General features: G+C 45.1%; 2 protein-coding genes across 3 annotated transcripts; both read right to left on the reverse strand.

Annotated features, from left to right (window-relative positions):
- Positions 1-26,085: 26,085 nt before the first annotated feature.
- Positions 26,086-32,155, reverse strand: LOC123163133 (serine/arginine repetitive matrix protein 1). The gene is made up of 4 exons (XM_044580894.1): positions 31,591-32,155; positions 26,610-28,059; positions 26,441-26,524; positions 26,086-26,339 (listed from the first exon to the last, which is right to left on the reverse strand). The coding sequence occupies exons 1-4, from the start codon at positions 31,996-31,998 to the stop codon at positions 26,290-26,292; spliced, it is 1,992 nt and encodes a 663-aa protein (XP_044436829.1). The 5' UTR covers positions 31,999-32,155; the 3' UTR covers positions 26,086-26,289.
- Positions 32,156-50,421: 18,266 nt separating this feature from the next.
- LOC123156046 (3-oxoacyl-[acyl-carrier-protein] synthase I, chloroplastic) lies at positions 50,422-55,892 on the reverse strand. Of its 2 annotated transcripts, XM_044574213.1 has the most exons (8): positions 55,363-55,892; positions 53,807-54,238; positions 53,171-53,344; positions 51,392-51,505; positions 51,205-51,306; positions 51,051-51,117; positions 50,887-50,958; positions 50,422-50,802 (listed from the first exon to the last, which is right to left on the reverse strand). In XM_044574213.1, exons 1-7 carry the CDS (start codon positions 55,795-55,797, stop codon positions 50,891-50,893), a joined length of 1,392 nt encoding a protein of 463 aa, XP_044430148.1. In that variant the 5' UTR covers positions 55,798-55,892; the 3' UTR covers positions 50,422-50,802; positions 50,887-50,890. The 2 variants fall into 2 exon arrangements, with proteins under 2 accessions (XP_044430148.1, XP_044430147.1); XM_044574212.1 differs by having other exon boundaries at positions 50,422-50,958; positions 55,363-55,891.
- Between the last annotated feature and the right edge of the window lie 16,197 nt (positions 55,893-72,089).

Genomic DNA, 72,089 nt, shown 5'->3' on the forward strand with positions numbered 1-72,089 from the left:
ATCTTTGTTGCCAAGAACGGATGCTTTCTGGAAAAAGAGTTTCTCTCGAAAGAAGTAAGTGGGAGGAAAGTAGAACTCGATGAAGTACTACCTCTTGAGCGGGATAGTGACGCAGCACAGGAAACCGTTCCTGTGATGCCCACACCAACTGAAGAAGAAGACCATGATAATGATCAAGGGACTTCGGATCGAGTTACTGCTGAACTTGGTAGGTCCACAAGGACACGTTCCGCACCAGAGTGGTACGGCAACCCTGTCCTGGAAATCATGTTGTTAGACAACAATGAACCTTCGAACTATGAAGAAGCAATGACGGGCCCGGATTCCAACAAATGGCTTGAAGCCATGAAATCCGAGATAGAATCCATGTATGAAAACAAAGTATGGACTTTGACAGACTTTCCCGATGATCGGCGAGCGATAGAAAACAAATGGATCTTTAAGAAGAAGACGGACGCGGATGGTAATGTTACCATCTATAAAGCTCGACTTGTCGCTAAGGGTTATCGACAGGTTCAAGGGATTGACTACGACGAGACATTCTCTCCCGTAGCGAAGCTAAAGTCCGTCCGAATCATGTTAGCAATTGCCGCATACTATGATTATGAGATATGGCAGATGGACGTCAAAACAGCATTCCTTAACGGGCATCTTAAGGAAGAACTGTATATGATGCGGCTGGAAGGTTTTGTCGATCCTCGGAACGCTAACAAAGTATGCAAGCTCCAGCGATCCATTTATGGACTGGTGCAAGCATCTCGGAGTTGGAACATTCGCTTTGATGAGATGATCAAAGCGTTTGGGTTTATGCAGACTTATGGAGAAGCCTGCGTTTACAAGAAAGTGAGTGGGAGCTCTGTAGCATTTCTCATATTATATGTAGATGACATACTCCTGATGGGAAATAATATAGAATTTCTGGACAGCATTAAGGCCTACTTGAATAAGTGTTTTTCAATGAAGGACCTTGGAGAAGCTGCTTATATATTAGGCATCAAGATCTATAGAGATAGATCGAGACGCCTCATAGGTCTTTCACAAAGCACATACCTTGATAAGATTTTGAAGAGATTCAGAATGGATCAGTCCAAGAAGGGGTTCTTGCCTATGTTACAAGGTATGAGACTGAGCTCAGCTCAGTCACCGACCACGGCAAAAGATAAAGAAGAGATGAGTGTCATCCCCTATGCTTCAGCCATAGGATCTATTATGTATGCCATGCTGTGTACCAGACCCGATGTAAACCTTGCCGTAAGTTGGTAGCTAGATACCAAAGTAATCCCGGCAAGGAACACTGGACAGCGGTCAAGAATATCCTGAAGTACCTGAAAAGGACAAAGGACATGTTTCTCGTTTATGGAGGAGACGAAGAGCTCGTCGTAAAGGGTTACGTCGACGCTAGCTTCGACTCAGATCTGGATGACTCTAAGTCACAAACCGGATACGTGTATATGTTGAATGGTGGAGCAGTAAGCTGGTGCAGCTGCAAGCAGAGCGTCGTGGCGGGATCTACGTGTGAAGCGGAGTACATGGCAGCCTCGGAGGCAGCACATGAAGCGATTTGGGTGAAGGAGTTCATCACCGACCTAGGAGTCATACCCAATGCGTCGGGGCCGATCAAACTCTTCTGTGACAACACTGGAGCTATTGCCCTCGCAAAGGAGCCCAGGTTTCACAAGAAGACCAGGCACATCAAGCGTCGTTTCAACTCCATCCGTGAAAATGTTCAAGATGGAGACATAGAGATTTGCAAAGTGCACACGGATCTGAATGTCGCAGATCCACTGACTAAACCTCTCTCGCGTGCAAAACATGATCAACACCAGAACTCTATGGGTGTTCGATTCATCACAATGTAACTAGATTGGTGACTCTAGTGCAAGTGGGAGACTGTTGGAAATATGCCCTAGAGGCAATAATAAAAGTATTATTATATTTCATTGTTCATGATAATTGTCTTTTATTCATGCTATAACTGTATTATCCGGAAATCGTAATACACGTGTGAATACTTAGACCACACTATGTCCCTGGTAAGCCTCTAGTTGACCAGTTCGTTGTGATCAACAGATAGTCATGGTTTCCTGACTATGGACATTGGATGTCGTTGATAACGGGATCACATCATTAGGAGAATGATGTGATGGAAAAGACCCAATCCTAAGCATAGCATAAAAGATCGTGTAGTTCGTTTTGCTAGAGCTTTGCAAGTGTCAAGTATCTCTTCCTTCGACCATGAGATCGTGTAACTCCCGGATACCGTAAGAGTGCCTTGGGTGTATCAAACGTCACAACGTAACTGGGTGACTATAAAGGTGCATTACAGGTATCTCCGAAAGTAGCTGTTGGGTTGACATGGATCGAGACTGGGATTTGTCACTCCGTATGACGGAGAGGTATCTCTGGGCCCACTCGGTAATGCATCATCATATTGAGCTCAATGTGACCAAGGTGTTGGACACGGTATCATGCATTACGGTACGAGTAAAGTGACTTGCCGGTAACGAGACTGAACAAGGTATTGGGATACCGACGATCGAGTCTCGGGCAAGTAATGTACCGATTGACAAAGGGAATTGCATACAGGGTTTGATCGAATCCTCGACATCGTGGTTCATCCGATGACAACATCGAGGAGCATGTGGGAGCCATCATGGGTATCCAGATCCCGCTGATGGTTATTGACTGAGAGCGTCTCGGTCATGTCTACATGTCTCCCGAACCCGTAGGGTCTACACACTTAAGGTTCGGTGACGCTAGGGTTATGAAGATATGTATATGCAGAAACCCGAATGTTGTTCGGAGTCCCGGATGAGATCCCGGACGTCACGAGGAGTTCCGGAATGGTCCGGAGGTAAAGAATTATATATAGGAAGTGCTATTTCGGGCATCGGGACAAGTTTCGGGGTTATCGGTATTGTACCGGGACCACCGGAAGGGTCCCGGGGGTCCACCGGGTGGGGCCACCTGTCCCGGGTGGCCACATGGGCTGTAGGGGGTGCGCCTTGGCCATCATGGGCCAAGGGCACCAGCCCCTATAGGCCCATGCGCCTAGGGTTTCCCCCTAGGAGGAGTCCTAGTGGTGGAAGGCACCCCTAGGTGCCTTGGGGGGGAGGGAAACCTCCCCTAGGCCGCCGCCCCCCCTAGTAGATCTCATCTACTAGGGCCGGCGCCCCCCTGGCACCCCTATATATAGTGGGGGAGAGGAGGGACTTCATACACCAGCCCCTGGCGCCTCCACCTCCCCCCGTTACGTCTCTCCCTCGTAGTCTCGGCGAAGCCCTGCTGCTGTGACGCCCTGCATCCACCACCACGCCGTCGTGCTGCTGGATCTTCATCAACCTCTCCTTCCCCCTTGCTGGATCAAGAAGGAGGATATGTCTCCCGTCCCGTACGTGTGTTGAACGCGGAGGTGCCGTCCGTTCGGCGCTGGTCATCGGTGATTTGGATCACGTCGAGTACGACTACATCATCACCTTGCAAGCTTCCGCACGCGATCTACAAGTGGTATGTAGATGCAAACTCTCTCCCTAGACTCGTTGCTTAGATGAACTCATAGATGGATCTTGGTGAAACCGTAGGAAAAATTTTAATTTTCTGCAACGTTCCCCAACACTATATTATCATCCAAGAGATCTTTAACCATAGCAATACTAGGTTCAACTTTGATTTGCTCAGGGGGTGTATAAGTTCTAGTATTACTCTTACGAACAACAATTGAAGCTTTAGCATGATCCTTTATCCTAACAGGAAAAGGTGGTTTCCCAACATAAGTAGTAGGAACAATAGGATCATTATAAGTGATAGTCTTTTCTTCAACTGTAATAGGTGCAACTACTTTTACTTCAATGGGAGGATTATATTTAAACCACTTCTCCTTAGGGAGATCAACGTGAGTAGCAAAAGATTCACAGAAAGAAGCTACTATCTCAGAGTCAAGTCCATATTTAGCGCTAAATCCACGAAAAGCATCGGTATCCATAAAAGATTTAACACAATCAAACTTAGGTGTTATACCTGACTCCTTACCATCGTCGGAACCCCAATCTTCAGAGTTGCGTTTAATTCTTTCCAATAAATCCCACTTGAATTCAGTAGTCTTAAGCATATAAGAACCAGCACAGGAAGTATCGAGCATGGTGCGATCATTGAGAGAAAGCCAAGCATAAAATTTTTAAATAATCATATCTCTTGAGAGCTCATGATTGGGGCATGAATATAACATTGACTTAAGGCTCCCCCAAGCTTGAGCGATGCTTTCTCCTTCGCGAGGCCGGAAATTATATATGTAACTACGATCACGATGAACAAGATGCATAGGATAGAACTTCTGGTGAAATTCCAACTTCAATTGTTTATAGTTCCAAGATCCCGTATCATCACATAGCCTATACCATGTCAATGCATCTCCCTTCAAAGATAAAGGGAGTACCTTCCTCTTAACAACATCATCGGGTATACCTGCAAGCTTAAATAATCCACAAACTTCATCCACAAAGATAAGGTGTAAATCGGGATGCAATGTTCCATCTCCTGCAAAGGGATTAGCTAGCAGTTTCTCTATCATACCCGAAGGAATGTCAAAGTAAACATTTTCAGTAGGTTCGGTAGGTTGAGGAGAAATTCTTTGCTCTACTGGTCGGGGCGAAGATGCCCCAAACAAGCCCCTCAAAGGATTAGTTTCCATAGTAACAAGTGATAGAAAATTTCAGCACACTATATAAATGTTTCCTTACCAAGTTCCACTCACCAAAGGCGCTTCACTCCCCAGCAATGGCGCCAGAAAAGAGTCTTGATTACCCACAAGTATAGGGGCTCTATCGTAGTCCTTTTGATAAGTAAGAGTGTCGAACCCAATGAGGAGCAGAAGGAAATGACAAGCGGTTTTCACTAAGGTATTGTCTGCAAGCACTGAAATTGTAGGTAACAGATAGTTTTGTGATAAGATAATTTGTAACGGGTAACAAGCAATGAAAGTAAATAAAGTGCAGCAAGGTGGCCCAATCCTTTTTGAAGCAAAGGACAAGCCTGGACAATTTCTTATAATGAGAAAAGTGCTCCCGAGGACACATGGGAATTATCGTCAAGCTAGTTTTCATCACGCTCATATGATTCGCGTTCGGTACTTTGATAATTTGATATGTGGGTGGACCGGTGCTTGGGTACTGCCCTTTCTTGGACAAGCATCCCACTTACGATTAACCCCTATTGCAAGCATCCGCAACTACAAAAGAAGTATTAAGGTAAAGCTAACCATAGCATGAAACTAGTGGATCCAAATCAGTCCCTTATGAAGCAACGCATAAACTAGGGTTTAAGCTTCTGTCACTCTAGCAACCCATCATCTACTTATTACTTCCCAGTGCCTTCCTCTAGGCCCAAATAATGGTGAAGTGTCATGTAGTCGACGTTCACATAACACCACTAGAGGAGAGACAACATACATCTCATCAAAATATCGAACGAATACCAAATTCACATGACTACTAATAGCAAGACTTCACCCATGTCCTTAGGAACAAACGTAACTACTCACAAAGCATATTCATGTTCATGATCAGAGGAGTATTAATATGCATTAAGGATCTGAACATATGATCTTCCACCAAGTAAACCAATTATCATCAACTACAAGGAGTAATCAACACTACTAGCAACCCACAGGTACCAATTTATGGTTTTGATACAAGATTGGATACAAGAGATGAACTAGGGTTTTGAGAGGAGATGGTGCTGGTGAAGATGTTGATGGAGATTGACCCCCTCCCAATGAGAGGATCGTTGATGATGACGATGGTGATGTTTTCCCCCTCCCGGAGGGAAGTTTCCCCGGCAGAACAGCTCCGCCGGAGCCCTAGATTGGTTCCGCCAAGGTTCCGCCTCGTGGCGGCGGAGTTTCGTCCCGTAAGCTTGCTGATGATTTTTTCCAGGGTAAAAGTCTTCATATAGCAGAAGATGGGCACCGGAGGGGCACTAGGGGGCCTAGGAGACAGGGGCGCGCCCAGTAGGGGGGGCGCCCCCCACCCTCCTGGCCAGGGTGTGGGCCCCCTCTGGTATTTTCTTCGCTCAATAATTCTTATTAATTCCAAAAATGACTTCTGTGGAGTTTTAGGATTTTTGGGGCTGTGCATAATAGGTTTCCAATATTTGCTCCTTTTCCAGCCAGAATCCCAGATGCCGGCATTCTCCTATTCATGATAAACCTTGTAAAATAAGAGAGAATAGCCATAAGTATTGTGATATAATGTGTAATAACAGCCCATAATGCAATAAATATTGATATAAAAGCATGATGCAAAATGGACGTATCAGAGGGCCACAATCACTAAACTCTTCAAAGCTAAAGCTACAATCAAGTATAGAAACAATCACATTGATGTTCTCAAAGATGAACACATGCCAGAACACTTTTAGCACCAGGAAAAGGTAGCTATTCTTTGGAGGTCTTTTAGAGAGAGACTTGGAACTTCAAATGAGATTGTGGACTTTTTTGACCTCCCCAGCATCGACTCCATTTACCAAAGAAGAAATTGATGCAATCATAAAGGTAATGCCCATAGACAAAGCACCTGGTCCGGATGGTTTTAATGGTCAGTTCATCAAATCTTGTTGGGATATCATAGCTGGGGATTTTTATGATCTTACTGAAGACTTCTATCATGGAAGGATCAGTTTGCATTCCATCAACAGCTCCTTCATCACTCTCATTCCAAAAAAGATAATCCTATGTCTCCTGCAGATTTTAGGCATATTTCCCTGCTAAACTGCACTATAAAAATCATCACCAAGCCGCTAGCCGACAAACTTCAAAAAGTGATTCTCAAAATTGTTCATACAAATCAATATGGATTTCTCAAAGCTAGATCAATCTAGGATTGTCTTGCATGGGCTTTTGAATTCATCCATCAATGCACACAATCAAAAAAGGAGCTTATAGTCCTTAAACTGGATTTTGAGAAAGCATTTGATCTCATTGAGCACAAGGTAATTCTACAAATATTAAAAGCTAGAGGATTTGGTAACATATGGTTAATGTGGATTAAAATGCTACTGGATTCAGGAACTTCAATAGTTCTACTTAATGGTGTTCCTGGGAAGCAATTTATTTGCAAAGAAGGGGTTAGATAATGGGATCCAGTCTCCCCCTTTCTGTTTGTCTTAGCTCCTGACCTCCTTCAAACTGTAATGAATAATGCCATGCATGCCAATATCATTCAACATCCCATGGCAAGTGCAACAAACCCTAATTTCCCATTTTATCCAATATTTAGATGATACAGTGATGATTTTGCCTGCAGTGCCTGGTAAGATTGGGCAAGTAAACAATCTACTGAAACACTATGCAGCTCAAACTGGGTTGAAAATAAACTATGCAAAGTATATGCTCATTCCACTCAATGTTAACCCTCAAACCCTGAACATTATTCTTTCTGAATTGGGATGCAAGCAAGGAAGTTTCTCATTCACTTACTTAGGGCTACCTTTGAGTGATCACAGATTAAGAGTTGAAGATTTCAATCCCATATGTCAAAAGATTGAAAGAAGATTGAGTGGGTGCTCCAGCATGTTGTCATATGATGGTAAATTACTGCTTGCCAGAGCAGTTTTCTCTGCTCTACCCATATTTTTCATGAGCACTATGGCTCTCCCTGTCAACACTATAGATCAAATAAACAAGTATCTAAGGCATTTTTTCCTGGAGGAAATTTGTACAAGATCAATAAGGACCAACTCTTATCTCCTGGAAGAAGGTTTGTCAGCCAAAGGAGCAACGAGGTTTAGGAATTCTAGATATTTCTTTACACAACAAAACTCTCCTATTGAAAAATCTCCACAAGTTCTTTAATAAAGAGGATTTGCCATGGGTTAAGCTTATCTGGAACACTTATTACACCTCACAACTACCAGGACAGAAAATGGAGGGATCCAGTTGGTGGAAAAATCACTTAAAACTACTTCCAATGTTCAAAGAGAATTTTCAATGCACTATGGGAAATGGGCAATCCCTCACTTTTTGGCATGACAAATGGATGGATACACCTCTATCCATCAAATTCCCAGAATTATACTCTTTTGTAAAGAAGGATTCCATCTCTGTTGCAAACTAGGTTGCAGAGCCAAACCCTCATGTGTTACTCCACACACCACTTTTAGAATTAGCTTATGCTCAACTGAATGAAATTCAGACCCTTGTGGCTGGGCACTGGAATGTGCAAAGAGATGATAAATGGAAAGGAACTGGGCAAGGTTCAAATACTCTGCTATCAGAATGTACACCACCATTTGGCCAAAGACTGAAAAGAATATGTTGTTCAAATGGATTTGGAAGACTTCAAATAGATTCAGGCATAAAATTTTCTTTTGGCATCTTATACATGACAGAATCAACATTAGAAACTTGTTGAGAAGGATAAAGATGCAATTGGATGATTATAATTGTATACAATGCAGAGACAACACTAAAGAAACTTTAAGACATCTCTTTTGGGACTGCAACTTTGCACAAGAATGCTAGAACTGCATTGTACCTGATAGAAGACTGGGCATATCAAGTTTTGATGACATTCTAATTTTACACTCACACCTTCAAAAAACAATTGCTCTGGACATCATTATTCAAGGTTGTTGGAGACTTTGGACGCTGAGAAATGGAAAGATTTTTAGAAAAGAGGTGCCGAGTATTAAATGTTGGAAGTTTTGGGTCTTCTGCAACACAAGATCAAAGGAAAATATTTGGACAAATTCAAAGCCTGGCTATCTACTCATCTATGATGATTGTAGAGATTGTAGTTATTGATATTTAACTTTATCATGTTTCCCAGACTAGGAATAGGATAAACTACTCCACTCGAGAGGTCATTCTTTCTTATTTCTTTTGTACATATAGAGTTGATTAATGGAAAATTACCGTAGAACAATTGTTCTATGGTTTCGGATTCAAAAAAAAATACTTGTCATTTCTCTGGCAGGGTGGTTTGAATAAGAACTACTACTCGGTTTCCATGTTTTTCGATATGTTGCATGTTCTTTATTTTCAGTTTTGCCGATTTTAATTATGGATCTAAGGATTCAGATTTGTTCCGAGCATTTTGCATGCAGTAAAACTCTTCCTAGAGACAATTGGATATAGGAAACCAAGTGAACTACCAGTTTTGTCTTGAACAATCACTACTCTGATTTTATTATGGCATACCTAAATTTATTCTTAGAGAAAACTTGACATGCAGATTGGATTTGCTTATGTATCGTTTCAGTAACATGATTACATAGTAATCTGTTTATAACTATGCAAGAGCCAATATGAGACAGAACATTGTAGCTTTGTACTACTATTACAGTTATACATGATTCTATATTGCTAAAAATATGTCCTGCTGTATTCAAACGAACAGATCCTTCTAATACAACAGCTATACATTGGCAGAGAGATAGTATATACTTGTTTCAGTCAGATTTTGTTCTTCATGTCCATATATAAATTCTCTTATTATCTCTTTGTGTACATCTTCAAATAGCAGCTTAGTTGGTGTGGAATTTATGTTCCTAGTTTATGTAGCTAAATAAATATCAGGAACTATGTTGTAGTGGTTATTCCTTAGCACTTTTGATTTATAAATAAGTCTACTATTGTACAATCCTTATAATTGAAGTTTGTTGTTCAAGCAGACACAATGTGCACTGACAGAGGATGGCAGGAACAATGGTACACATTCGAGTATGTATCTGCCAAAAATGATTATGTTTAACTCTAGGCATTGCATTACTATGTCATGGTGTACTATTCTTTGAAGAATTTGTATGAGTTACTAGAAAAGTATGACTTGATGAGGGATGCCTTGATTTTAAAAAATAGCCAAAAAGAATTTAGTTTAGTAAAATATTGTATAGCCTTCTCGTAAGTTTGATACACTTTTCAGGAAAACGAACTTTGGTTAATCATTAAGTTATAACTTTTCTCATATTTGAACAACAAGGTTATTTGAGTTCTGCTAAAAAGGTCTTTTTTTTAACTTTTGCAAACTTTGCGGAAAGAAGCTGCAAATAACTGATTTCGATGTCAAGTCTACAATTCAATGTTGATCTAGACGGTGGAATCTTTCAACTTCGTTGATGCTTTCTTGTCCATTTTAATCTAATATCTATATGATGTGGTTTGTATAAAACTTATGGTGGTATAATTAGTTTTTCTCTTTTTTTGCAGGATATAATAATGATGTAGATAGAAGACTAAATTAGTTCACACTACTTTGATGTCTATCGAGCCAATGGGACAGCGAAGGTAGTTCTTTCGCACAATTTGAAGAATGTTATTTTATATTGCATGATATGTCTGACTCATTTCAGTGGGCCTTCAATTAATTTGAGGCATCCTTTCCTAGGATCTTACCTTGATATTCCTCTATTTTCTCTTATTCGTCTCATGTTTTTTTAAGAACTGAAATAATTATAACCGGTGTTACAAATGTATGCTGAGGAAAAGTACTTGCAGTAAACAAGAACCGGATGCAGGTTTTCTATCTTCACCAGTATTTACTTTTGTTTCTAATTGTTGGATCTTTCCTATGGCCCAAGATTAAGGATTAATGCTTTTGATATCTTATTTGAGAAAACGGCTTCATAGAACATAAGTAGAAGGTAAACTGTAGCATTGATCATTGCTATTTTGTACATAGGCAGTTCAACGAACTGCTCTGAGAGGGGATGTTGAGGGTGACGACGCCAACGAGCAAGTCGGCGTATGTAAATCTTCGCCAGAGCCATTCCAGCTCTTTCAGAGCCACAAGGTGAGCCGGAAGTCAGTGTATGTTTGATTGAGCACACTCGCTTCTCTCAGAATTCATATAATCATTAGAAGCTCAGAACCAGTCATGCCACAGAAATGAAGTGGAATTCATTTGAAGGCAAGGAAGCCGAGGAATCAGGACGCCAACGGTGTGGAGCCGTTTGGAATTGAGAGGACTAGGGCTGCCATCATGGACCTCTAGACCAAGCTCAACATCTCCCTCGCGCCTCCATCAACACCGACTCCTGGAGGGTCGTCGCCGTCCGTGACGGCAAGCTACTGCCGCTGCATCGTCAGTCGCATGGTTAGAGGGAGGCATCAAGGGCCTGCCACCGCTGCCGGGGCCGACATGCGTGCAATTTCTATTAATGTATCTTATGTTGCCAAACAACAACATGCTCCTGTCGACGCTATATCGTTGTGGGCGTGGCATTTCAGTTTCTTCCTCAGATGATGTTCCAATATAATAAGTTCCATCAAGAATTGCATGTACATGTGCTGCTATCTTGATCCAAAAAGGAAAGTAAAAATGGGCGTTCATCTACCTGGCACCGCCCAGATGCCCCTCAAACGGTGTGCCACGGGCGCGCCCCAACTACTAGTGTGTTAAGCCTAGATGATGCCTTTCTTACAAATAAGTGTGTTCTTCTGGGGTTTTTTCATGATCTAAATTTGTACTAAAACACATGGGCCCCAGCCGCCAGTACTGGAAAATTAAACGGCTCCCATCCATGCTCCCACTTCATCCTACGGCAGTTTTTTTCTTTTTCCTTCCTAATCTAATCATCCTCCTGATTTTAACGGGGTGGGCTCGGGCCTTATTTTGTTCTACAAATCAAGCCACGTATGCGGGAGCACGGATGGGCGCACGCACAGAGCGCAGGCAAGTCTTGTCCGGAAAGGAGTGCATCATGGGTCGAACGCATGACTTACTGCAATAATGCCAGCCAAATTAACCACTCCAACAATCGCACTATTATGGAATAATTTTTTCCAAGAGTACGTCAAAAGCATATCATATTTTTATAAAAGATAAAGAGAATATGTACAATAAGTGTAAGCCCAAATGGACACATTCGGGCAACACACAACCCCAACTCCAAGTACGCTGTGCTCTGTACTATTATAGAACAATTTAGATAACAGTCTTTCATTTAGGATCAGCCGGAGGCATGTGAGGCTTAAATGGGTTGAAAATAGTGCGGCCCATTTTGCACGCACTAGGTTTTTTAAAGATATTTGTAAAATGTATATGTAATAAAAATAATGTTAAAATATTCTTTTTTATAAATATTATAATTTATTTTGGGGATATACTCCCTCCTTTCATGTATATAGGCTCTAATGCGTTTTTCGAGGTTAACTTTGACCATATTTTAGAGCAATAATATATGACACGCAAGTTCAACAAACCACACCATCAAGTTCGTACTTACAAGAAGTTGATAACGATGTAATTTTCACATTATACATCTTACATATTATTAATCTTATCAATAGTCAACGGCAACCTCAAAAAATGTATTAGGCGCTATATATATGAAAGGAAGTAAATATTACTAGATAAAGACGATGATTAGTAAATAAAAATATTTAAATATACAGCCATGTATTATATAAAAATGTTTCATAAATATGGACATTTCAATTTTTACTAAATAAAAATGTTTAATGAATAAAAATTAAATATATACCCATGTATTATATTAATATTTTTGAAAATAATACGTGATGATATTTTTGTTATTGAGATTAGAATTTACATACCTTTTACAAATATCTAAAAGATACGAGCAGGTGCAAATGGGCTGCACTGACCGCATGAACGCCTTCGTTATTTACTACTCCCTCCGTTCCCAAATATAAGTCTTTTTAGAGATTTCAACAAGTGACTATATACGAAGCAAAATAAGTGAATCTACACTATAAAGTATATCTACATACATCTGTATGTTGTTGTTCATTTGAAATGTCTAAAAAGACTTATATTAAGGAACTGAGGGAGTAAAAAATAAAAGAGTGCCTCTGTTCAACTACATTTGGTATAGTTATCCATGTGAGACAAGAGTGCGTTACGGGTGGAGTGGCTTGGACCGACTAGTAGCCAGTCGCCTGTCGCTGGTTCGAGGGGCAAAGCACTCTTTTTCGTGTTAATTTTTCAGAAAAATTGAGATGCCGCCTCACCAATAATGACAGGGCCTTTTGTTGTAAATAAAAAATTCGAGGTGGTTTCTGTAAAAAACTGGCCACGCGCCCCCTTCCCGTCGTCGAGTCACCCTCAGCGGGCCCCATGCCACACTGGCATGCCTAGTCAGCGGTCCGGGCGTACACAATCATGATTTGCACCGTATTTGCACGGGTTTCTGTAAAAAACTGGCCACGCGCCCCCTTCCCGTCGTCGAGTCGCTCTCAGCGGGCCCCACGCCACACTGGCAATGCCTAGTCAGCGGTCCGGGCGTACACAATCATGATTTGCACCGTATTTACACGCGCGAACCAAGTCATTGCACCAGTTCAATATATGCCGCAAGTTCTAGTATCAAAGTGACCGTTTTCTAGCATCACCAGTATAATTGACTTTTTTCTATACGAAGAAAATGGAATAAAAACTAAAAGACCAAATAATAGTTTTTTTCTAAAAAAAACTGAATTAGTGGCAATGGTATGATCCTTTAAGAAGGAACGAAATGAAAAAAGAAAAATAACAAAATAAGCACACAAAAATTGTGTTTTTTTATAATATCCAACAATAGGCATATCATAGTAGAATTACTGCAAAAAAAAAAGTTTCTTGAGAAGGAATAAATTAGTGCCATCATTATTACCTTTAAAGAGGAAAGAAAAAGAAATAAAACCTCAGAAAATTAAAATAGTGAAGTTTCCTAAGGAACAATGAATTGTTGACATTGGTATTACCCTTTTAGGAGAAACAAAATGAAAAACGATCGAAATAAATAATGATAGAAATTGCTCACTTTACACAAAAATTGTGTTTTTATAATATGGAAAAATGAACATATAATAGTGGATTTTTTTCATAAAAAGACGTTTTCTAGGAAGGGATGAATTAGTGGAAATGGTATTGACAAGAATGAATAGTGACACTGGTATTACCATTTAAGAAGACAAAAATAAAAAATAAAAAAACTTGCACACAATTTATATAATAGGGGAATTACTCATAAGAAGTTTTCTAAGAAATGAATTAGTGACATTGGTATAACGCTTAAAGAACAAACAAAACGAAATATATTTTTAATGAGGTTTTCTAAGGAAGAATGAATTATTTGCATTTGTATTGCCCTTCAAGAAGAAAGAAAATAAAATAAAAAAATAATGAAAATTTTGCATAACATTTGTAACTAAATTGCTCTAATATGTAGGAATAAACATGTCATAGTGGAATTTCCGCAAAAAATGAAGTTTTGTAAAGGAACGAATTAGTGGTATAGGTGTTACCCTTAAAAGAAGGAAGGAAATAAAATATAAACTCAAAATATAATGAAGTTTTCTAAGAGTAAATGAAAGAGTGGCATTGGTATTTTCATTTAAGAAGAAAGAAAATAATGCAAATAATGGCAAATTTTACACACAATATACACATAGTTACAGTTATTATAATATCCAACAATATGCATATAGTGGCATTTTAATGAAAAAATTGTTTTTAAGAAGAAATGAATTGGTGGTACTGATATTACCCTTAAAAAGAAAATGATATAAAGCTAAAATAAATTCAAAGTAAAGAAGTTTTCTAATAAGGAATGAATTAGCGGTATTGAGATTACCCTTTAACGAGAAAGAAAATAAAAATAAAATACTCATACAATTTACACAGTAAATTACAATTTTTAAAATATGCAAGAATAAGCATATAATAGTGAAATTTTCACAAAAAGATAAGTTTTCTACGAAGGAATGAATTAGTGGCATTGGTATTAGCATTAAGAATGAAAGGAATTGAATAAAAACATAAAAATATCAAAATATAATATTTGCTTAGAAAGAATGAATTAGTGGCTTTTCTATTACCCTTTAAGAAGAAAGAAAATGACATGATAGCTAAAACAAAATCAAAATAATGAGGTTTTTCTAAGGAAGAATGAATTAGTTGCATTGGTATTACCCTTTAAGAAGAAAGAAAATGAAAAAATATCTAAAACAGACAATGAAAAATTAGCACACAACATACACAAAAATTCTACTTTATTAAACTATGCATGAATACACATATAGTAGTGGAATTTTCGCAAGAATAGTTTCCTAAGAAAGAAAATGAAGTGATAACTAAATAATTAAAATAATGATCTTTTTAAGTAGCAATGAATTAGTAGCATTAGTATAACCCTTAAAAAGAAAGATAATACAAAAATAAAAAACTTGCACACAACTTTGCACTAAAATTACAATTTTTGTAGTATGCAAATAATAATCATATAATAGTGTATTTTTTTCCACATATTGCATAGTATTTGCGTATATATGCACATTGACTCAACATGCTAAAAATACCAACAAAATCAAACATAAAACCAAGTAATAAAGGACACACAAAAGCAGAAGCAGAAAACACATAAAAAGAGAAAAATTGTAAAAAAAGAAAGAGAGGGTAGGGATGGACTTCGCCTAGTGAAAAGAAGACTGGCCCAAATATGGGTTAGTAAAAAATAAAGCCATCCCAAAACAACTCAAAGAACAAACCAGAAAAAAATGGAGCACGAATCTCAAAGAACAATGAACGGGCAAAAAATTCGACTGAACCAAAATCAATTTTCAGGTGACTTACATTTAGCTAAAGTGATTTAATATATGTTTCAATTAATTAAGTTCGGCGATGGCATAATCTTATAGTCTTACTTGTATATTAGAAGTGTGAAGTTGTACTATCTCAAAATCCATATTGGCCGGGACTGCTCTCAACACTTCACTACTAGTAGTCACCACATGAACATTTTTATTAAAATGGTGAAATTGTTGAATATCTCATGATTATTTCCCTCGTTGTCACTAGAGATATTAGCTTGGTTGCCTTGCCTGACATTCATTACAGACTCTTCATTGTCTGAATTCTTGTACCAGGAGTTGTGCAAATAAGCCCATATGCAACCCCAGACCAAGATTCTCATTGTGGGTATTGAGCAACTGCCCCATTCCAGGACCCAGTGTTCTTTCCTAGCATCCGATCAAACACTATCCTCCACTTGCAGTACACGACAAAGATCACCATGGAGACATTCACGAGCTCAGCAATGCCACCACAGACTGCAAAAGCGTGCACCTCGCGGTAGGTCGCGACGCTTGGGCGTGAGCGCAGGCGGGCAGCATGGACACAAGCATGACTGAGTCAGGCCACATAAAGCAACAAGCATGTTTCAGGCAACATGATATCGCAAGAGCATATTGTCGAAGACCCTGTGCTTGTCGCCGGGCAACGAAGTCTCGCACGGGCATATTGCAGAAGAAAGAATAAGTTGCACTCATTGTTGTATTTCTTCCTCATAAAAAACCTTGATGTTTCCTATCGGAGAGCAAAAACTAAGTGTGATGTTGAAGCATCACTTAACGGAGAAAATTTTTCTAGTTTGATCACAAGTGTTTCCTTCCTGGTATCTCTATTCCTTTTCTATCTTTTAGTCCTTGTATTTTTGGCTATTTAAGGATGTAGCAGAAAATTTGTTATGTGGTGTAACTCAATGACTCATGAAGCCTCAATGTGGATGTATGTTTAAGTAGACATTACAGCGGGGAGAAGGGGTTATTACACGTTATAGAAACCATCTTCCAACCATAGGTCACAGATCATCTCTATTGATTCTTCTGCAAATTCCACATTCTTGTGCAACTTGCAAGCGCCTAAAAATTGCACCATAAACACTAATGTCATTGTACATAGGCATTTGTTGGATAAAGGCCATGCTTCATCTAGGTTCCTATCTCAGCCAAAATATCCACCATGGTACCATAATGCGTCATCCCAGGTCAAGCCCATAGTCCTCCCTCAAGCTCGAAAATTTTTGTCTTTCGTCAACCAAATCAGTATGACTGCATGCCGAGAGGATTGAGAGGAATGTTGTGTCATTGGCCACCCTGCCAAAATTTATCATCTCCTTAGACAGCTCCACTACAACCTTGCCAAAACCATGTCAGCCGCACCCATGGATCAAAAAATGCCCCTCCCTTGCTGAGTTGAAGAAACATCAAACTATACTAACACAACCACATTTGCATACATGTCAATAATGGTTGTTAAAACATGCACATCTCGATTTAACTGAAGTCCGATAGAGCATCCATGAGTCAATCTTGATTTAGGTGCAGCCTGAGAGAGTATTCATGGATCAATCTTGCCTGTAGTGGGTCTGAAATGTGTACAAGGGCGGGAGTGAAACTGGAAAGAGCAAGCGAATCAAGTTTCACACACGTTGCATCCTAGATAAGAGCCTCACCGCATCATATGACCTTCCATTATGTGTGAATCATGTCTTGTAGCCCAACTTATTGAGCACCTAAACAACAAGGACACATTTGGTCAGCGCGTCTTGCAAAAGCGTGCACCTCACAGCAGGTCCCAACCGAGTACCTAGGCTCAGCACAAGTGGGCAGCATGAACACAAGTGTGACGTAGTTAGGCCGCTCCCCATCGTCATCCTACATCCGAACCACCATCGGCATAGCCACCCCCGCGAGCTCGTTCCTCGTGTACACTACAACAAGTGTATTCCAATCCATACAACACAGTCTCACATGGGCATATTGTCGAACACCGTGCCCAGTCGGCGGCACTTCGTGTCCGTGTTGGCCAGTGTCGAGGCCGCGAGCTAGGCCTTGACCGCGCGACCCATGGTGAGGTCTGCATGTGCTCTGTAGAGTTGGAGGATGAGGTGAATGTACGGACCATGGGGGCATGGAAGAATACACGGTGGCGAATGTTGTGAGCCCTCCCAGCAGGTAGGAGCATGTGGTTGTGGACCTCATTGCATGTATCTCCACGTGATCCTTCTGTATTCCTACGTATCTTCCTCGTAAAGAAACTTTGAAGCTTTTTGTCATAGAGCAAATAATGGTATTGCATTGAAACATCCCTCGTTTAAGCAAGTTTTTTTGGTTTGATCCAGAGTGTCTCATTCCTGGTGTCTCCTATTCTCAAGCTAAGCTAGCCTCTCCTTTTCTATCTCTTATTTCTTGCACTATTGCTATTAAAGGGAGTAGGAGGAAATTAGCTATGTGGCGAAACTCAATGACTCACGAAGCAGTCAATTTCGTGAGATGTATATAAGTTGTGAGTCATATAAGGTGTGGTTGGTGAAACTATTTATCAGCAGTCAATTTCGTGAGATGTTTTTGACAAAACATAGCTCGTGCTTATATATGGAGGGCAAGGGACGCCTTCTCATTTAATCTTAGTACAGGCTTTTTTCTCATGTGAGAACCAACTCATATAGTTCTCTCTTCGTTAATTAATGTACTTTGGCAAGCGCCCCCGTCGTGAGAGCTTGGACTGCAGCTGGGCATGGATAGATACGTCTTGTGGATAGAACTTTCGAAAGAAGGTGAAGGTGTGGAGGAAGACATGCTAGCAAGCACGCCTAGTAGGTCAGAGTGCATGACCACTAGTGCGAAAGGCTGCTAGTATCTTGCACATGATCAACCAGCAAAGCACGCTAGCGCATATCTTTCCTTGGTAGTACAAATGATCCTCCATTGTTTTTGACGTATCTGCTCCAAAAGCTCAATCCTAAATTACAGTAGAACATTCAAAATGTGGTTTTCCTTATTGCTCCTAATGCACGAGAGAGACTTCTTCTTTAGTCATATACGATTATAAAAATTGAAGCACACTAATCGCATCATTCCAAGGCACGGAGCTCTTATCGGCATACAATCAAACACCACCATCGACTACCCCACAATTGTAGTACACATCAAGGATCACCATGGATACATTCACGAGCTCACCAAATCCATCACAAAGTGCAAAAGTGTGCACCTTGTTTATGAAGGGTAACATCATTGTTTTCATTCATTAAGGAGATAAAAGCATACAAGGGGTAGGTGAGAACATCTAAACCACATCGAAAAAGAGAAATGAAGCTAAGATTATAGGGGGCATGCAAAAGAAGGAAAAGGATAGAGCTTGGTGTCAATGTTCTCATTGAACTCAACCAAAGTGGAGTAGGTTTTTCAGCTTTCATCTTCACATAACTAAGCACAACAAAAGCGCCTTGAGCTTCGTCGTCTTGTTGTCACCTAATAACACTCCCAAAAATAAGGGACATGTGTCGTATGGGAACGTGGTGATCCAAGATGGGTCACAAGCTCGCTAACCTTCCTTCCCATGAAGGTATCACACCTTTCCATGAATTGATCAAGCATTTAGATCAATTTTTGGCCTCATCACGGTAGCATCGGAAGACAGAACACACAAGAAGGAGTACAACCACAACTAGTTGCCACCAAGCTCAAACAGACCAGACCAACCAAGGATCAGCATTTCCAAGACAACGCCCCAAAGAATATAGCGACATGTTAAAAGGCGTCGTTATTTTCCAGTCCAAAAGTTGACCAGAGGCTTTTGCCCAGAGCACACTAGGGGGAGGGGGCTATGTGTGAAGCTCCATGATGACTCTTCCATGAAGGGAAACGACATCGGTGCCAGCATAGCCGGCACAGGTATTTCACCCACGTGCTCACACAATTACCCGACCTAACCATGCCAGCCTCTAGGGGCCTCGACCAGTTGGTTCTACGAACAAGCAAAACTACGGCGGCTACGCCGGGCCACACGCCCACCGGACCTAGATCGCGGCCTTCCTAAGTCAGGGTGTCCCAGCCTGGCAAGCTACTTGACCAAAGCTGGATAATCCCGTCTATATCGGGACAGGCCAGACATGCCCTACTTCGAGCCAACTGGGCAACGAGCATCACCAAGGGATGTCGCCCCTCGCAGTTAGCCAGAGATGACGGGTGACTCCCATTGTATGCGGAATCTATAGCCCAAGACACCACACCCTAGGATGCAAGGACAACAGAGAGCTCCGCCACCTTTGGTCACGGGCCCATCACCGCTGTGACTGAGGCAGACGGTGACAGAAAGAAGATAGTGGATAGGAGGGTTCGAGTAGTACTGGTGGGGGAGTCTCCCGGGTCTCCATAGGTGAGGCGGCACGGGAGTTGGGAAAGAGGTCCATGGAGGAATCCGCCCAATGTTCCCCGTAAGCTAAAACAGTTCATTTCCACCTTGCGGAAATAGAATGCTTAAAAAAGCATGCACCTCGTGGCGCGCCCCAAGTGCCTGGGCTCCATGCAAGTGGGTAACATGAGATGAGTGTCATGGAGTTAGGTCATGCCCCATCCTCATCTTAGATCCAAACCACTATCTACATGGCCACCCCAACGAACTTGTTCCTCGCTTAACCCGCAACGAGCGTGCTCCTGGCAACGCAGCTCACACGATCATATTGTTGAACACCCTGCATGTGTTGCTAGGCCTGTGGCATGTGGCGTACATGTTGGCCAGAGCCGTCACCCCGTTCTGCGCAAGCTGCACACAGTTTGAAGAGTGAGGTGAATGGGGGGATGGGTACTCGGTAGGTCGAAGTGCGTGATCGTGGACCTCAAGGGCGCATGGTGGTCGGACGTGCCCTGCTTACTGTCGGGAGAAGACGACAATGTGGCGGAGCACACTATTTTTTTTCTTTTCTCTGGTTATAGGGTTACAACTTTTCCTTTCCTGATAAACCAAAAAAACTTGCATCTAGATGCATTCATAGATAGAGAAAAGTGTTTTGTACAAACCTCCACAGCGGACCAACACCCCAAAATACAACACTATGCATTGGAGAAGTACTCACCTGGAGAAGTGCGGCAAGGCTTGATCGTGTCGAGAAAGATGTCTATCAAGTTGTGAACAAGATGACAGAGGAGATGCCCTTGTACAGTGCAAGATGGGGGCGAATGGGATGTTTCACTACCACCAGTCTACGATCGCATCACAACCTCTAAAGTCATGCACACGAAACTCCAAGGTACACTGCACATATCTCCACTGGTTTCCCCGTGCCAAGCTACATTTGGTGCCAGACATGAACTTGACTTTTTTTACTGGAGAGCTAAGAATGGCGTGGCATTGAAGCCTACCTTGTTCGAGGAAGCTTTTCAGATTTGATCCAAACTGTTTCATTCCTAGTGTCTCCTATTCTCAAGCCAAGCTAGCCTCTCATTTTTGTAGTTCTTTCTTTCAGCATTGTTGCTATTATAGGTTGTAGGATAAAGTTCTGTTAGGTGGTGAAACTCATGTACTATGAAGAGAACCATTCACAGTAACGGTTGCATATACAAATAAGTTGCAAGACGTGTAGGGTGCAGTTGGTGAAACTATTTATCACCGGCTGATTTTAAGAGATATTTACTTGCAATGCTTTATATATGGAGGGAAAGGGACACTAAGGGTGGAGACACACATGGGCTAGAACCCCCACAAACGCACACACCACCATCGATTAGCTCCTCTGAATTTCTCACGGGCCATAGCAGTAGTATTATGTACTAACATACTACTACTTCCGTTCCATAATGTAAGACGTTTTTTGCCACTATTATAGTGTCAAAAAACGTCTTACATTATGGGACAAAGGGAATATATGCTAATGGCCGTACATAATGGCTACTACTTAATTAGAAATTGAGCCTAAAGTTAATACTAATCTATAATACCTAAATAGTTCATCCCCACTATCATATTTCTCTTGACATGCAAGCTATCCACATCATCAAGTAGGCCCATTGCTTCATTTCTCTTAACATGCAACCATCCCATAACATCACATGTGCCATTTCAGCATCACAATAGACGTGAAACCGAGTACCAGATTGCGTCTTTTCTTCTCCACGCTAGCGTTATTTCCCCACGCAGCGTCTCCACTCCTTCCTATTTTCTGCATGGAAGCTCCTCTCCCTCTCCATCTTCTCTAATCCCCATTAAATCATCTTCTCTAATCCCAAATAAATCAAGTCATGGAAACTGGAAAGGATGCACCCTTTGCCTCCTCCTCTCCCCTGCCTGCCTACCCTACCACGTTTTTTCACCATTAATACCCTCCCCGTCCTCCAGTCTAGCCCACACCCACCACTTCGGTCATCGTTGCCAACTAATTTGTTCTCTTCTCTGCAGCCATCTCTCCCCCGCACTACCATCACCTCCAAATAATCAACAAATGTGTGCTGTAGCTAACGGTATCAGCAGGCGGCAGGAGCATTGGCTTGGTCAGGAGAAGGAGAGTGGTTGCGTCAGATTTTCAGGGACAACTGCGCCATGATCTGTTGCGGTGAGAAAAGAAGTTGGGCAGTCAAGCGTATATATTGGTACACTGAAGATCCTAATGATATTGTGGTTCGTGCCACCGATTCGTCTCCTAGCGTAAATTGCTCCTGCATACGGCCAATGTTTTTCTACGAACCATCATATGGCTCTCAAATCTCAATCTCTCTCACCTGCTCCTCCAGGTGGCTCCCTTGCTGTTCTTACGGTCCTGCTCAAGGTAATCACCCCCATCCTCTATGCTCTCCGGTTTACCAGGACCCATCCCAACGCCACTTGCTTCTCCTCACTCTCGACCCCCTGTCCTCTTTGAGGCGCATGCATCTGTGTTGCATCAGATCACGGTGAGGAGAACCGTGCTCCCTAGCAATTTTTACATCAGAGGTTACAAGGTACTCCCTCCATTCCTTTATATAAGGTGTATTTATTTTTTGATAAAATTCCACAATGTAAGGTGCATTTTTTCTAATTCTTCATAATTCCATCATTACCCCTTCAAAAAAAGGAGAGTATCTCTCCCCTGATTGCATGCATCTTCTCTTGTAATGAGAAAAAAATGAAAGTATCTCTCTCCTGATTATGTATATCTCATACTTTCCTTGCCTAATTATTTAGTTGCCACTAATCAATGATTTTGTCAAGGTTAATTTCGTCCTAACATGTGTATAATTATGTGCCTTGATCACTGTGCCAGAAATAATACACCTTACATAAAGAAATGGAGGGAGTAGGTATCTAATTAGAGTTATCTTATTTCTGTCTCTAAATTACAGGGGGGTGCTAGCAACAAAATAGCGTCAGATCTTATATAGGTTTTACCAATCCAACTGATATCTGTGCAATTCGTCGTCCTCACATGACAAGCGAAAGTAATTTTGTTGCATCCGGAAAATACTCTGTCCAATTAGTTAAGTTTTTAATCAATCGGGCGCTAATCTATGCAATTTGTTTTGCGTTAATGTCAATGTAATTATCCCCGCAAAATACGGCAATTTAATTAAACTGGAACATATCTGACGATATGTAATTTGACACTATTTTGAAGGATATGAAGGCTCATCAGCTGATTTCCGTCCTTGCTTTTCTTCTTTTGTTTGGAGGAGCTGTGTGTGGATGTTAGTGTGGGTGTTGCCATGTGGGTCAGAGTCCCAGGTCATGCTGGAAAAGGTGTGCAAGACCTCAGTCACAGAGAGGTCTTCGAGGTGTATCAATGTATGTGTACGGTGTACATCTGTTGGAGTTGTGGTATAGCAGCTAGAATGCCCGCACAGAAATCTAGCATGCGCGGCCCAGGGTATTGAAAGGGAAGTAGCATTTCCAATGAACGCAAGCAAAAGTTTCTGTAATGTAGAAGCAATACAAACATAGCGCCGTGGTCACAACGAAATGATGGTTTAAGGCAAACGGTAGCACGAATAAATTGGAGAATGATGAGTGGTGGGTTTTAATTACATGAAGAATAATACTACCAACATACGTTATATGAGGCATCTCTCTCTCTCTTTCTCTACTTTTTGTAATGTTTTTTGTTCGCTTTTCCGCTCTTCGATTATGACAAGGTAATTCATTGGCCCTAAATCTAAGATTGCTCAAATTAAATTATTATTTTTAGATACCATGCTGCTACAGTTAAATCACTCACGATGATCTTTTGCAATATATAAGCATTAGAACCCATTAGAAATGCATTTGTCGACTACAATGTACTAAGTTTATGTCTTTTGTATCATTCCATCGAAGATTGTAATAAGCATATATTCCTTTAAGATGGTTTCACTATTTTCTCATCTCCATAATGCTTTTGCACCATACTACAAATTCCCGTCGCAACGCGCGGGGAAATCACCTAGTATGTTTAAATAAACGAAGCGCAGGTAATAGCCCATTTGCCCACTTTGACCATTGCCGGAACTATGAAGCCTACAAGATCTTTCAGTGAACCGGTGTGAGTCTAATCTTCAAGATCGATCTGCCAATTTTGCTAGGGCTCCCGCCACCACAGGTTGCCTTCTTGCTCCTGCAGTCCAGCCGTCGGGTGCTAAGAGACTCGACGCGTTTGGTTCCTGCTACCGTAACGTAATGGGCTACGGTATGGGGAAGCGCTGCTTCCCATTTTTCTATATGGAATACTGGCTTTGTTTGGTTGGCGTCCGGTTTCCTAATCACCTTCCACTGGGCTGGTTTCGGCTTTGCGAAGCTGCGTATCAGAAACCGCTGCTACCGGAAACGTAGTACGCGAACCAAACGTAATCTACCCCTGCAAAAAAAAAAAAAAAGAACCAAACGTAATCTACGGTTTAAGAAAGCGTGGGGATCGGAAACCACGCCACTTTCGCCGAACCAAACGCGTTGGACGTGTGTGACAAGGTAGAGCACATGCTGAGACAGGTTTCTTCCGCTAACCCATTGTGGTTGGCGCTCTGTTAATCTTCCCATGAAGCCATGCCATGGAGTCCATCGAGTATTTGTGCATGATGTAGGACTCAATTTCAAAGGTACGCAGGTATACACTACCTCTACTGCTAGCTGGTATAGTGGTACATTCTATTTATTTATTTTTACTTTTTTGCGGGAAGTATAGTGGTACATTTTAAAGCACATGCGACACTTCTAAGCAAACCCATTCGTAGTTTTCTATTTTTAGGACTGCTAATGTGGCAAGGCAGCCCTAAAATAAGCATCTTCGCGTTCATTTTCAAGGAAAAATTTGCAACAAGGAAGAAACACGTGAGAGATCTTTTCAACATAAATACTAGTATCACTGTTGCCGCCTACCTGACTTCACATGATTCGTTGATGGTTTTGTGAGAGTAGAAAAGAATGTCTCACTGGAGCAGCACGCGTTGGAGTACAACTTAATTGGTCTACAGAAGTGTCCCATTCCTGTTGTCTCCCATAATAGCACAAAAGGGGTACCTCGTAACGACAAAACACCAGTATACTCTTTGAGCCAACATTGAACTTGTCACCAAAAAGACCATCATTCCCGGGATCAGACTAACTCTACAACAAATATGATGATCCTGGAGGCTCAAATTTTCCACAAGTCTCTGGACATTGGTAACTAGATCGACACCAATTCCGATGGAGTTGAACTACACCATTTTTTAGCAACGAGTTGAACTACACTTATCCTTATTGTGTTTGCTATCTTGTCGAGGTGACGATGCTTCAACAACCTAGCCATAAACACTTAGGGACTATGAACATGCCAAAATATGTGATGCTTTTAGAACTTGAGAATGTTGTATGCTGCAAATATGAAACGTGTGCAAGGGGTATGCTATTGAATTGAGTGGAGTTCATGTCAAAATTTTGAATCTACATCTGATCGAGACAAACGATTTATTTACTTGCATGTGAGTCGGTGGCATTTATGAGATGTATGCACATCACACTAGTCCGTTTAGTGCAAGACAATGTGATGTCATGGAAATGTCCAACTCTACAGAACGTGTTTGGTTCACATTTATTTGGCATTTTTTCTCCACCATGTCTAAAAACCAGCATTCCCATGACGCTAATGTTTCATGGTCTACCTCTGACTCGGTATCGTTCTGGTTTGCCTCGGACAGCTCTTAAAAGTAGAAACACCCTTTCCCTGATGATAATCAGTGACGGGTACAAAATTAAGTTTGGAACCATCGAAGTTTACGTTGATAAAACTCGATCTCGCTGCAAAGTTTGCGTTGGAACCATCTTAAAACTCATTCTTGCTGCGAAGTTTGTGTTGATGACATGAAAGTAACGGTTCATCGTTATTGTTTAATCATAGTCGAGTTGGTTACATAGTCTCGTGATTATGATTTTGCCCCTAAAATGGAAGTGCTACTTAATAGCCGGCGATGGTACTTGTAGAACTTCGGCTGGAGCACCAAACTTTCTTCTTTTTCAGATTAGAACCAAACAGTATTAATAATGACAGATGGATGGCTCATATTCATCCTGGCCGATCTTAATAAAATTTGAAATATATCTGAAATCAGAAGTTAGAAAAGGCCGACTGTACTCTTAAAACAGACACGTATTTATAAACAGGGGTAGTATTACACATTATGTGAGGTTAATATTGTTAACTCACAAAGTCATTCACCAGACAATCAAAATGTCGAGAGGAATCAATAATATAAGAACCTAAAAATAAATAAGTAGAATGCACGAGCAACAGCTTTGCCAGTAATTCCAGGCATCAGTTCCCTCTGTTTTTGAACGACGAGAACGAGAAGAACGATCGGGGTACTGCAACGACAAAGTAAAACAGAGCATAAGTGAAACGGCGAAAGAAACAAGCCGTGGCTATGGCGATGGTATGATGTGTGCCAAGTTTGTATCAGCGGAACCTCTTGGAGATTTTGCAGGCAGGGCCATCTCCTTGAGCTGAGACCTTGCAGGAGACAGCGGCACGAAGCTCTGCAGGGACCGAACTGCACGCGCACGCCGCTCTTGGTGATCAGAAAAATGGCGAACACGTCGGAGGTAGACAATATGCAGAGAGCGCCCAGGAATTACCGTGGGGAGAGACGACATAGCTGCTGTCGAGATCGTCAGAAGCAGCATCCGACCAGCACGCTCTCGGCTTGTTTATCGGATCACCTTGCGCCGGTCCTTGGCTCGCGGGGCCGTCAGCTGCTGGAGGCGCCCCGCGCTCGATGACGACGGCGGCGGCGGCGGCGGGACCGTCAGGGCCGTTGCAGTTCTTCTTGCCAAAGGTGAGGAACCTCTTGAGCCCCGCCACGGTGTCCATCGGCGACTGCGGCATCCCGGCTACGGGGACGGCTTCGCTCCTCGAGGCACAGCATGTGCTCGGGAGGAACACTATGCTCTGGTGCTCGGCCTCCTCCACCTCATCCGCCTCCTCCCGTTTCATCCTCAGCATCGCCGCGTCTGCCTCCAGCAGCTCTTCCGTGGACAGAGCTCCGCCGGAAGGCGGCGGGGTGGGGAGCGGGGAGCCGGCCGCTGAGGTGTCGAGCTCCGATCCATGGGAGAACGACGACTGCACGTTCGAGTACAGGGACCCGGAGCTCTCCTTGACGCTCGTGCCGGTCGCGTCAGATGCTGCTGCCATTGTCTCTGATGATGGCGATGATGCCATGGTCTCCGATGATGGTGATGATGCCATGGTGTCCTCGAAGACCTCAGCGGCTTCCTCGTCCCCAACCTGTTCGTGGTCTCTCTTGACGTACACGTAGCTCGGCTCGGTGTCGGAGTCACCGGTGATCTCCGCGTCGCCAAGCTTGTCACCAGATCGTGCGACCTCGCCGTCGCCATTGCCGTCCGCCTTGTTGTTGGAGTTCTTCGCTTTGGCGTCTGAGTGTTCGGAGCTTTGAACATCGTTGCGGTCGCTGTTTCCTAGCCTGGTCAAGAAATCGACCTGTCCGCGGCCAAGAGCCACCGACGGCGACGACGCGCGCGCGACGCCGTTGCCCGATCTCCTGGTGCGGTGAGGCCCGGGAGAAACGGCGGCCGCCGTCTTGATCTCTGCAAGAACGACCTGCTCGTGGAACCGGCTCCGCGCCGCGGCGATGGCGGCATCGGCGTCGCTTCTCGGCGCCGGAGCCGCGGCCTGCTTCACCTTCACACCACCCGCGCCGCCGTCGTAGCTGGCCCGCGGGGGCTGGAAGCGCGGCGGCCGCGGGCTCTCCCCCTTTACGGAGGATGAGGACGAGGAGGAGACGCTGCCGCGCTCCTCCTTGCTGCTGTCCTTGAGCGAGCTCCTGGTCCGCGACAGCGTCTTGAGCGGCCTCGGCGTCGCGGCGGTGGACGGCGGTGGCATCCTGTTCTCCTTCCGGGGAGTGGTGGGTGGCTCCGGGTGGGACGCTCGGCGGCTGGAGGGTAGCCTCGGGCTTGCCGCCGCCGGTGACGGCGATGCCGTGGCGCTCCTGAGACGTGGGAGCTTCATGGCAGGGATGCATTTTGGCGTGGCAGGGGAGGCTGGCTTCTCGATGCTCCGGGGCTTTTGCTGCACGAAATGAGAGAATTAGACAAGAAAATACAGTATGGCTTCTTAATCTGAAAAAGTGATACTCCCTTTCTCTCAGTTTACAGGGCGTGCGCGTACATCTAGGTTGTCAATTTGACCAACCTAATACAAGTCATATATTACAAAAAATATACCAATATAAACTTTAGATGTTCTATTTTCAAATGATCTATTTTTTGTGTTATATAATTTATATTAGGTTGATAAAATTGACAACCTAGGTATACGCGTAGGACTTGTAAACTGAGACGGAGGTAGTAGAAAACTAGTACTACTACTAGAAGGTGTGTAAATTTTGTCTGAAATCAAATGAAGCAAGATTTATTAAAAAAAATAAGAACAATTACAAACTAAATGGACATAATACGAAAATATAATTTATTATATACTGTATTTAGTAGTACTAATCTGGTATTGTGGTTATTTGTAATTTTTGCTGCAAACTTGGTCAAAGTTTGCATTGTTTGACTTCAGACAAATTTTATTGGCTTTATTTTCAAGTACGGGGGAAGTGCAAGTCCATGAGCATCAGAACTAATTGGTGAAAATAACCTCCAATGAATTTAAAGTTTAAACCTAGTAGAAAACCTCCACATGCAATATTTCGCTTATGTGTTTGCAACATTCTCCCTTTGTTAAAATTGGCTGCAACACTGAGCTCTAACTCGAGCTAGAGCTCCATCATATGGCCATGGCAGCTATTCACGCCAGGGATTTTGTTAGTAGCCATGGCCATGAGCTCTCCTGGAGGGGTCAGCTACGCCGCATCTTTTTCATGCCTCTCCTTGGTTTCTTAAATTTTGATTACATCAGAAAGCAAAGGCATGCACATCTACACGAGAACGGCATTTTCGAGCTCGGCCTTCATGTAGGCCGGGTTTTTTTAATTCAAAATTCATACTTTTTGGTTTCAAAAAATTCTGCAAAAAATTGTACAAGTATAGAAGCATGTGATGTGTATGTGTGTAAATTTTCAGGATGAAATACCTTGAGATGCGATCTGTGCAAAAAGAACAAATTCATGAACTTTTGGGATGAATAGTATCATGTTTTCAAAAGCCATAGATTTGTCTGTTTTGCACAGCCCTCATTTCAACATATTTCATCCTGAAAATTTACGCACATGTGTGTTATGCCTCCATGTATGCCTCTATTTTTTTCGAATCTTCTGAAATGTAAAAATATGAATTTTTTGGAATTTTGAACTTTTTAAAACCCGGCCTCCACGGAGGCCGAGCACCAAAAGCAATTTTCGCACCTACACATGCAATATTTATAGGCATCTCAAGTTTCCAATTACCGGAAATTAACTTTCCCAGAGAGGTACGATGCAACAAGCAAAGGCATGGACACCTACTCTACTGAACCACATAATTCAAAAGCTACCTGATGAAAATTGCCTAGAGCTATCAAATTCCAATGAAATTCTACAAAAGGCAGCCGGTTAAGCCTAATAACAGTCCAGTAACCATATCAAATAACACCTGGCATGTTTCAACAACATTTTTGGTGCCGATGCTTGTCAAATTACTATCACTTTCTTGCCAGATTGTTAGCCACTTAATTGTCAGATCGTTGAAAGTCGGTATACGCACTAAAAGACTTGCTTCATGTTACTTAGGGGTGGGCATAAAAACCGAATACCGAACCGATTTCGAAACAAAAACACCAAAATTTTGTTTTTTATGCAGGCACGGGAGAATTTGGTTTTTAACTGTGCTAACCGAGCTTATATCGGTTGCCGCAAAAAAAACGAGCTTATATCAGATGGTTCGGTTTTCCCACTTGTTAATCGAAAATGAACCGAGTTTACATCAAGTCAAAAGCGCGAAAGAACAGCCCGAACGAGCTTGTCCCGCGCCCAACCTTGCTATGATGAAATAGTTCCGCTCCAAGGCGGCTAGCGTGCATGCAACTCCCCTGGGTCGACCTGACCACCTGCACGCAAGGCCCAAAGTGCATAGTGTTGGCCGTTGTAATGAGTTTGCATGTACATATGGGGTCTACTATGAGTAATGCTAGACCCATGTAAAGTTACTTAAAGATTTTACGTAACAAACAACATGAAAGATTGTGATTAGATGGAAGGGGTTGGGAGGGGCCCACCCATGAGAATCCGGGGGGCGAGAGAGTTTGTTAGGCAGGTTACGTAGCTCTTCCTATCAGCTTTCGTAGGTGTGGGATTATTCGTTTACTATTTAGTACCCCCTTGCCTCGTTACTTGGAATAACCAGAAACCTTGGCTATAGTAGGTGTAAACTGAACAGCGAACTGAATTAGCGGTTAACCGAACTTTTGGTTTCTTAATTTTTGTTGTTCACTGAAATTTAAAAATTACCCCGCTTTTACTTATTGTTAACAAACTTGAATACTCACTCCCTACTCCCTTCCTATGCATAACATCTTTCTCATGTTAATAATTCCGTTAAACTGTAAGTAATCCCCCATAACCCGCAAAAAAAAGCAGTAATCCCCGTAGGTCTAGCATTACTCGACTACAAACAATCATCGTGGCAACTCTTCATTGTTAAGATGGCAACTGTGATGATATATACTCTTGCAACTTTGTGGCAACAAAAAATATCATCAAAACATGTCAAGATGGGGTCTTGTTTTGAATTCCTCGTCGAGATGAACCCACGGGTAAAGCCAGATTGGATCAAATGTTTGTGCAATAATTTTTATTTTTATTTTGAAAAAAAAACAATCAACGGGATGATCTTTGCAAATGATGTGTAAGATTCGTACATGTATGCTTGCGCGTTCTTTATATAGATAGCCAAAATCCCATTGGGATGCCTCTTGCCTCATATAGATTTCCTGAATCAAGAAATATATATCCCGGTTGTTGGTTAAGTGAGGCGTACACATTTTCAAAGATTTTACTTTTAATTTGGTCAGTGAGTAATTAGTTAGTTGTTACCCGCAAAAAAAAAAGTGAGTAATTAGTTGAAGAATATATATCATCCACCCGTGATGCAAAACCCGTGCCCGTGCCCGTGCGTTGGTGACAAGCGTACAGCAACCTCGGACCAGAAAGACCAATGGATACCAAGACATGCGTGCCACGTCTCTCACCCGATGGACCGAAGGACTGCACCACTGACACGATAGCTCAACTAAGCCTATCTTAATTAAGGAATCACAAGAAAGGCACAAAAAGCGTGTCCCACGAACACAAGGATCGGCAGGACAAACACGTCACCAAACAAACAAGGAACGAACGTGAAACTTGCTGCGTCCGCCGGAATGTCGTCGACGCCGAGCAAAAGGATCCAAGAACACTGACTGCTTTTGTCCCAGAGATTGCATGATCAGCTTAGAATTCTTACCATTTCGGAGGCAAAAGCAATGGGTTTTTGAACGTTTCTTATTATTCGGTTTTTAATCCTTCGAACGGAAAAAGGCGATCGGTTTTTCAACTTTTTGTTTTTGGAACACGCACTGGGCGAAAGAGACAAGGAGATCAACACAGTGATAAACTAGGCGTTGGGTTACATGATTCGTTACCTCTCTGGCGGGGCTGGCGGCGGCGGCGAGCCCGTCGCCCGGGCGGTGGCGGCCGCCGTCGAGGCGCGCCCAGAGCGCCTTCACCTCGGCCTCCTTGCGCTCCATGCGCGCGAGCCAGCCCTGGCGCAGCTTCTCGTCCCGCCGCCGCACGTACGCCTCGTACCTCCTCCCCCTCCCCACCTCCTCCTCCTCGTCCTCCTCCTCCTCCTTCTCCCCCGCGCCGTGGCTGCCGTCGTCGGGACGGCGGCGGTCGGACACGGCCGCGGCTGCGGCTGCGGCGGCGTCCCTCCGCTCGGCGAGGCGGCGCTTGTAGCCTTCGAACTGCCGCTCCAGCTCGGCTGCCTGCGCCCACAGCGGGTCCGCGGCGTGCGCGCCGCGCGGGAGCGGCAGCATCGTGGTCGTCGCCATGGGCGCGTCGTTTGCGCTTGCTCGCTTCGATGCGAGGCGCGCGCGCGACTACTACGTATGGTGTGCGACGTGTGGAGGAGCTCTTGCCTCTGGCTGGGGTTTTGACCTGGACGGGGTCGTGTCGTGGCCGCACGGCCGGCCGGCGCGGCAAGGCAACGCAAGATATGTGGCGGCGGGCCGGCGGGCTTTCGCTGCTCGACATATGGCGCGTTTTCTTCCGCTCGGGCCTGCGGCTTCTGGGCGAAATATGGTCCGGGCGGGCTGGGATGTCAGTGGGCTAATGAGGGAAAGCCCATATTTGAGATGGCGGCAAAATGGCACAAGGCGCTGCTTCCTCATAAAAAAAATGCACAAGGCGCTGTGTGTGTGTGTGTGTGTGTTTTCGTCGAAAGGGGATTTATTCAAGCAATAATGGTTTGGTTACAATCTGCCCGAAGACTACTAAGCAAGAAGTCTGGGCTACTAACAATCCAGCTATCAGTACCCTCAAGCGTACAAGCACGCTGAGCACAAAGGTGAGCCGGAAAATTTTGCTCCCTACCAATATGACGAACCAAAAACGAAGAGAAACTAGATACGATATCCTCCACTTCCTTCAAGATAGGCGCTGCAATTGAACGAGAATTGTGGCGCGAATTCCATAGGTTGACAAGCTCCAGGCAGTTAACCTCCAATATCACATGTGAGTATCCACGTAGCTGTGCAAAGATGACCCCTTCACGAAGAGCTAAGAGCTCGGCAACAAAGGGATCCGACACACCTGGTAGAGGCTTACTCCATGTGCCAAGGAACTCAAGATGAGATCGGGCCACACCACTAGCTCCTCCTGCCATGGAGTCCGCAAGAATAGAACCGTCAGTGTTTATGGTGATCCAGCCCGCCTCTGGTGGTTTACAACCCTGTACTCCCTGTGACGCGCGGCCCTTCGGGATGTCGAGGATGGAAAGGGTTTCATGTACCCACTTGATGGCCTGAACCGGGTCAAAGCCATCCCGATCGTGAGTCCATTTGTTGCGCGAAGACCAAATGGAATGCATAATAGTTATGATCTTGCATCTTGCATCCATTGGGAACATTGGGTCCAGCAAGATATCGCGAGCCCAAGTTTGTGGGTGCAGTCTCGGGAGGTGAAGATCAAACCTCTGTTGAGCTGCCATCCAGAAATGTTTTGCATGCACGCATCCAATCAATGCATGCATCAGGTTTTCCTCCATGGCTTGGCAAACGCCACATATGCCAATGGGTTTAATGTGTGTGTACTTCAAGGTAAGGATGCCGCACAAAACCCTCCACCAGAAGACCCTCATTTTCGGTACCACATGCAGCTTCCACAAGGCAGCCCACATCTGTTTATTTGCCGATGAAGATTCTGTAATCGCCCCTTCGTCATGAGCACGAAGCTCGTTTCGAGTCACAAGAGAACGATACGCCGATTTAACAGTGTAGTTGCCCGATTTTTCTAGAGCCCAAGCAAGGCTATCTTCCCCACCATTTGCACTCAGAGGAATGTTGAGGATAGCTTCTGCGTTAGGGTGAAGAAAATTTTGCCAAACTAGCTTGATGTTCCACATGCCTGTATAATCATCTATCAAATCTGAAACATGAGGTAATGGAGCAGAACTTAGGCGTCCCATAGGTTTCAGAGTTGCAGTATTGGGGATCCAAGGATCGGTCCAAGTTGAAGTGCTTGTGTCGTCGCCTATCCTATGGATCAGTCCCTGCTCCAATGCTTCTCTGCCCGCCACAATGGCTTTCCACGTCGCCGATGCCCTCGCCGGGATAGTTGCATGGAGAAAATCCATATCAGGGTAGAACTTCCCCTTCAGCACACGAGCACAAAGGGAATTCGGGTGGGTCAGGAGGTGCCACCCATGCTTGCCAAGCATAGCCAGATTGAATAGTGGGAGGTCTTTGAACCCCATCCCACCCTTGATTTTTGGTGACGCTAGTTTGTCCCAAGACAGTCAGTGGAGAGCCCTTTTACCTATCAAGCTTGACCACCAATACTTTGCCATACAGGATGAAATACCCGTGCAAACCTTTTTTGTTAACTGAAAGCAGCTCATACTATAGGTTGGGATTGATCGGACCACTGATTTCAGCAAAACCTCTCGGCCGGCGCATGCCAGATTTCTTTCGGACCAGCCGCGGACCTTGCTGCGTATTCGTTCATTTATATGCATGAACGTTCCACTAGTAATTCTTCCAATTGCTGTCGGGAGCCCAAAATATCGTTCTGAGAAAGCTTCGATCGAGATCCCAAGAGCTAGCTTCAGGGATTCTCAAAGGGGTGCGCCCGTATTTGCGCTGAAGAAAATAGAACTCTTCTCCTTATTTACCGCCTGGCCGGAGCACTCAGCGTATATTCGAGGAATTTCATTTAGCCTGTCTGCACTTTGGGTCTTTGCACTGATAAAAATGAGACTGTCGTCGGCAAATAACAAGTGATTAACCCACGGTGCATGGATACTCACCCTGATCCCTCTGTCAATGTATGCTCCACCATAGTTATTCAGGAGGGAAGTTAGTCCTTGAGCACAGATGAGAAAGAGATATGGTGAAATAGGGCATCCCTGGCGCAACCCTCTCGAGGGGTTGAAAAAAGGAAGAAGATCACCGTTGACCTTGATCGTGAATCGTACCGAGGTAACGCACTTCATGATCAACCTGATAAAACGATCACCGAAGCCCGGTCTAGTCAACATCGCTTCGAGATAATGCCATTCCACCCTATCATATGCCTTGAGCATGTCAAGTTTAATTGCACAGCATGGGTTGTTTCCCCTTTTCCTCCTCTTGATAGCATGAATGGTCTCGTAAGCCACCAGCACATTATTCGTAATCAAGCGACCCGGGACAAATGCACTTTGTTCTTCTCCAATCACTTCGTCTAGAATAGTCCGGGCCCTATTGGCTACTGCTTCGACAGCAATCTTGTAGAGCACCGGGCATAGCGCAATGGGCCTGTACTGTGAAATTTTCTATGGGTGGCGAACTTTGGGAATCAGCATAATGGATGTATCGTTCAGCCCGAGAGGTAGCTCACCACCATTGAGGAAGCTCAGTACATCCATAGTTACATCCTCCCCAACAACATTCCAATGTCGTTGGTAGAAACCAGTTGTAAAGCCATCGACGCCCGGGGCCTTGGATGACGCCATATCAAAGAGTGCCTTCCTAACATCTTCAGCCACATAGTCCTTCTCGATGAACTCATTCATGGCCTCAGAGACACGAGGTTGCACACATGGGAGAAGTTCTTCCATCGGAAAGTACCCTTGTGATTGGTATAATGCTTGATAAAAGCTCATTATTTCATGTTTTACTTCCCCTGGTTCGCTGCATGTCTGACCGTCCGCTTTCTCCAGGGAAGTTATTCTGTTTATGCGCTTGCGGTGGGCAGCCTGGGCCTGAAAGTATCCAGTGTTCCGGACGCCCTCCTTAAGCCATGTCACACGAGATCGCTGCTTAAGCCATATTTCCTCTTGACGAAGTGCTTCTCGCAGTTGTGATTCCACCGCTTTCTCTTCGTCCGTTGGTCCGCGGCCCAACGAGGTACGTCTTAGGCGATCAAGACGTTGATGAAGCTTGCGTACTTTTTTCGCTAAGTTTCCAAACTCACGCTGGCCCCAAGTGCCCAAGTCGTTTTGGACCACCGAGAGAGCATCAACTAGCCCGTGACTTGCCATAGAAGCCCGTGAAATGCCAGGTTTTATTTGCTTGACTCACGGTTACATCAATGTGGGAACCACTGTAATTTTGCAAAGTTACATTGACATCGCTTGACCAAAATAGGCCAATACCTCCACTAAGCCCGTCACTGTCAACGGCAAAACAACCTGAGAAACCTAAAGAATGCTTCAGTTCGTCAACTCTCTTGACCCTAATCTTCGTCTCCATGACAAACAGTAGGGTGGGCCCTTCTTGCTTCACAAGCTTGCGAAGCTCTCGAACTGTCCAGGGGTTCTCAAGCCCCCGGCAGTTCCAAGACAAAGTGCTCATTGACTCGGGCAGGGTTGACTAGCAGCCGCTGCCGAATTTTCAGATGATGGGGGGTGGGCTTCTTTTTCTTTTGATCCCGCTCGGGAAAGGCCTCCTTGAGGTATCCCATGTCTGTCTCGGTAGGCGTCACCTCCCCGGCGTCCTGGTCCATGTGTGCCTCTCCATGTTCAGTGATGGCGAGCTGTGCAGGTAGCACCTTGCAATAGACTTGAGTGGTCTGAGGCCCTCGTTTGCGCTTGTTCTGATGGTGATTCTTGACAGGTGAGTTAACCTCCGTACCTCTCTGCTGCTTGGTGTTGGACGAGCGTGACTCACGCGTGCTAGGATGTGAATCGGGTCTCCCCTTTGTCGTTCGCGCTCCAGAATTTGCCTTCTTTTTGTACTCTGGCGCCCTGAGGCTAGACTTGAAGGGTAGATCCCCCTTCTCGTCGCGCGTCCCCGGCATAGGGCAGAATAAGTCCGAGTGTCCCAAGCGGCCGCAAGAGAAGCAGAAGTCTGGAATATTTTCATATTGAATGTCATAGCAGTCCGTGCTTTTCCTCTTGGCCGACTCGATCAAGATCCATCTACGTAGGGGTTTCTGCACTGCAATGGTAACTCGGGCTCTAAGAAATCCCCCCACAGGATCAATCTCCACCACGGTGGCCTTATGATCAATCTGCTTTGCAATAGCCAGGCCCCAAGTGTTATTCTTCAAGTTGTAAGGAAGATTGGCAACCCTTGCCCACACCATCAACTGATCGAATTTGAGTTCCGATGGCTGCATGTGTGATTCGAAGTCCTCTAGGATCACTACGTGTTTGCTGATGTGCCACGGGGATCCCTCCCAGATGCGATCCCGATCTCTTTTGGATTCAAACTCCGCAGCGAACATATTTTCCCCCAATGGACGAAAAGCCAAGCCCCTAGGGTTACCCCAAGCTGGACAAAGGGCATTGGATATGGTATTGATGTGGAAAAGATTTCGGTACAGGACCTTGCCCGCCAGTAGCCACTTGGGTGTTGCACCGTCGTCCGTGTCATCGATCAGCGAAGACGTCGCCTCCTCTTCAGATGTATCAAGGGTCTGTTTGGTTCATGACTAACTTTGCCACAACTAAGCTTAGGCAAAGTGTGGATGCCACAAAAAGTGTGGCTAACAAAATGGCCACCACAAGTGTGGCAAGATTCGGCAAGAAGTTGAGTCTATGACATGTGGACCATGTATCTAGAAAAGTGTGGCAATGAACCAAACACTTGCCTAAGATATTGTGGCTTGCCTAAGCGTAGGCGTGGTTGTTGGGGAACGTAGCACAAATTCAAAATTTTCTATGCAACACCAAGATCAATCTATGGAGATTCTAGCAACAAGAGATGGAGAGGATGAGCATCTTCATACCTTTGAAGATCGCTAAGCGGAAGTGTTACAAGAACGCGGTTGATGGAGTCGTACTCGCGGCGATTCAAATCGCAGAAGATCCGATCTAGCGCCGAACGGACGGCGCCTCCACATTCAACACACGTACATCCCGGGGACGTCTCCTCCTTCTTGATCCAGCAAGGGGAGAGGAGAAGTTGAGGGAGAACTCCTACAGCACGACGATGTGGTCGTGGTGGAGCTCGTGGTTCTCCAGCAGGGCTTTGCCAAGCACTACGGAGGAGGAGGAGGTGTTGGAGGAGGGAGAGGGATGCGCCAGGGGAAGGGTGTGGCTGCCCTCCCACCCCCTCACTATATATAGGAGGAAGGGTAGAGGGGGACAGCCCCTCTAGATCCCTTCTAGAGGAGGGGGCGGCGGCCAGGGGAAACCCTAGATGGATTTGGGCACCCCCACCCCCTAGGAGACTCCCCACCCCCAAGCCGGGAGGGGTGTCTGCCCTAGGGAAGGCGCCCCAACCCTTCAGGTTACATGAGATGGGGTGGGAGGGGCGCTCAGCCCCTTAGTGGGCTGATGTGCCCCCTCCCCTTGCCCCATAAGGCCCCCCAACGCTTGCCCGGGCCTCCGAAACCCCTTTCGGACACGCTGGTCGTCACCCGGTACCCCCGGAACAATTCCGGACTCCAATACCCTTCGTCCAATATACCGATCTTCATCTCCGGACCATTCCGGAGTTCCTCGTCACATCCGGGATCTCATCCGGGACTCCGAACAACCTTCGATAACCACATACTGTTTCCCATAACAACTCTAGCGTCACCGAACCTTAAGTGTGTAGACCCTACGGGTTCGGGAACCATGTAGACATGACCGAGACATTCTCCGGCCAATAACCAACAGCAGGATCTGGATACCCATGTTGGCTCCCACATGTTCCATGATGATCTCATCGGATGAACTACGATGTCAAGGATTCAATCAATCCCGTATACAATTCCCTTTGTCAATCGGTATGTTACTTGCCCGAGATTCGATCGTCGGTATCCCAATACCTCATTCAATCTCGTTACCAGCAAGTCACTTTACTCGTTCCGTAATGCATGATCCCATGACTAACTACTTAGTGATACATCTCCAATGTATCTATAATTTTTGATTGTTCCATGCTATTATATTACCCCTTTTGGATGTTTATGGGCTTTACTTTACACATTTATATCATTTTTGGGACTAACCTACTAACCGGAGGCCCATCCCATATTGCTGTTTTTTTTGCCTATTTCAGTATTTCGAAGAAAAGGAATATCAAACGGAGTCCAAACGGAATGAAACCTTCGGGGGCGTGATTTTTGGAATGAACGTGATCCGGAGAGCTTGGAGTGCAAGTTAAGAAGCTCCCGACGACCCCACGAGATAGCCCCCCCCTTAGGGCGTGCCCCCTGTCTTGTGGGCCCCTCGGGCGTCCACCGACGTGCTTCTTCCTCCTATATATACCTACAGACCCCGAAAACATCCAGGAGCACCACGAAACACAATTTCCACCGCTGTAACCTTCTGTATCCGCGAGATCCCATCTTGGAGCCTTCGCCCACACTCTGCCGGAGGGGGAATCAACCACGGAGGGCCTCTACATCAACATCCTTGCCCCTCCGATGAGTTGTGAGTAGTTTACCACAGACCTACGGGTCCATAGTTATTAGCTAGATGGCTTCTTCTCTCTTTTTGGATCTCAATACAATGTTCTCCCCTCTCTTGTGGAGATCTATTCGATGTAATCTCTTTTTGCGGTGTGTTTGTCGAGATCCGATGAATTATGGGTTTATGATCAGATTTATCTATGGATAATAATTGAATCTTCTCTGAATTCTTCTATGTATGATTGATTTATCTTTGCAAGTCTCTTCGAATTATTAGTTTGGTTTGGCCTACTAGATTGGTCTTTCTTGCCATGGGAGAAGTGCTTAGCTTTGGGTTCAATCTTGCGGTATTCTTACCCAGTGACAGAAAGGGTTGCAAGACACGTATTGTATTCTTGCCATCGAGGATAACAAGATGGGGTTTATATCATATTGCATGAGTGTATCCCTCTACATCATGGCATCTTGCTTAATGCGTTGCTCTGTTCTTATGAATTTAATACTCTATATGCAGGCAGGAGTCAGTCGATGTGTGGAGTAATAGTAGTAGATGCAGGCAGGAGTCGGTCTACTTGTTATGGACGTGATGCCTATATACATGATCATGCCTAGATAATCTCATAACTATGCGCTTTTCTATCAATTGCTCGACAGTAATTTTTTCACCCACCGTAATACTTATGCTATCTTGAGAGAAGCCTCTAGTGAAACCTATGGCCCTCGGGTCTATCTCTTATCATATTTGCTTTCAATCTACTTTATTTGCATCTTTACTTTTTGCATCTATATTATAAAATACCAAAAATATATTTATCTTATCATACTATCTCTATCAGATCTCACTTTCGTAAGTGGCCATGAAGGGATTGACAACCCCTTTATTGCGTTGGTTGTGAGCTCTCAGTTTGTTTGTGTAGGTGCATGGGACTTTTGAGGAGCCTCCTACTGGATTGATACCTTGGTTCTCAAAACTGAGGGAAATACTTACGCTACATTTGCTACATCACCCTCTCCTCTTCGGGGAAAACCAACGCTAGCTCAAGACGTAGCACTTAGTCACATTGAGCTCATTATGATGATGCATTACCGAGTGGACCCAGAGATACCTCTCCCTCATACGGAGTGACAAATCCCAATCTAGATTCGTGCCAACCCAACAGACACTTTCGGATATACCTGTAGTGCACCTTTATAGCCACCCAGTTACGTTGTGACGTTTGGTACACCCAAAGCACTCCTACGGTATCCGGGAGTTTCACAATCTCATGGTCTAAGGAAATGATACTTGACATTAGAAAAGCTCTTAGCAAACGAACTATACGATCTTGTGCTATGCTTAGGATTGGGTGTTGTCCATCACACCATTCTCCTAATGATGTGATCCCATTATCAATGACATCCAATGTCCATGGCCAGGAAACCATAACCATCTATTGATCAACGAGCTAGTCAACTAGAGGCTCACTAGGGACATGTTGTGGTCTATGTATTCACACATGTATTACGGTTTCCAGTTAATACAATTATAGCATGAACAATAGACAATTATCATGAACAAGGAAATACAATAATAACCATTTTATTATTGCCTCTAGGGCATATTTTCAACAGTCTCCCACTTGCACTAGAGTCAATAATCTAGTTCACATCACCATGTGATTGTAACGAGTGCAACACCCATTGGGTTTCATCATATCTCGCTTGTGAGAGAGGTTATTAGTCAACGGGTCTGAATCTTTCATATCCGTGTGTGCTTTACAAATCTCTATGTCATCTCCTAGATGCAGCTACCACACGCTATTTGGAGCTATTCCAAATAACTGTTCTACTATACGAATCCGATTTACTACTCAGAATAATCCGGATCAGTGTCAAAGTTTGCATCGGCGTAACCCTTTACGACAAACTCTTTTACCACCTCCATAATCGAGAAAATTCCTTAGTCCACTAGTTACTAAGGATAACTTTGACCGTTGTCCTGTGATCCATTCCTGGATCACTCTTGTACCCCTTGACTGACTCATGGCAAGGCACACTTCAGGTGTGGTACACAGCATAGCATACTGTAGAGCCTACGTCTAAAGCATAGGGGACGACCTTCGTCCTTTCTCTCTCTTCTGTCGTGGTCAGGTCTTGAGTCTTACCCAATACTCACACCTTATAACACAGCCAAGAACTTGTTGGGGAACGTAGTAATTTCAAAAAAAAATCCTACGCACACGCAAGATCATGGTGATGCATAGCAACGAGAGGGGAGAGTGTTGTCCATGTACCCTCGTAGACCGATAGCGGAAGCGTTATAACAACGTGGTTGATGTAGTCGTACGTCTTCACGGACCGACCGATCAAGCACCGAAACTATGGCACCTCCGAGTTCTAGCACACGTTCAGCTCGATGACGATCCCCGGACTCCGATCCAGCAAAGTGTCGGGGAAGAGTTCTGTCAGCACGACGGCGTGGTGACGATCTTTATGTTCTACCGTCGCAGGGCTTCACCTAAGCACGACTACAGTTTTATCGAGGTGGACTATGGTGGAGGGGGGCACCGCACATGGCTAAGAGATCCAAGGGATCAATTGTTGTGTCTATGGGGTACCCCCCTCCTCCGTATATAAAGGAGTGGAGGAGGGGGCCGGCCAAGGGGGTGGCGCGCCCAAGGGGGGGAGTCCAACTCCCACCGGGAGTAGGACTCCCCCTTTTCCTATTAGGAGTAGGAGAGGGAAGGAAGAGGAAGGAGGGAGGAAGGAAAGGGGGGCCGGCCCCCTTCCCAATTCGGATTGGGCTTGGGGGGCGCCCCCTCCCTTGCTCCTTTCCCCTCCTTTCCACTAAGGCCCAATAAGGCCCATATACCTCCCGGGGGGTTCCGATAACCTCCCGGTGATCCGGTATTGTCCCAATCTCACCCGGAAACTTTCCGGTGTCCAAATATAGTCATCCAATATATCGATCTTTATGTCCCGACCATTTCGAGACTCCTCGTCAAGTCCGTGATCATATCCGGGACTCGGAACAACCTTCGGTACATCAAAATATATAAACTCATAATGAAACTGTCATCGTAACGTTAAGCGTGCGGACCCTACGGGTTCGAGAACAATGTAGACATGACCGAGACACGTCTCCGGTCAATAACCAATAGCGGAACCTGGATGCTCATATTGGCTCCCACATATTCTACGAAGATCTTTATCGGTCAGACCGCATAACAACATACGTTGTTCCCTTTGTCATCGGTATGTTACTTTCCCGAGATTCGATCGTCGGTATCTCAATACCTAGTTCAATCTCATTACCGGCAAGTCTCTTTACTCGTTCCGTAATACATTATCTCACAACTAACTCATTAGTTGCAATGCTTGCAAGGCTTAAGTGATGTGCATTACCAAGAGGGCCCAGAGATACCTCTCCGACAATCGGAGTGACAAATCCTAATCTCGAAATACGCCAACCCAACATGTACCTTTGGAGACACCTGTAGAGCTCCTTTATAATCACCCAGTTACGTTGTGACGTTTGGTAGCACACAAAGTGTTCCTCCGGTAAACGGGAGTTGCATGATCTCATAGTCATAGGAACATGTATAAGTCATGAAGAAAGCAATAGCAATATACTAAACGATCGTGTGCTAAGCTAACGGAATGGGTCATGTCAATCACATCATTCTCCTAATGATGTGATCCCGTTAATCAAATGACAACACATGTCTATGGTTAGGAAATATAACCATCTTTGATCAACAAGCTAGTCAAGTAGAGGCATACAAGTGACACTCTGTTTGTCTATGTATTCACACATGTATTATGTTTCCGGTTAATACAATTCTAGCATGAATAATAAACATTTATCATGATATAAGGAAATAAATAATAACTTTATTATTGCCTCTAGGGCATATTTCCTTCAGAACTCCTTCTTTTCCGATCTATTTTGAACTCCTTCAAAATCTTGTCACGGTATGTGTTCATTTGAAAGAACTATTAAGCGTTTTTTATCTATCCTTATAGATCTTGATGCTCAATGTTCAAGTAGCTTAATCTAGGGTGTCCATTGAAAAACACTTTTCAAATAACCCTTTATGCTTTCCAGAAATTCTACATCATTTCCGATCAACAATATGTCAACAATATATACTCATCAGAAATGCTATAGTGCTCCCACTCACTTCTTTGGAAATACAAGTTTCTCATAAACTTTGTATAAACCCAAAATCTTTGATCATCTCATCAAAGCGTATATTCCAACTCCGAGATGCTTACTCCAGTCCTTAGAAGGATTGCTGGAGCTTTGCATACTTGTTAGCATCTTTCAGGATTGACAAAACCTTCTGGTTGTATCACATACAACCTTTCCTCAAGAATATTGTCGAGGAAACAATGTTTTGACATCCTATCTGCAAGATTTCATAAATCATGCAGTAATTGCTAATATAATTCCAACAGACACTTAGCATCGCTACGAGTGAGAAAGTCTCATCGTAGTCAACTCCTTGAACTTGTCAGAAAACATCTTAGCGACAAGTTGAGCTTTCTTAATGGTGACACTTACCATCATTGTCCATCTTCCCTTTTAAAATCCATCCGTACCCAACAGCCTTACGACCATCAAGTAGTTCTTCCAAAGTCTACACTTTGTTTTATACATGGATCCTCTCTCGGATTTTATGGCCTTGAGCCATTTGTCAGAATCCGGGCCCACCATCGCTTCTCCACAGCTCGTAGGTTCATTGTTGTCTAGCAACATGACCTCCAAGACAGGATTACGTACCACTCTGAAGTAGTACGCATCCTTGTCGACCTACGAGGTTTGGTAGTGACTTGATCCAAAGTTTCATGATCACTATCACCAGCTTCCACTTCAATTGGTGTAGGCGCCACAGGAACAACTTCCTGTGCCCTGCTACACACTAGTTGTAGGTGACGGTTCAAAAACCATATCAAGTCCCCACCATCCTCCCACTCAATTCTTTTGAGAGAAACTTTTCCTCGAGAAAGGACCCGTTTCTAGAAACAATCACTTTTGCTTCCGGATCTGAAATAGGAGGTATACCCAACTGCTTTGGGTGTCCTATGAAGATGTATTTATCCGCTTTGGGTTCGAGCTTATCAGGATGAAACTTTTTCACATAAGCGTTGTAGCCCCAAACTTTCAAGAAACGACACCTTAGGTTTCTCTAAACCATAGTTCATACGGTGTCATCTCAACGGAATTACATGGCGCCCTATTTAAAGTGAATGTGGTTGTCTCTAATGCCTAACCCATAAACGATAGTGGTAATTCGATAAGAAACATCATGGTATGCACCATATCCAATAGGGTGCAGCTATGATGTTCGGACACCGTCACACTATGGTGTTTCAGACGGTATTAGTTGTGAAACGATTTCCATAATGTCTTAATTGTGTGCCAAACTTGTAACTCAGATATTCATCTCCATGATCATATCATAGACATTTTTATCCTCTTGTCACGACGACCTTCAACTTCACTCTGAAATTACTTGAACCTTTCAATAATTCAGACTTGTGTTTCATCAAGTAAATATACTCAGAATCTACTCAACTCATCTGTGAAGCAAGAGTATAACGATATTCACTGCGTGCCTCAGCACTCATTGGATTGCACACATCAAATGTATTACTTCCAATAAGTTGCTCTCTTGTTCCATCTCACTGAAAACGAGGCCTTTCAGTCATCTTGCCCATGTGGTATGATTTGCATGTCTCAAGTGATTCAAAATCAGGTGAGTCCAAATGATCCATCTGCATGGAGTTTCTTCATGCGTATATACCAATAGACATGGTTCGCATGCCTCAATCTTTTCAAAAACGAGTGAGTCCAAAGATCCATCAACATGGAGCTTCTTCATGCATTTTATACCAATATGACTCAAATGGCAGTGCCACAAGTATGTGGTACTATCATTACTATCTTATATCTTTTGGCATGAACATGTGTATCACTACGATCGAGATTCAATAACCCATTCATTTTAGGTGCAAGACCATTGAAGGTATTATTCAAATAAACAGAGTAACCATTATTCTCCTTAAATGAATAACCGTATTGCGATAGACATAATCCAATCATGTCTATGCTCAACGCAAACACCAAATAACAATTATTTAGGTTTAACACCGATCCCGATGGTAGAGGGAGTGTGCGATGTTTGATCACATCAACCTTGGAAATACTTCCAACACGTATCGTCACCTCGCCTTTAGCTAGTCTCCGTTTATTCTGTAGCCTTTTATTTCAAGTTACTAACACTTAGCAACCGAACCGGTGTCTATTACCATGGTGCTACTAGGAGTACTAGTAGAGTACACATTAATATAATGTGTATCCAATATACTTCTGTTGACCTTCCTGCCTTCTTATCTACCAAGTATCTAGGGTAATTCTGCTCCAGTGACCGTTCCCCTTATTACAGAAGCACGTAGTCTCGGGTTTGGGTTCAACCTTGGGTTTCTTCACTAGAGTAGCAACTGATTTGTCGTTTCATGAAGTATCCCTTCTTGCCCTTGCCCTTCTTGAAACTAGTAGTTTCACTAACCATCAACAATTGATGCTCCTTCTTGATTTCTACTTTCGCGGTGTCAAACATCGCGAATAGCTCAAGGATCATCATATCTATCCCTAATATGTTATAGTTCATCACGAAGCTCTAGTAGCTTGGTGGCAATGACTTTGGAGAAACATCACTATCTCATCTGGAAGATTAACTCCCACTTGATTCAAGTGATTGTAGTACCCAGACAATCTGAGCACATGCTCAACGATTGAACTTTTCTCCCTTAGTTTGTAGGCTAAGAAACTCGTCGGAGGTCTCATACCTCTTGACGTGGGCACGAGCCTGAAATCCCAATTTCAGCCCTTTGAACATCTCGTATGTTCCGCGACGTTTCAAAATCGTCCGGCGCCACAATTCTAAACCGTTTAACATTACTGAACTATCACGTAGTCATCAAAACGTGTATGTCAGATGTTCGCAATATCCACAGACAACGTTTGAGGTTCAGCACACCGAGCGGTGCATTAAGGACATAAGCCTTTTGTGCAGTAATGAGGACAATCCTCAGTTTACGGACCCAGTCCGCATAATTGCTACTATTAACTTTCAACTAAATTTTCTCTAGGAACATATCTAAAACAGTAGAACTAAAGTGCGAGCTACGACATAATTTGTAAAGACCTTTTGACTATGTTCATGATAATTAAGTTCATCTAATCAAATTATTAATGAACGCCCACTCAGATAGATATCCCTCTAGTCATCTAAGTGATACATGATCCGAGTCAACTAGGCCGTGTCTGATCATCACGTGAGACGGACTAGTCATCATCGGTGAACATCTTCATGTTGATCGTATCTACTATGCGACTCATGTTCGACCTTTCAGTCTCTTGTGTTTCGAGGCCATGTTTGTACATGCTAGGCTCGTCAAGTCAACCTAAGTGTTTTGCATGTGTAAATCTGGCTTACACCCGTTGTACGTGAATGTTAGAATCTATCACACCCGATCATCACGTGGTGCTTCGAAACAACAAACTTTCACAACGGTACACAGTTAGGGGGAACACTTTCTTGAAATTTTAGTGAGGGATCATCTTATTTATGCTACCGTCGTTCTAAGCAAATAAGATGTAAACATGACAAACATCACATGCAAATCATAAAGTGACATGATATGGCCAATATCATCTTGCGCCTTTGATCTCCATCTTTGAGGTGCGGCATGATCACCTTCGTCACCGGCATGACACCATAATCTCCATCATCGTGTCTTCATGAAGTTGTCTCGCCAACTATTACTTCTACTACTATGGCTAACGGTTAGCAATAAGGTAAAGTATTACATGGTGTTTTTAATGACACGGAGGTCATACAATAAATTAAGACAACTCTTATGGCTCCTGCCGCTTGTCATACTCATCGACATGCAAGTCGTGATTCCTATTACAAGAACAAGATCAATCTCATACATCACATATCATTCATCACATTCTTTTGGCCATATCACATCACATAGCATACCCTGCAAAAACAAGTTAGTCGTCCTCTAATTGTTGTTGCATGTCTCACGTGGCTGCTACGGGTTTCTAGCAAGAACGTTTCTTACCTACGCAAAGCCACAACGATGATATGCCAATTGCTAATTACCCTTCATAAGGACCCTTTTCATCGAATCCGATCTGATTAAAGTGGGAGAGACTGGCACCCGCTAGCCACCTTATGCAACAAGTGCATGTCAGTCGGTGGAACCTGTCTCTGTAAGTGTACGTGTAAGGTCGGTCTGGGCCGCTTCATCACACAATACCGTTGAAACAAGATAGGACTAGTGACGGTAAGCATATTGAACAAATCATCGCCCACAACTACTTTGTGTTCTACTCGTGCATAGAATCTACGCATAGACCTAGCTCATGATGCACTGTTGGGGAACGTAGCACAAATTCAAAATTTTCTACGCAACACCAAGATCAATCTATGGAGATTCTAGCAACAAGAGAGGGAGAGGATGAGCATCTTCATACCTTTGAAGATCGCTAAGCGGAAACGTTACAAGAACGCGGTTGATGGAGTCGTACTCGCGGTGATTCAAATCGCGGAAGATCCGATCTAGCGCCGAATGGACGGCGCCTCCACGTTCAACACACGTACAGCCCGGGGACGTCTCCTCCTTCTTGATCCAGCAAGGGGAGAGGAGAAGTTGAGGGAGAACTCCGACAGCACGACGGCGTGGTGGTGGTGGAGCTCGTGGTTCTCCAGCAGGGCTTCGCCAAGCACTACGGAGGAGGAGGAGGTGTTGGAGGAGGGAGAGGGCTGCGCCAGGGGAAGGGTGTGGCTGCCCTCCGACCCCCTCATTATATATAGGAGGAAGAGGAGAGGAGGACGACCCTCTAGATCCCATCTAGAGGAGGGGGCAGCGGCCAGGGGAAACCCTAGATGGGTTTGGGCGCCCCCACCCCCTAGGAAACTCCCCCCCCCCTCCCCAAGCCGGGAGGGGTGGCTGCCCTAGGGGAGGCGCCCCAACCCTTCAGGTTACGTGAGATGGGGTGGGAGGGGCGCCCAGCCCCTTAGTGGGCTGATGTGCCCCCTCCCCTTAGCCCATAAGCCCCCCCCCCCAACGCTTGTCGGGGCCTCCGAAACCCCTTTCGGACACGCTGGTCGTCACCCGGTACCCCCGGAACAATTCCGGACTCCAATACCCTTCATCCAATATACCGATCTTCACCTCCGGACCATTCCGGAGTTCCTCGTCACGTCCGGGATCTCATCCGGGACTCCGAACAACCTTCGGTAACCACATACTATTTCCCATAACAACTCTAGCGTCACCGAACCTTAAGTGTGTAGACCCTACGGGTTCGGGAACCATGTAGACATGACCGAGACATTCTCCGGCCAATAACCAACAGCGGGATCTGGATACCCATGTTGGCTCCCACATGTTCCACGATGATCTCATCGGATGAACCACGATGTCAAGGATTCAATCAATCCCTTATACAATTCCCTTTGTCAATCGGTATGTTACTTGCCCGAGATTCGATCGTCGGTATCCCAATACCTCATTCAATCTCATTACCGGCAAGTCACTTTACTCGTTCCGTAATGCATGATCCCATGACTAACTACTTAGTCACATTGAGCTCATTATGATGATGCATTACCGAGTGGGCCCAGAGATACCTCTCCGTCATACGGAGTGACAAATCCCAATCTCGATTCGTGTCAACCCAACAGACACTTTCGGATATACCTGTAGTGCACCTTTATAGCCACCCAGTTACGTTGTGACGTTTGGTACACCCAAAGCACTCCTACGGTATCCGGGAGTTGCACAATCTCATGGTCTAAGGAAATGATACTTGACATTAGAAAAGCCTTTAGCAAACGAACTATACGATCTTGTGCTATGCTTAGGATTGGGTGTTGTCCATCACACCATTCTCCTAATGATGTGATCCCGTTATCAATCACATCCAATGTCCATGGCCAGAAAACCATAACCATCTATTGATCAACGAGCTAGTCAACTAGAGGCTCACTAGGGACATGTTGTGGTCTATGTATTCACACATGTATTACGGTTTCCAGTTAATACAATTATAGCATGAACAATAGAAAATTATAATGAACAAGAAAATACAATAATAACAATTTTATTATTGCCTCTAGGGCATATTTCCAATAGTGGTAACCTTAGGATGCAAACCAAACAGGCCCCAAGTTTGCCGAGCGCCTCTTCCATCTGCGCCCGGGCCGAGCGCGGAGGGAGAGAGCCGCTTCCTTGTTTCCCTTTGCCCGCGCCTGATGTCGCCATCGTTGCCGGGATCACGCGAGCGGCCCGCCGATGGGATCAGCCGGCGCCGTCAGAGTCGCCTAACCCTAGTCGCCGCGAGGGGTTTTAGGGTTTCGGGAAAACTAGGAGTAAGGCGCTGCGTGTTTGGCCGGCCTACTTCTGCGATGCGTGTACCGCTTGCTATCGCCCTGACGGCTTTTCTTTCTTTCGGTTTTTCTTTTCAGATTTCTTTTTAGTTGGTTTCTCTCAGAAAAAATTCATCTGCAGTAGAAAGATTAGAAAAATATTCACAAAATTCTGAAAATGCCTAAAAATATAAAACAATCTCATATATAATTTACCGTAAAGTTTTTATGTTCGTGCTTTTAGGAAATGTTTGGTGTAAGGTTAAAAAATATATTTAAAAAACTCTCAAATTTAAAATTTACCCTAAATTTTAAATGTTCTTGCTTTTAGAAAGTCTAGTGTATTTTTAAAGATATTCCTAAAAACTTAAAAATGTACAAAATTTGAAAAATGTTTTTCATTTAGAAAATCAATTTTTAAAATGGATGCATCTAGCGGGCGGTCGTTAGTCCAATTGAGCGTCCGCTACATCTGGGAAGATCTCCTACCATCTCTCCCACATGCTCCAACCGTTGCCTTGAAAAAAAAACATGTTCCAACCGTTCCCTATGGCGTGAAATCCACCACCAACCGCAGTAGAAATTACCTAACACGAGGGGGGAAATCAATTAACTTAGTTTGAAAAAACTTTTTTAAACAAACTTTCAAACCACACGTTAGAAATCATGATCTGTTTTCATCGTTGGAAACCCGACGATGAGCTCTTTGAAACTAGATCCAATTTGTTTATGTTTTGATGAGCTTTTTCAAAACCAACTTTTATGCTGCTGCATCAAACATTAGTGCTACAGGATTGTATAACTAACAATTTGACCACCTTCTAGGAATCTACTATACGACATGTGCTGTCATACAAACATACGTCACATTAACTGGGCAAGATGTTAATATTAATAAAAGTATTCAGATTCTACGTAGAATTTAGAACAGTTTCTCAGTAAAATGGTACACCTTCAGATGTTGCTGCAAATGACTTCAATCTCGGCTCAATCCCACAACAGAATCATAACTTTCATTCAGGATGCATGACCATTTTAGACCGAGCGGTCATCCGTAAGACTGGAACATTACAGTTTTTATTAGACTACAAAGGGACTGGAAACAGCAAAAAATTGTGATAATATAGATTCCCCCCCAGATCAGGTAGTACAGACAAACAACTCCTTGCCCTCCAATGCACTCTCTCTACGGAACGGAAGAACTAGTGTTTGTTTCTACATGACAAATTACACGGAAACAAGTAGAATCGACTGCAAGCGATGCAGAAGGTTACACAGTATTCTCAAATCTAATCGGATGGGTGTATCTAAAATGCAATGGATCTTGGATCCTCTGTTCACTGTAATGTTGCTGGCTGTCAGATCGACAGTTGCTTCCTGGAAGAGAACACATCGAAATAACTCAAGAGCTTCCTGAAAAAAAACCTTCACTGTTCTGGCCAAGATTTGTCGAGCATGTACCGCATTAAGGCTTGAATGGGGCGAATACGACCACCGAGTTGTGTCCTCCAAATCCAAAGGAATTCGAGATACCTGCAGGGTGATACCAAAACTAACATGAAAGAGAGGAAGGGGAAAGATAGAACAGTACGATAGCGCTACAAAGCAGAGGATTTGCTACTCACCAACATTGATTTCATGTTCGACCTTTACGTTGGGTACGGTGTCAAATTCAACCGCAGGCTCCCGGTCCTGCAGTTAACATATTGCAGCTCTTAGTTTTTCTAGCCATGCTGGCCTGCTAACTGAATTAGCTGTAATATTGTAAACAAAACTTACAAACTGGTTTATGCTTGGATGCACCAATCCAGTGTTTATCGCTTTAATAGTAGCAATGGCCTCCAAACCACCTGCTGCACCTAGGCAATGCCCTATCATGGACTGCACAAGGAGGGGAAGGCGGTCATATTAAGAAGGGACAATGAATCAATATCCTTCAAATAACAAAGGCAGGACAGTAAATTACCTTGGTTGCGTTTACTTTTATCCCAGATGGGTCCTTAAAGACTTGCTTGATGGCATTCATCTCTGCCAAATCACCAGCAAGGGTGGATGTTGCATGAGCATTGATGTAGTTAACCTGCAAATAATCATTTGCGATTTACTTCAATCAATGAAACTTCTTCAAAAGCATTTGCCAATCAAAACAAGAAATTTACAGTATGTGCCTGAATCAATATATGTTAAATAGACCATAACAATCAGAGGTATTGTAATTCTATAACAGCAACGCAGAAACCTTTCAAGCACAATATATACTGTGGAAAGATGACAGAAATAGGCATTAACCTCTGTTTTCAAGGCGTCCCTAAGGCGTCGCCTAGGCGACGCTTAGGCGTCAGGGCGCCCTGCGAGGGCAAGGCGTCCACCTCGCCTTAGGTGGGTGTCTAAGGCGTCCGCCTTAAGCTATAAGGCGTCCGAGGCGTCTGCCTAGGCGTCCGAGGCGTTGCCTTAGTCCATTTTGGACGCCTTAGCTTGCCAGGCAGGCAGGGGAGCTGTTTTAGGCGGGAAACAGAGTTTTGGCGGGAAACTGGAATCATGTTGGCGCCAACAGGTAAGAGGGGAGAAAGAGAGAGAGAGAGAAACAGCCCCCAATCCACACACTCCTCCCCCTCCTTCTCTTCAGTGGCTCCTCTCCAGCAGATCTGGTTCCTCCTCCTCTCCAGCAGCTCCTCCCCCTCCTCTCCAACGGTTCCTCCTCTCCAGCAGCTCCTCCTCTTCCTCCTGTCCAGCAGCTCCTCCTCCTCTTCCTCCTGTCCAGCAGCTCCTCCTCATCCTCCTGTCCAGCAGCTCCTCCTCCTCTGCAGTACAGCAACAACAAGCAAGAGCAACAGTATGCCCAATGCGGAGGGGGAGGATTCAGACTACGTTGAGGATGATGATGATGTGAGCAATGACGATCAAGAGCCAACTAATGTTGACCAAGATGGTGAAGACAACACCAATGCCAATGAGTTTGATGATGATGACTTTTGATTGAGACTTTGAGAGTGGAGAGACATGAGAGAGCTGAGCTGGCCACCTTTATCCCTTTTGCTATGCTGGAATTATCTATTATTCTGTTTGTCTTATGTGGACTACTGGACTTGTGTCATTTGAATTGGTTAATGGTTATGTAATATGCCATGCATTGCAGATTGCAGTTGCACTCATACTTGCTATCTTTCTTTCCACTTTTGTTCGCTGCCTCACTTTTATTTCTATTTTTTGTGGAATGTGCACTGGTAAGTGATACATTATTCTAACATATTTGTTCATGACTTCATGTTGATGCAGAATTCTGTTGGGGAGAAAAGCAAGTGCAAAGAGGATGGGGGCTCTACAACAATCAGTTGCAAGGTGTGTATGGCTGTATGCCTAGTTGCTTAATGCCTACCAAATTCTACTTAATTCTGTTGTTTACAAGTCTCTAAGGCGTCGCCTCGCCTTATGCCTCAGCGCTTAGGCAGTGAGGCGCCCCCCCAGCGCCTCGCCTCGCCTTACCGCCTTAAAAACATAGGCATTAACAATTTACAATTACATGCCAGCCATGATGACTTTAATGTTATTGCATAAAAAGATTTCCAATCTGAATACAAAATGGACAAAATACACAACGCACAACTGGAAACAATAATTTGAAGGATCACGCATAACTGCCAAACTATGAAGGTAGCCAATATCATATTTGAGGGAACTAGCCAATATCATATGAAAAAAGAACAATTGCAGAAATAATGTCCTAAGGTTGAAATGTTTCGGTTACCTCCTCTGGTGCCACACCAGCATCTTGAAGACTTTGTCTGATGCAAGATGAAACACCAAGACCATCGGCTCTTGGATCAGTCATATGGTAAGCATCACAGTTCACAGCACCTCCTAGATACTCCGCAACTATTGGAGCACCACGTTTCATTGCATGTTCTAAGCTCTCCATGACCTGTTTCAATTGACATAATTAAGGGACTAGAAGCACAATGAATAAAAATTTCATAAAAGAATCTATAGAACATCAAATGTTAAATCAAAACGTCGAAACTTCAACATGCTCTCAATTGAAGTATTTAAGGTTGACTCGAGTAGCTAAACCCATGGAAAATTGCTATTTAATAGATTGCTGAAATAAAAAAATATCAGTTTCACTTGAGTAACCAAACACACATCACCATAAAAAAGTTCTAGTGAAGCTATGATACCTTAAAAGCTCAATATATAATCTGGACTAGAATAATGTCCGCAAAACATACAGATTCACTAAAAGATATTATTGAACAGATTCATTTAAATAAATAAATAGTTCAGTTTAAAGGCTCTAGGATACGATAAGGAAATTTCAGTAAAGATATGATATCAACCTAATTCTAAAATATATCTGGACCAGAATAATGTTCCTAAGGCATACCAGTACTCCAGCTCCTTCACCCATGACGAAACCATCACGCTCCTTGTCCCAAGGCCTAGATGCTGTTTTAGGGTCATCGTTCCTCTGTGATAGTGCTCTACATGCAACAAACCCACCAACACCAATCGGAATGATGGCGGCTTCAGTGCCACCAGCAATCATCACATCGGCTTCGCCTTTGCGAATATGGTTTGCTGCAGCGTAGAAACAGTAGTTCGAGGTAGCACATGCAGTTGAAATAGAGTAGTTTGGACCCATGAAGCCAATGTCCATGCCAAGCAGGGCAGATCCCATGTTTGTTATGGCATATGGGATGAAGAAAGGAGTTATCTTTCTGTAGCCCTTCTCGAGAAGATTCTGAACACCATCAGAAAACACTTGGAGGCCACCCATACCAGTCCCCACAAGTACACCAGCCCGGGCCTTGTCAATCTGTCAGAGACAGCATTTAGTACTTAGCAACAAACATTATTTTTCTCAAATATAACAGAATGGTGCAAACAAATGTAGCAGCGTAGGCAGTATTAAATAGAACAAATGAAGCTAGTATCAACCTTATGAAAAGCCAATACGTTTGGTATTACAAAATGGTATCTTGGCTTAGTCCTAGTGTGCATATTTGCCAAAAAAATGTGCAAGCGACATCAAATGACAAAACAGATTTATGCTAGTTAACAATCACTTACTTTCTAATTAGATATACACCAACTGAGTAAAGCAGAGGAAGTGACATTCTTAATAAAGAGTGTGTTGGCTCAAAATTGACTGTGATGCTACTACCCACACAGATCAATTTTTTACTTTTGCCAATCCAAATAGAGCTGTACCACTCCATCTGCCTACAACGAAGTCTAAAGAACGAAGTGACATCGCTAATATACTGGCACGAGTACTTATTGCTGATGTTAGATGTCACCTTCTAGAGAACACGCTCTTGACAACTTCCTTTAAGAGAGAACGCATCTTGATTTTTAAGACTGAATTCAACTACTGCCCTTTTAGGCTTTTACAGTGAGAAGAAAAGGTTATGGCCATTTACTCCCAAAGTGTAAAATAAATGCTTCCACCTCTGTTTTGCATATGAGATCATCACATTCAACTATGCCTACGAATCACAACCCGCAATGCCAAATTGTACTTCCTTAACTGTTCAAGTTCTACTCCCCTGGGATCATTACTCGCTACTTGCTCCAGCTGTTTCCTCTTGCCAAGATCAGATGGCACGTCACCATCACAATTCAAATTCCAACGTGTCCATTTCACTATCAGCTCATTCTTCTTGGATTTGCACTAGCACTCCTACAATCCTACTCACAGATTGCATCTCAGAAAAGGAAATGGGGAGAAAGCGGCCATCCGATCTACTTATCAAAGTTATTTTTGAACCACACGGGCACTTTCCAAGGACTAAAGCTACCAGGTGTACTGACTGAAAATCTGGTAGGAAAATGCTAGGCACTAGACTATCATTAATCTGCGCCTGATCTGGTCAGGTAGCAGCAGGGCGCAGCATTTGTTTGGATCGGAGCTGGGGTGAGTGAGAGTGTGATTGGTACCTTCCCCATGGCGTCGGAGCCGAGCGCGAGCCCGGCGGACTCGAGCGCCTTCTTGCCGCTGACGATGCAGTAGCGGAGGCAGTCGTCGAGGCGGCGGTCGTTCTTGCCGTCGATGTAGCCCTCGGAGGAGAAGCCCCGGATCTGGCCGGCGAAGCGCGTGGGGAACTTGGAGGCGTCGAAGCGGTCGATGGGGCCCACGCCGCTCTCCCCGGCGAGCAGGCGGTCGTAGTAGGCGTCGACGTCGTTGCCGAAGACGGAGACCAGCCCCATCCCCGTGATCACCACCCGCTTCTTCGGATCCGTCTCCCGCCGGGGCGGGGCCGCCGCGGCCGCCGCGGAGGCCGAGGCGCGGACGGAGACGCGGCCCGGCCGGGGGCGCGACGCCGACGACGGCGCCGCGCAGGCCGCGGCGGTGGGGACGAGGAGGCTCTGCATGGCTGCGGGCGGCGGCGGTGGGCGGGGTGGTGGCGATGGAAACGAGGCGGGGAGGGGGCAATGTCTCTGGACTGGTGTGGTGTGCTGGCTGCGGGGTGGGAATGGAGGCGAGAGCGCGTATGTATGTATGGAGGGTGGGGCTAGTGGGGCCCGCGGCCCTACCTGGGCACGGGGGCTTTGGAGGCGACGGAGAGGGGCGGTGGGTTCGGCAACGATAAATGGGCGGACTCCGCAATGCCGTTGCTCTCCCCGTTCTTCTTGTTTCCGGGCTTTTGTTGGTCCAAGGAAATGCTCCGTTTCAATCGAAAACTATACATGTGGCTTGAGCTGTTAGATTTTCCTAGACTAATCCAACGTCCGTCTGAGGAAATGGCAGTCTCTCGTATGAAATAAATGGAAGTGTTTTATGACAGAACGGGGCTGTTTGATTCTAGGCCTACGAGTGTCACCTTTTGCCATACAATGTTGTCAAATTTGTCTATCCAACGGGGCGACCTAAACGGACGCGCGATTTGTCCGCTTTTTGTCCCGTTTGGATCGACCTGACGTGCGCGTCTGCATTTTAAAATGGGTCGGCTTGACCGCCTAATGAGGAGGCCGACCCAAATGTGCCGCCTTGAAAAAAAAATAAGTTGCACGAAATAAACATAATTAAACATAAAGTGGCCGGTCAAACACCGGCCAAAGTCCACCTAAACCTAATAAACATTAAATAAAACATTAAAAAAAGTCTGCGCCCGCCTGCTGCCGCCCGGTACGCTGCCCTAGACGTCATCGGCCTTGCTCTTGCCCTTGCCGGCGTACGCGCCGTCGTCGGCGAGGTCGATGAAGACAGTAGCAGGGCCAGCCCACCCGAACGCCGCCTGGTACGCTGCCAGGGCAGCCTCCTCCGGTGTCTGCTGAGACGGCGGCATTGCGGCAAGCCACGCGCGCTCCTCCTCCTCCTCCTCGACCCGGAGCGCCTCCGCGTCGCGTTGGAGCATGGTCTCGTAGCGCATCTGCTCCTCGCCGTCGGCCTGCTCCTGGCGGAGCCAGTGCTCCTTCCATCGTTCGAGGTGGGCCGCCTCCTCCCCCGGTGTCGCTGCGAAGTGGACGGGAGGCGCGCCCACCCACTCGCGGTACTGGCCCGTCCACGAGTAGGCCTCCTCCGGCCAAGTGGGTGGAGGCGGGGAGCGCTTACGCGACGGCTCCGGCTCCGGCTCCGGCTTGGGCTGCACGGGCGGCGACGGTGGAGGTGGCGGCACGAAGAGCGGGATGTGGACGGAGTCCCCCGCCGCCGACAGGGCAAGGGCTTGCTCCAGCCCATCCCAGTGCGCGTCTTACTCGATGCGGCTAGCCTTCATCGCGTGTTGCAGGGCCTCCTTGAGGGCGGCTTGGTACTCCGCCTCCGCCTCCATGTCCTCCGGCTCTACCTCCGGGGACGGTGGTGGGACGGCGCCGGGAGGGCGTCAACACCCGAGCACCGTTGCTCCTTGTGTTCGAGGGCGAACCAAGCCTCCCAGTTGGGAGAGTCGGCGGCGTACTCGGGCAGCCGACGCTGCTCCGGCGTGAGCTGCGCGCGGCGCCGGCGCACCTCGTCATCGTGCGCCCACTGGGTCCACGGAACCGCCGGCACCGGGATCCGCTGGGGATCCAAATGCCAATTGTGCGGCAGCGTCACGTCGGCGTAGGGGAGGGGCTGCATGTACTCCCAGTGCCACCGCGCTTGGTGCACCGGGATGTGCAGGCGCCGGCGTTCAGGGCGGAAACGCGCCGGCGGTGGAGGGGGGAGCACGGGATGACGAGGCGCCGGGGGTGCCCTTGCCCTTGCCCTTGCCATTGCTGCTGCCGAAGAGGCCCATGGACGCGCTAGGGTTTGCGGTCGCCGGCGAGGAAGCAAAGGGAGTGGTGGGGTGCCAGATGTGGACGAGAGAAGTGGATGAGGCCGACCCTGCCGCATGCGTGGTTAAAAAAGGACGCACGCATTAGCTGATGCATGGGCCCGCTGTCGGTGATTGTCATAAATAAGACGGTCGGTGGCGGTTGGGTGGACGCCAGGTGGGGACGCGGCGGACGGCGAGGAGACGCGGGGCGCGTCCGCGCCTACGCATTCCAGGCGCAATTTTGGGCCGGAAATGGGTCGGCGCGGACGCCAGGCGGACGCAATTTGAGTTTGGGTCGGTGTGTTGAGCCACCACTTTTGTCCGCGCCGACCCAAACGGACGCGGGCGGACGAAATGGGTCGCCCCATTGGAGTTGCTTTATGGTTGATTTTTTAAAATGATAGTCACAAGTTGGCAAGTCTAAAGGAACACTTAAATTTCACAAAATAAAGTTTACTATATTTCACAAAAGATATATCTTTGGATTCTTCATCTTCTAACCATAATATTTTCTATTACTTATACATGTTTTATTAGTCCAACTGAAAATCTAAAAACTCATGTACTTATAAACCCAACCAAAGAGACTCTGATCAGAGTCTATTTGGTTTGCCGAATTTCTAAAAACGCGAGAATAGAACAAACAAAGGAGTGAAATGCATCCAACGTAAGAGAGTAAAACTGTACATAAACAGAGCTTTCCCACACATCCATGCTTTTGGTAATTGGATTTTTCATTTGAATCATTTTTCAGCCATTGTGAAAGGATCAATATGGTTGACTAGAGGTGGGGTGAATAGGCAAATACGAATTTTTAGTTTTTCTTAACAAATTAGGTTAACAACAAATAGTTTATCTAGATATGCAATTAGGTGAACAACCTACATGATGCTAGCAACAACAACAACAACAACAACACAAGTAAGCAAAGGATACACCACAAGTAAAGCTTGGTCAAAGTAAATGTGCATCAGTGTTAATTCTTTGAGAGTTTTGTTTGATTCTCTTAGGGTAGCCTTCAGGATACAAAGGTTCCTGAGTCATTCTACCACCTCTAGTCACAACTCTAACAACATGATCATTCAATTTATTATTCATCTCATTAAGCAAATCATTTTGTGCCTTGAGAACTTGTTCTACTTGAGTTTTGCCATGGAAGCATGTTTACTAGCAATCTTGAGATCATTAACAGTTCTAAACATATAATCACTCAAGTGTTCAAGCATATAAGCATTTTGTTTCAATTGTCTACTAACATATGAATTGAAGTTTTCTTGTTTAACAATAAAGTTATCAAATTCGTCCAAACATTGACTAGCAGATTTATTATAAGACCATGTGTCAGGATATTAAGACCATGTATTTCCTCCATAGGTGGTAATTTTTAATATCTTCAGCTTTAATACATTTTTTTATAGATTTCTTTGCCTCTTGCATATCTTCAGAACTGGGAATTATAATACCTCTCTTCTTCAGAATTGGCTTAGGAGGTAGTTCAGAAAGAGTCTAATCATTATCATTACTCAATATATTATTCAATAGTATTTTAACTTTTTCAACAGTCTGTTCCCTGAAAATACAACCAGCACAACTATCTAGGTGGTCTCTAGAAGTGTCGGTTAGTCCATTATAAAATATATTAAGTATTTCATTTTTCTTGAGATGATGATCAGGCAAAGCATTAAGTAATTGGAGAAGCCTCCTTCAAGCTTGTGGGAGACTCTCTCCTTCAATTTGCACAAAGTTAAATATTTTCTGTAAGGCAGCTTGTTTCTTATGAGCAGGAAAATATTTTTTAGAGAAGTAATATATCATATCCTAGGGACTACGCACACGACCAGCAGAAAGAGAACTAAACCATATCTTAGCATCACCCTTTAATGAGAAAGAAAACAACTTAAGAATATAGTAGTAGCAAATTATTTTTCTCATGAGCAAATAAGGTGGCTATATCATGCAGTTTAGCAAGATGTGCCACAATAGTTTCAGATTCATAGCCATGGAAAGGATCGGATTCAACCAAAATAATTAACTCAGGATCGACAAAGAATTCATAATCCTTATCAGTAACAAAGATATGTGAAATATCAAACTTAGGATTGTATTGCATTCTAGCATTCAAAGATTTTAATTTCCACTTGCATAATAATTTCTTAAGATCATCTATATCCTTACAAGCAGGGAAGTCCCTAGCTACCTCTCCATCCATAACATAACCCTCAGGTATATCAGACAATTCATATCTAGGAGGAGAATCATAATCTTCGGTTTCAATAATTTCATCAATTTCAATAATTTCATTTTCTTTAGCTCTAGCAAGTTATTCATAAAGAAATTCTCCTAGTGGTACAGTATTATCAAGCAAAGTACTAGCATCATCATAAGTATCATTCATAGCAAAATAAGCATCATCAATTACTTGTGACATATCAGGATTAATTGTAGGCAGCGGTGTCGCAAGCTTACTCAAAATAGAAGGTGGATCAATTGTAGAGCTAGGTGGCAGTTCCTTACCTCCCATCGTAGTAGAGGGAAAATCTTGGTTCTGGTATTATTCAGATTCCTCATAGTGATCAACAGATATAAAACCCAAGTGACTCAGCAAATAGAGCTATGCTCCCAAACAACCGCGTCAGAAAAAGGTCTTGCTAACCCACAAGTATAAGGGATCGCAACAGTTTTCAAGGGTAGATTATTCAACTCAAATCTATTGATTTGACACAAGGGGAGCCAAAGAATATTCGCGAGTATTGGCAGTTGAGTTATCAATTCAACCACACCTGAAAGACTTAATATATGCAGAGTATTTAGTAGCAAAGTAGTATGATAGTAACGGTAGTAGTAACAGTTTTGTAGTGATTGTAACAGCAGTAGCAACGAGAGTAACTCAACAAAGATCAATATGTCAAAAGCTTGTAGGCACTAGATCAGCGATGGATAATTATGTCGGATGGCATTCATCATGCAACAGTTATAACCTAGGGCGACACAGAACTAGTTTCAATTCGTCAATAAAATGTAGGCATGTATTTTGTATATAGGCATACGTGCTTATGGAAAAGAACTTGCATGATATCTTTTGTCCTACCCTCCCATGGCAGCGGGGTCCTAATGGAAACTAAGGGATATTAAGGCCTCCTTTTAATAGAGAACCAGAACAAAGCATTAGCACTTAGTGAATACATGAACTCCTCAAACTACGGTAATCACCGGAAAGAATCCCAATTATTGTCACCTTGGGGTATGCGGTCCATAACTCGTAATAGATGTCTACAACTTGCCAGATCGGATCAAGAACACATATGCATTCATGAAAATATAAAGGATTCAGATCTGAATTCATGGAACTCGGGCCCTAGTGACAAGCATTAAGAATAGCAAAGTCATAGCAACATCAATCTCAGAACATAGTGGATACTAGGGATCAAACCCTAACAAAACTAACTCGATTGCATGATAAATCTCATCCAACCCATCACAGATCGGCGAGCCTACAAAGGAATTACTCGCTCTCGGCGGTGAGCATCATGGAATTAGCGATGGAGGAAGGTTGATGATGATGATGATGGCGACGGATTCCCTTCTCCGGAGCCCAAAACAAACTCCAGATCAGCCCTCCCAAAGAAGAACAGGAGGCGGTGGCAGCTCTGTATCGTAAAATGCGATGAATCCTTCTCTCTGATTTTTTCTCTCCTCGAATAGGAATATATAGGCGTTGGAATTAGGGTCGGAGGAGGTCCAGGGGGGCCACAAGCCTACAGGGCGCGCCCCAGGGCTTGTGACCTCTGTGTGGCCCCCCTCTAGTAACTTCTTGCATTAGTATTTTTTTATATATTCCACAAAAATTCTCCGTAAATTTTCATGTCAATCCAAGAACTTTGGTTTCTGCACAAAAACAACACCATGTCAATTCTGCTGAAACAGCGTTAGTCTGGGTTAGTTTCATTCAAATCATGCAAATTAGAGTCCAAAATAAGGAAAAAAGAGTTTGGAAAAGTAGATACGATGGAGACATATCAAGGAGCAGGCAAAGATTGAGCCTCAAATGGAGAAGCTTAAGCTAAGAAAAGAACAGAGGTGCATTCTGCATAGTCAAGCTGATATTATTCATAACACCAGGAAGGCCATGAAGGAGATAGAGGTGGACAAGGAGCTCCATAAAGAAGAGAGATCGAAGTTGGAGCATTTCACTGCTAAGCTTTTGAAGGCTGGTCATGGGTGCAAGGAAAAGATGGACAAGATCAAGAAGTTGTGATGGAGGAGTGAAGTGGAAGTTGTGGTTGGTAAGTATATATGAGGCACATATATATAACTGGCCTTCGACTCTAATCTAATGGAAATATGCATCTTAACTATAATAGTTGTTGGGGAATGTAGTAGAAATTCCAAATTTTCTACGCATCACCAAGATCAATCTATGGAGATTCTAGCAACAAGATAGGGAGAGGGGTGAGCATCTTCATACCTTCGAAGATTGCTAAGCGGAAGCGTCACTAGAACTCGGATGAGGGAGTCGTACTCGCGGCGATTCAAATCGCGAAAGATCTGATCTAGCGCCGAACGGACGGCGCCTCCGCATTCAACACACGTACAGCCCGGGGACGTCTCCTCCTTCTTGATCCAGCAAGGGGAGAGGAGAAGTTGAGGGAGAGCTCCGGCAGCATGATGGCGTGGTGGTGGAGCTTGTGGTGTTTCCGCAGGGCTTCGCCAAGCTCTACGAAGGAGGAGGAGGTGTTGGGGAGGGAGGGGCTGCGCCAAGGGAAGGGGGCGCGGCTGCCCTTTCTCTCCCTCACTATATATAGAGGGAAGGGGGGAGGAGGCGCCCTAGGGTTTCCCTAGGGGAGGGGCGGCGGCCACAGGGGAAACCCTAGATGGGTTTGGGCGCCCCCACCCCTAGGAAATTTGCCCCCCCCAAGCCGGGAGGGGTGGCTGCCCTAGGGGAGGCGCCCCCACCTCTCCAAGTTACGTGACATGGGGTGGGAGGGGCTCTCAGCCCCTTAGTGGGCTGATGTGCCCCCTCCCCTTGGCCCATAAGGCCCCCAACGCTTGTCGGGGCCTCCGAAACCCCTTCCGGACATGCTGGTCGTCACCCGGTACCCCCAGAACAATTCCGGACTCCAATACCCTTGTCCAATATATTGATCTTCACCTCCGAACCATTCTGGAGTTCCTCGTCACGCCCGGGATCTCATCCGGGACTCCGAACAACCTTCGGTAACCACATACTATTTCCCATAACAACTCTAGCGTCACCGAACCTTAAGTGTGTAGACCCTATGGTTTCAGGAACCATGCAGACATGAACGAGACACCTCTCTGGCCAATAACCAATAGCGGGATCTGGATACCCATATTGGCTCCCACATGTTCCACGATGATTGAAGGAAATATGCCCTAGAGGCAATAATAAAGTTATTATTTATTTCCTCATATCATGATAAATGTATATTATTCATGCTAGAATTGTATTAACCGGAAACGTAATACATGTGTGAATACATAGACAAACATAGTGTCACTAGTATGCCTCTACTTGACTAGCTCATTGATCAAAGATGGTTGAGTTTCCTAACCATAGATATGAGTTATCATTTGATCAATGGGATCACATCATTAGAAGAATGATGTGATTGACTTGACCCATTCCGTTAGCTTAGCACTTGATCGTTTAGTATGTTGCTATTGCTTTCTTCATGACTTATACATGTTCCTATGACTATGAGATTATGTAACTTCCGCTTACCGGAGGAACACTTTGTGTGCTACCAAACGTCACAACGTAACTGGGTGATTATAAAGGTGCTCTACAGGTGTCTCCGAAGGTACTTGTTGAGTTGACGTATTTCGAGATTAGGATTTGTCACTTTGATTGTCGAAGAAGTATCTCTGGGCCCTCTCGATAATGCACATCACTATAAGCCTTGCAAGCAATGTAGCTAATGAGTTAGTTGCGGGATGATGCATTACGTAACGAGTAAAGAGACTTGCTGGTAACGAGATTGAACTAGGTATTGAGATACCGACGTGTTAGGGAACGTAGTAATTTCAAAAAAAATCCTACGTACACGCAAGATCATGGTGATGGCATAGCAATGAGAGGGGAGAGTGTCCGTCCACGTACCCTCGTAGACCGTAAGCGGAAGCGTTATTACAACGCGGTTGATGTAGTCGTACGTCTTCACGATCCGACCGATCCAAGCACCGAACATACGGCACCTCCGATTTCAGCACATGTTCAGCTCGATGACGATCCGCGGGCTCCGATCCAGCAAAGCTTCGGGGATGAGTTCCGTCAGCACGACGGCGTGGTGACGATGATGATGCTCTACCGGCGCAGGGCTTCGCCTAAACTCCGCGACGATATGACCGAGGTGGAATATGGTGGAGAGGGGCACCGCACACGGCTAAGGAACGATCCGTAGATCAACTTGTGTGTCATGGGGTGCCCCCTGCCCCCGTATATAAAGGAGGGAGGGGGAGGTGCGGCCGGCCCCCTTGGGGTGCGCCTGGAGGAGTCCTACTCCCACCGGGAGTAGGACTTCCCCCTCTTGCCTTGGTGGAGAAGGAAAGGGGGAGGGGAAAGAGGAAAGGGGGGCACCGCCCCCCCTTCCTTGTCCTATTCGGACTAGGGGGGGAGGGGGCGCGCGGCCTGCCCTGGCCGGCCCTCCTCTTCTCCCTCATGGCCCACTAAGGCCCATTAACCCCCCGGTGTTCCGGTAAAATCCCGATTTCACCCAGAACCTTTTCGATGTCCAAACATAGGCTTCCAATATATCAATCTTTATGTCTCGACCATTTCGAGACTCCTCGTCATGTCCGTGATCACATCCGGGACTCCGAACAAACTTTGGTACATCAAAACTTATAAACTCATAATAAAACTGTTATCGTAACATTAAGCGTGCGGACCCTACGGGTTCGAGAACTATGTAGACATGACTTAGAACCATTCTCGGTCAATAACCAATAGCGGGACCTGGATGCCCATATTGGTTCCTACATATTCTACGAAGATCTTTATCGGTCAAACCGCATAACAACATACGTTGTTCCCTTTGTCATCGGTATGTTACTTGCCCGAGATTTGATCGTCGGTATCCAATACCTAGTTCAATCTCGTTACCGGCAAGTCTCTTTACTCATTCCGTAATACATCATCCCGTAACCAACTCATTTGGTCACATTGCTTGCAAGGCTTATAATGATGTGCATTACCGAGAGGGCCCAGAGATACCTCTCCGACAATCGGAGTGACAAAACCTAATCTCGAAATACGCCAACTCAACATGTACCTTCGGAGACACCTGTAGTACTCCTTTACAATCACCCAGTTACGTTGTGACGTTTGGTAGTACCCAAAGTGTTCCTCCGGTAAATGGGAGTTGCATATTTCTCATAGTTACAGGAACATGTATAAGTCATGAAGAAAGCAATAGCAGTATACTAAACGATCAAGTGCTAGGCTAACGGAATGGGTCATGTCAATCACATCATTCTTCTAATGATGTGATCCCATTAATCAAATGACAACACATGTCTATGGTTAGGAAACATAACCATCTTTGATTAATGAGCTAGTCAAGTAGAGGCATACTAGTGACTATATGTTTGTCTATGTATTCACACATGTATCATGTTTCCGGTTAATACAATTCTAGCATGAATAATAAACATTTATCATGATATGAGGAAATAAATAATAACTTTATTATTGCCTCTAGGGCATATTTCCTTCACGACGATCGAATCTCGGGCAAGTAACATACCAATGACAAAGGGAACAACGTATGTTGTTATGCGGTTTGACCGATAAAGATCTTCATAGAATATGTGGGAGCCAATATGAGCATCCAGGTTCCACTATTGGTTATTGACCGGAGACGTGTCTCGGTCATGTCTACATAGTTCTCAAACCCGTAGGGTCCGCACGCTTAAAGTTTGGTGACGATCGGTATTATGAGTTTTTGTGTTTTGATGTATGGAAGGTAGTTCGGAGTCATGGATATGATCACGGACATGACGAGGAGTCTCGAAATGGTCGAGACGTAAAGATTGATATATTGGATGACTATGTTCGGACACCGAAAGTGTTTCGGGAGGTTTCGGACATATACCGGAGTACCGGGGGGTTACCGGAAACCCCCGGGGGGTTTAGTGGGCCTCATGGGCCCTAGTGGAGAAGAGGAGGGGCGGCCAGGGTAGGCCGCGCGCCCCTCCCCCTCTAGTCTGAATTGGACAAGGAGGGGGCCGGCGCCCCCTTTCCTTCCTCTCATCTCTCCCTTCCTTTCCCCCTCCTACTCCAACTAGGAAAAGAGGGAGTCCGGTGGGAGTAGGACTCCCTGGCGCGCCCTCCTCCTGGCCGGCCACCCCCTCCCCCTTGATCCTTTATATACGAGGGCAGGGGGCTCCTCTAGACACAACAATTGATCTCGTGATCTCTTAGCCGTGTGCGGTGCCCCCCTCCACCAGATTCCACCTCGGTAATATCGTAGCGGTGCTTAGGAGAAGCCCTGCGTCGGTAGCATCATCAACACCGTCATCACGCCGTCGTGCTAACGGAACTCTCCCGCAAAGCTCTGCTGGATCGAAGTTCATGGGACGTCATCGAGCTGAACGTGTGCTGAACTTGGAGGTGTCGTACGTTCGGTACTTGACCGGTCGGATCGTGAATACGTACGACTATATCAACCGCGTTGTGCTAACGCTTCTGCTTTCGGTCTATGAGGGTACGTGGACAACACTCTCCCCTCTGTTGCTATGCATCACCATGATCTTGCGTGTGCGTAGGAATTTTTTTGAAATTACTATGTTCCCCAACAGTGGCATTAGAGATAGGTTTTATGCGTAGATGTTATATGCACGAGTAGAACACAAGTGAGTTGTGGGCGATACAAGTCATACTGCTTACCAGCATGTCATACTTTGGTTCGGCGGTATTGTTGGATGAAGCGGCCTGGACCGACATTATGCGTACGCTTACGCGAGACTGGTTCTACCGACGTGCTTTGCACATACGTGGCTGGCGGGTGTCAGTTTCTCCAACTTTAGTTGAACCAAGTGTGGCTACGCCCGGTCCTTGAGAAGGTTAAAACATCACTAACTTGACGAACTATCGTTGTGGTTTTGATGCGTAGGTAAGAACGGTTCTTGCTCAGCCCGTAGCAGCCACATAAAACTTGCAACAACAAAGTAGAGGACGTCTAACTTGTTTTTGCAGGGCATATTGTGATGTGATATGGTCAAGACATGATGCTAAATTTTATTGTATGAGATGATCATGTTTTGCAACAGAGTTATCGGCACCTGGCAGGAGCCATATGATTGTCGATTTATTGTATGCAACGAAATCGCCCTGTAATTGCTTTACTTTATCACTAAGCGGTAGCAATAGTCGTAGAAGCAATAGATGGTGAGACGACAACGATGCTACGATGGAGATCAAGGTGTCGCGCCGGTGACGATGGTGATCATGACGGTGCTTTGGAGATGGAGATCACAAGCACAAGATGATGATGGCCATATCTATATCACTTATATTGATTGCATGTGATGTTTATCATTTATGCATCTTATTTTGCTTTGATTGACGGTAGCATTATAAGATGATCTTTCACTAAATTTCAAGGTAAAAGTATTCTCCCTGAGTATGCACTGTTGCCAAAGTTCGTCGTGCCGAGACACCACGTGATGATCAGGTGTGATAAGCTCTACATTCATCTACAAAGGGTGCAAGCCAGTTTTGCACATGCAGAATACTCGGGTTAAACTTGATGAGCCTAGCATATGCAGATATGGCCTCAGAACACTAAGACTGAAAGGTCGAGCATGAATCATATAGTAGATATGATCAACATAGTGATGTTCACCATTGAAAACTACTCCATTTCACGTGATGATCGGTTATGGTTTAGTTGATTTGGATCACGTGATCACTTAGATGATTAGAGAGATGTCTATCTAAGTGGGAGTTCTTAAGTAATATGATTAATTGAACTTAAATTTATCATGAACATAGTACCTGATAGTATTTTGCTTGTCTATGTTTGCTGTAGATAGATGGCCCTTGTTGTTGTTCCGTTGAATTTTAATGTGTTCCTTGAGAAAGCAAAGTTGAAAGATGATGGTAGCAATTACACGGACTGGGTGAGGGAGTCCTGGATTAGGGGGTATCCGGATAGCCGGACTGTGTACAACGTCCGGACTATTGAAGCGTGAAGATACAAGACTCAAGACTTCGGCCCGTGTCCGGGTGGGACTCTCCTTTGCGTGGAAGGCAAGCTTGGTGATCCAGATATTGTGTTTCCTTCCTTGTAACCGACTCTATGTAAACCCTAGCCCTCTCCGGTGTCTATATAAACCGGAGAGGTTGGTCCTTAGAAGGCCGATCACAATTACAATCATACCATCATAAGCTAGCTCTTAGGGTTTAGCCTCTACAATCTCACGGTAGATCTACTCTTGTACTACCCATATCTTCAATATTAATCAAGCAAGAAGTAGGGTTTTACCTCCATCGAGAGGGCGCGAACCTGGGTAAACATCTGTGTCCCTTGCTTCCTGTTACCATCAGCCTTGACGCACAGATCGGGACCCCCTACCCGAGATCCGCTGGTTTTGACACCGACATTGGTGCTTTCATTGAGAGTTCCTCTGTGACGTCGCCGCAAGGCTCGATGCCTCCTTCAATCATCATCAACGACGCTGTCCAGGATGAGACTATCCTCCCCGGACAGATCTTCGTGTTCGGCGGCTTCGCACTGCGGGCCAATTTGCTTGGCCATCTGGAGCAGATCGACAGCTACGCCCATGGCCACCAAATCAGGTTCGGAAACCTGAACTACACGGCGGATATCCGCGGAGACTTGATCTTCGACGGATTCGGGCCCGCCAGGAGCACCGGACAGTCACAACGAGCATGGCCTGGACCTGCTGTCGGATAACGCTCGGGATATCACCCCTACAGTAGCCCCGGACCCAAATCCGGAGCAGGCTGCGTTACCTAGGGACGGAGGAATGGACCCCGCCCCACAGGCAGTACCCTCATCGGCGATGGAGCCGAACACAAGCCTCGCTTCTGAGGAGGCCTGTGACTCCGGATCCCCTGATTCATATCCGGTTGTAGGTTCCAGTCCGCGCGTTCCCGAGCCCGCCAAGCCCGGTTGGGCTCCGGTAATGGAGTTCACCACTGCAGACATCTTTCAGCACTCGCCCTTTAGCGACATGCTGAACTCATTAAAGTCTCTCTCTTTGTCAGGAGGCTCTGGGCCGAAATATGTCCGGCTTGAGTGGGAAGCAGATGACGACGGAATTCGTCGCCCACCCACCACCCACTTCATTGCCACGGTCGATGATTTAACCGACGTGCTTGACTTTGACTCCGAAGACATCAACGGTATGGATGATGATGCAGGAGAATTACAGGAGCCACCGCTCACAGGGCGGTGGACGGCCACCTCCTCATATGATATATATATGGTGGACACTCCGAAGGAAACCAATGGCGACGAGGCAACGGAGGATAACCCCTCAGGAAGAAAAGCAAAGCATGGGTGTCGTCGGCGCCGCTCCAAGCCCCGCCACAGCAATACCGGCCCCAGAGACGAAAGCAATCCGGATGGCACTGAAGAGGAATATGACCCTGACCAGCCCACCTTCGAGCAAGCCGAACAGGAAGATGAGCAGGTCATCCCAGAAGAACAAGCGACGGACGGATACCCGGAGGATGACAACTATATGCCCCCGTCCGAAGATGAGATTAGCCTCGGCGACGACGAGTTCGGCGTGCCCGAGGATCTCGTGGAGCAGGAGCGCTTCAAGCGTTGGCTTATAGCCACTGCGAGGAGCCTGAAGAAGAAACAATAGCAACTTCAAGCTGATCAAGACCTGCTCACAGACAGATGGACCGAAGTCCTGGCAGCCGAGGAATATGGACTCGAGCGCCAAACGTCTGACCGGCCACCCCGTGGCCGGGACAAAACGGGATATCAGCCCGAATACCAGCCCACACCCCCACGCCGATACACTATAGCCCAGGGCAACATGCATGACCTGCAAGATATTCTGGAAAATAAAGCAGGACAGCCAAGATCGATCTACGGAACGCGGGGGCGCGTCCCAGCGTGCGACGATGATCGTCGCGCCGGATACATCATTAACAAGTCCGGCCGGGCCGAACACAGCAACCCAGAGCAATTCGAACTGCGTAGCCACATAGCCCGACACAGAGGCGCCGCACACCCCCTCTGCTTCACTGACGAAGTGATGGATCATGAATTCCCAGAAGGGTTCAAACCCGTAAACATCGAATCATACGATGGCACAACAGACCCCGCAGTATGGATCGAAGATTTCCTTCTCCACATTCACATGGCCCGCGGAGATGATCTACACGCCATCAAGTATCTTCCCCTTAAGCTCAAAGGACCAGCCCGACACTGGTTAAACAGCCTGCCAGCAAATTCCATTGGCAGTTGGGAAAACCTGGAAGACGCATTCCTCGACAACTTCCAGGGCACATATGTGCGACCACTGGACGCTGATGACCTGAGCCACATTACTCAACGGCCCGGAGAGTCAGCCAGGAAATTCTGGACTCGGTTCCTAACTAAAAAGAACCAAATAGTTGATTGTCCGGACGCCGAAGCCCTGGCGGCTTTTAAGCATAATATCCGTGACGAGTGGCTTGCTCGACACCTCGGCCAGGAAAAACCCAAGTCCATGGCAGCTCTCACAACACTAATGACCCGCTTTTGCACGGGCGAGGACAGTTGGTTGGCTCGCAGTGGCACCACACCACATTCCGTCACTTTGGATGTCCGCGATAACAACGGCAAGCCACGACGCAACAGACATAAGCGACGGAACAACAACGACAACACTGAAGACACGGCAGTAAACGTCGGATTCATCGGATCAAAGTCCGGTCAGCGGAAAAAGCCGTTCAAAAGAAATAATCAAGGACCGTCCAGTCTGGACCGCATACTGGAGTGCTCGTGCCAAATTCATGGCACCCCGGACAAGCCAGCCAACAACACCAATAGAGACTGTTGGATGTTTAAACATGCCAGCAAAATAAACGCCGAAAACAAGGACAAGGGGCTGCACAACGACGATGACGAAGAGCCCTGGCATTCGAACACGGGGGACAAAAGAAATCCCCCCCAAGTGAAAACGGTCAACATGATCTACACCACTCACATCCCCAAGCAGGAACGGAAGCGAGCGCTACGGGACGTCTATGCGATGGAGCCAGTCGCCCCCAAATTCAACCCATGGTCAGCTTGTCCGATCACCTTTGATCGTAGGGATCATCCTACTAGCATCCGTCACGGCGGCTTAGCCGCATTGGTCTTAGACCCAATCATTGACAGATTCCACCTCACGCGAGTTCTTATGGACGGCGGCAGCAGCCTGAACCTGCTTTATCAGGACACAGTGCGCAAAATGGGCATTGACCCTTCAAGGATCAAGCCCACCAAAACCACCTTTAAAGGTGTAATTCCTGGAGTAGAGGCCCGCTGTATGGGCTCTATAACATTGGAAGTGGTCGTCGGATCACCGGACAACTTCCGGAGCGAAGAGTTAATCTTCGATATCGCCCCTTTCCATAGTGGTTACCACGCACTGCTCGGACGAACCGCATTCGCTAGATTCAATGCGGTACCACATTATGCATACCTCAAGCTCAAGATGCCAGGTCCGCGCAGGGTCATAACAGTTAATGGAAACATGGACCGCTCTCTCCGTACAGAAGAGCATACTGCAGCCCTCACGGCAGAAGTAAAATGCGGCCTCCTCTGGCAAACCACCAATCCGGCGACGACAACCTCAAGCACCGTCAAACGAGTCCGGAGCACCCTGCAACAGGATCATCAGAAACGCCACGAGAGTGATTAGCAGTCCGGCCTCCGCTCAAGCCCCATCAAAGCAGCATTTGTGCCACGCGTACACAATTACGCACTCAAGATACCATGGGCATAGGCGGAGGCGCAACAACGACTCAGTCAATAGTGCGGGTAACCGCCAAGTACCCTCACAATCTTTCCCTTTTACCTTTCAGGACATCGCTTTAGTGCAGCATCCTCAGAAGAGCCGGATTGCCGGACTTACACGGGAGAGACAACCAAGGAGGCAACAGGCATCGTGCACAGAAGGAAATACCCAGGTGGAATCTATTTATGATCATTATACCTGCTTTATCTATCTGTACACATCCCGCCCCTTGATAGGACATGTCAAATAGTCCTATTTATCTCTGCTTAGTGCATACATTGTAAACATACGCTTAAACGTATTATTCATCAATGGGAGACCATATATAGCGTCAGCTTACCATTCTTATTTGAGCATTTTTTTCTCATAAATGTTTATTTGATATTGCATCTGTACACCTTGGTACGGTCAGTTTGCCCGGGGCTTCTTATGGTGCCC

The sequence above is a fragment of the Triticum aestivum genome, chromosome 7B, assembly GCF_018294505.1.
Source record: "Triticum aestivum cultivar Chinese Spring chromosome 7B, IWGSC CS RefSeq v2.1, whole genome shotgun sequence".
Taxonomy (NCBI): Eukaryota; Viridiplantae; Streptophyta; class Magnoliopsida; order Poales; family Poaceae; genus Triticum; species Triticum aestivum.

Coding starts and splice junctions, on each gene's coding strand:
- LOC123163133 (XM_044580894.1), bottom strand. CDS start 31,998: ATGGCGACGACCACGATGCTGCCGCTCCCGCGCGGCGCGCACGCCGCG. Junction 28,060..31,590: donor CCGCCAGCCCCGCCAGAGAG/GTAACGAATCAT, acceptor CATTTCGTGCAG/CAAAAGCCCCGGAGCATCGA. Junction 26,340..26,440: donor GCCTGCAAAATCTCCAAGAG/GTTCCGCTGATA, acceptor TTGTCGTTGCAG/TACCCCGATCGTTCTTCTCG.
- LOC123156046 (XM_044574213.1), bottom strand. CDS start 55,797: ATGCAGAGCCTCCTCGTCCCCACCGCCGCGGCCTGCGCGGCGCCGTCG. Junction 54,239..55,362: donor GCTCCGACGCCATGGGGAAG/GTACCAATCACA, acceptor TGTCTCTGACAG/ATTGACAAGGCCCGGGCTGG. Junction 51,307..51,391: donor TAAAAGTAAACGCAACCAAG/GTAATTTACTGT, acceptor CTCCTTGTGCAG/TCCATGATAGGGCATTGCCT.